The sequence below is a fragment of the Ischnura elegans genome, unplaced genomic scaffold (genome assembly GCF_921293095.1).
Source record: "Ischnura elegans unplaced genomic scaffold, ioIscEleg1.1, whole genome shotgun sequence".
Classification (NCBI taxonomy): Eukaryota; Metazoa; Arthropoda; class Insecta; order Odonata; family Coenagrionidae; genus Ischnura; species Ischnura elegans.
This window is the reverse complement of record NW_025791669.1, coordinates 177,131-249,219: the sequence shown is the minus strand read 5'-3', so window position 1 is coordinate 249,219 and position 72,089 is coordinate 177,131. Positions and strand designations below refer to the sequence as shown.

The 72,089-nt window shown below is 38.3% G+C and overlaps 1 protein-coding gene and 2 long non-coding RNA genes across 3 annotated transcripts; 2 read left to right on the top strand and 1 right to left on the bottom strand.

Annotated features, from left to right (window-relative positions):
• Nucleotides 1-24,080: 24,080 nt before the first annotated feature.
• On the top strand, nucleotides 24,081-26,131 carry LOC124173375. Its single transcript, XR_006868535.1, has 2 exons — nucleotides 24,081-25,226; nucleotides 25,632-26,131. It is a non-coding gene; the product is annotated as an uncharacterized LOC124173375 (long non-coding RNA).
• LOC124173376 lies at nucleotides 25,899-63,681 on the bottom strand. Its single transcript, XR_006868536.1, has 3 exons — nucleotides 63,531-63,681; nucleotides 38,774-38,852; nucleotides 25,899-26,160 (listed from the first exon to the last, which is right to left on the bottom strand). It is a non-coding gene; the product is annotated as an uncharacterized LOC124173376 (long non-coding RNA).
• Nucleotides 63,682-63,871: 190 nt separating this feature from the next.
• LOC124173380 lies at nucleotides 63,872-65,346 on the top strand. The gene is made up of 2 exons (XM_046552879.1): nucleotides 63,872-63,888; nucleotides 64,812-65,346. The coding sequence occupies exons 1-2, from the start codon at nucleotides 63,872-63,874 to the stop codon at nucleotides 65,344-65,346; spliced, it is 552 nt and encodes a 183-aa protein (XP_046408835.1).
• The last annotated feature ends 6,743 nt before the right edge of the window (nucleotides 65,347-72,089 follow it).

Genomic DNA, 72,089 nt, shown 5'->3' with positions numbered 1-72,089 from the left:
TTCTTCACTCGTGGATAGTGACTCAAGCTTTTTATTCACTCAATGAATTTCTGGAGAGCAATACTCTAAATTGTATATTCTAGATTTAGTTTTTCTTTGACGAAGACTATTACATTGTATTATGTTTAATGTTGAATAAATTATGATTATCAAAATTAATGAAAAAGTAGACGCCTTATGATCACAGTGAAGACGGCACAGCTTATTCATGGTTGAGGGGGGAACCCTGAGAATTTATGAGCCCAGAGTATGTAAAACTGTGTGAAAGAGTAAAGGCACGCATGTAACCGGCAAAATCACGAATGGAAATGGACACTATCACCAAGCTGGGTACGGATAACTACTATGCCTTTGGGTCAAGTTGAAGCTATTCTTGATAGTCATGACCTGTTGGAGGCTGTTGCAGATGGGTTTGAGGAAGATGTGGAGAATGTATCAGCTGGGAAAAAGCAAGAAAAATAAGAAAGCCTTGGCAGTTATTTAGGGAATTGTAAAAAATTCCCGCAGGGAGCATGTTGGAGAAACCAAAAGTGATATGGGGAATCCAGAGTTCCCACTCTAACTAAATTATAAAATTCACGTTATTTTCCAGGTTTTCACGGTCTAAATATCGTCAAATGCACGGTCTGTTGATAAGCCATCTTAGGCAGAAATACTGATGACATAAAAATCACCACCCGCACATTAACTAAAAATTTATCAACTGCGACAGGTGCCGTGAATTCAAACGAAGCAATGAAATTGCTATTTCTCATGACGTTACCTATCAGCATCAAAATTTAGGCGAAACTTAAGGTTGTGAGTGGCAAAATGGAGGGAGCAGTGAGGTTGGGAGGTAAAAAATTGTCTGCTTTTTCGCCAGGGTAAATGAACACTTTGTATGCCAGTCTTCCAATCACAGGCTCAAGATCTATGCGTCGTCATGGCACAAGGACCAATAATTGCACTTCGAATACACGTGCGGAGATAAATATGTGGAGAGCAACTGTATGTGGCTCGGCCTTGAAACATGATTGAAATATCTTTTTTTCTTTTGATCTGTCAATTGTAGTTCTTTTTCTATAAGTTTGAGAGATTTTTAAGGTTTTATGATGAAATTCACGGCTATTTCCAGGTTTTTTCACGGCAGACGAAATTCACCGCTTATTCACGGTTTTACGGTTATCATGGTTGAGTGAGAACCCTGGGAATCTTATACATCCAGCTTTGTGACATAGATGTATTTCAACAGCTAGTTAATATGATGAAGAAACTTCTTCCGATGGAGAAAGACCAAAAAAAAACTATGGTGATGGAGTCTAATACATAGTAAGATAGCACGTGCTCATTGAAAACTTTTGGAAACATGGCTGATTGATTTTTCTAACAGAGTTTGAGTGCCGGCTGCTAAATTTAAAGCCCTACTGAAAAATCCATCCAATTTTACTAAATTCGTACATTTTTTAAAACATTGGCATCACAAATATATTTCTATCAATGCGAATTTCAATAAAAATGGACTTTGCTCTTCTTTATGAATGAGTTAAATTTATTGCTGATTTTTAAATACATAATTTTACAATGAAAACCTACTGTTTTTGAAAAATAAAAAAAGTTGCACCACATGATGTACCGCCATAACATGCATAATAATTTTTATTACGCTCAATTTGAACTATTTAAAGCAAGTAAATTATAAAAAAGCATTGTTCCAAGCAAAGCATTATAAATCCTGGATGACAAAAAGGGTCACTGCACCGTCAACGAATGGTTCATTGGACCAAAGAATTTTCACACAAATTGGCCTAAGATAAGGATGCCAGTAGATACAGAGGACTTTTCGTCCCCAAGACATGAAGTGAACTTTTTCCATCGAGCAGTTGATATTTGAAATAACAGAACCACTAAGCAGTAAACTGGAAAAGTACAACGGGCGAAATATTATGGCTTCACGCATAAAAAGCCAATTAAATAGAAAGACATAATATTACATCCATGGCACACAAGGTGTTAATCATTTTGATGGGCTTATCAGAGGACTTTAGTGATTGTGTTAGGCCGCTAACCAGGGATCCCAAACTGTCAAATACATCTTGCCTGTGCTGAGGAAGCAAGGATTAAAATGAACACGGAAGATAAGTGTGCCAACCAAGTACTGAGGAGAAAAATGGGCAAGGGACAGCATTCCAAGTCCATGTCTAACCCTAGAATATCTAACTGTTCTATATTGAATTTTTGAGTGTTTCGTACGTCATAAAACAGGACACCACAAGAGAATTCTCCCTGAAGCACTAATAGAGTAGTTTCTTTCATCAAAGAAAAGGAAAGGCATTGATTGCGATTCGTTACCCACCATTAGTGTATTTATTATATGCAAATTATTTGGTTTTTGAAATACCGGTTTAGACGAATGGCAATGGTCAATTTTATCCTCATTTGAAAAAGGCCAGATTGGCGCCCATGCGATTCCACTCCACGTGACGTCACAGGGACCTAGTTTCTATACGAGTAGATGGGAGTTTTACATCGTCTGAGATAACCAATTCATGCATAAGGCACTGAGGTCAGGGAAACATGTCTTAATAATCACCTATTAAAACTGGCTAAGGTCGGATAGTTTCCTTATTTAAGCCAAGCGCTACCTGCTAGCAGCCTGCGTCGTATCACCGCTCAAAGCCTCGCCCCAAGGTCACCTCACTTGTGGCACCAGGAACCAGAACGATGTCACATGGAGTTTACCCGGCATTCCTACATACCCGTCGCGTTTTCCCAAGCTTGAAAATTTTCACGTTTCATTTAATCGCGAAAAATAGATATCGCCAATTAAAAATCTAAAAGCCTGAAATACGTACTCCAGGAGTAATAATCTTTCAATTTAGGCAATAAAAAAATAATAGGAAACCACCGTATTGCTAAAGTGAGAAGTACTATTGTGTGCTATTCTTGGGGATACGTTGGACATTCGTCATCCAGGCACATTATGACTGATGTAAGTGCACATTCACATGCTTTTACAAGTAAAAGTTTGAGAAAAAGCAAATCTGCCTACGGTGACTTAAAGAAAAATTTACAGAAACTCAAGCACAGTAAAGCTAGAGTAGAAATGAACAATGGCTGGGGCGAGAACAGTGTGAAACAGGGGAGCAGCATTGTGAGAATGCAATACAGAGCAATGGTAGGAACTGGGAAGAAAAAGAGCCTTTCAAGGGACTGTGTCTCGTATGGATGGAGAGAGTATCAATCCAAATTGGTGGTGCAAGGATTGTGGCTGAAATTTCCAAGTAGGCTCCGCGGAGATTATGATGATATCAGGGTTCCCACTCAGGGAAGTCATATTGGGAGCATCATTTGATCAGAAAGAATAGTTATATGACATTAAGTTGCATGCCTTAGTAAATTAATCTTTTTTTATGCAAGGCAGTTGCTTAGTTAAGTTGAAGTTTGTATTATTTTTTTTCCTGTTGAAGTCTTTATCTAAACATCAATAGTTAGCACTACCAGGTAATCAGTATTTCCCACTTCTATATACGTTATTTAAGTTTATTTTATTCAACAATTTTTTTACCGCCTTAATGACAAAATGGATCTTTTTACTGACTATACATTGGTTTATGGTCCATTTTCACACCGCTAAGTGAAGATTTTATTCGCCATTATTTAGGAGCCCTATGAATATGTAATAAAATAGCTTTGCATTGTTTTTTCCTAGTAGCTACGTTATTAAAAAATACCCAGTGCATTTGTCGCTAGTACCCCAGGAAGAAGGATACAGGCTTCCCAATCTAACTACATTATAAAATTCACGGTTTATTCTAGGTTTTCACGGTATAAATGTCAACAAGGTCACGGTTTGTAGATAAGGTATTTTAGGCAGAAATATTGATCACTTAACAATCATCGGCCGCACGTTAATGAAAAATGTAACAAACGCAACAGATGCCTTGAATGCAAACGCAGCAATGACAGTTCTATCTCTCATGACGTCACCTATCATAAGCAAAATTCATGTCCAGCTAAAAGGGTGTGAGTGGGAAAATGGAGAGAGCAGGGTGGCAGGGAAGTGAAGAAGTGCCTGATTTTTTGCCAGGGTTAATGTCTTCCAATCGCAGGCTTAAGGTCAATGTGCTGTCATGGCACACATGGACCAATTAATAGTCGCGGTTTCGAATACACATGTGCAGAAAAATGCGTGAACAGTATCTGCACTTGACTCGGCCTTGAAACATGATCGATTTTTCTTTTAATCTGTCTATCGTAGTTCTGCAATCAAGCTTGAGAGATTTCTAAGGTTTTATGACGAAATTCACGGCTATTTCCAGGTTTTTTCACCGTTGAGTTGGAACGCTGCTGAACTGCTGAGAGTGCCTTCAAGCAAAGGCAAACAGACTGCCTTTCCTAAATTGAGAGAAAAGGTCAGAGGAGTTACTTGATCTGATTTTTTCAGACTTATCCTCTAAGCATCCTGCTTCAAAGGAATAGGGTAGTTGTTTCATCACTTTGAGAAATGATTGTTGAAAATATAATGAAGGGGGCGAGGCATTGAGCGCTGATACGACGCAGGATGCTAGCAGATAGCAGAGTACCCTGCTAGCTGGAAGCGCTTGGCTTAAATAAGGATTATTAATACCTTATCAAACAAAGGAAACTTTCCGACCATAGGCAATTTAAATTGGTGATTATTGAGAGATGTTTCCCTGAGCTCTCAACCTCATGCATGCATTGGTAATCTCAGACAATGTAAAACCCCTATCTACTCATATAGAAACTAGGTCCCTGTTACGTCAGGTGGAGTGTCATCGCATGGGCACCAATCTGGACTTATTCAAATGAGGTTAAAATTACCATTTACATTCGTCTGAACTGGGATTTCTAAAACCAAATAATTTGTATATTATGAATACACTAATGGTGGGTAACGATTCGCAATCAGTGCCTTTTGCTTTCTTAAGTGAAAGAAACTACCCTATTGGTAGATAGTAATTTGCTATGTCTTACTACATTGATAAATTTTATTTCAATAAACGTGAAAATATTTGAATTCATTATGAGTGAGAAATAATGTATCGAAACTGAATATCCTCAACGTAGCCGCATCACCTCATCCCTAAACCTCCGATTTGAGCATTACTACCGACATAACCACACCGCCACTTATAATTTCCTTCTCTATACCAACTAAGCATAGCTTGTTACAAGTTGCGTGAAGTAGCGCAGCTGACAGTACGTAGGCGAGATGGGTGCATTTGAAGGACTGAATGCAAGCCCTCAATGCACATTGGAGCCAGCCGCTGCCTGCAATGGTGCAGTGAGGGGGAGTTTTGAGAGATTAAACCACCCGCATAGCTCGCAGAATTTTTTTAATTCATTCCGTTTTACTTAATTTTATTCATATTACCTGTAGAACACGGTAAGGATTAATGAAATACTCCTCAGAAAAGCATCAAACTCTTTTGAACCACTTATGTTAAAATTTGTCGTGGGGGAGGGCAGCACCTCCCACTTACCATGGCACGTATTCCATATCCACCAATATTAGTTGCACCTTAACCCTCTCAAGACGGTTATAGGAACATGTAAATAATAACCTTTTTCAGGAAGAAAATATTCAATTGGAATTCAAATGAAAATGGACTGAATGGGGAAACAGGTTCTAAGCATTAAATCCGGAAAATAGGTGGGAAATTTTAAAAATTAAAGCAAAGGAGTTATTTATATATATAAAGAGTCTAAAAAACTGAGGGATTTCAAAAACCTTGTTAAAATTTTATAAAAAAGCTTTGAGAGATTTTAAAACATTCAAAAATAGTAAAGATTATCTCGAGGGAGAAAGGAAAGCTTTGTTCCAAATGGTAAGGGAACAACAAATGAGAAAAGAAACAACGATGAATAAAATAGAATACGTTGACGGAAGTAACACCATAACTGGGGAAAAGGAAATTGAAGATTTTGTTTTTAATTATTTCAAGGGAATCCTTTCAACAGGGGCAGTAGGCACAAGCGGAGAGTGTACACCAGTGACTCGAATATCGGAAGACGGCAATAAAAAAAATTGAGTGAATCGTTACTATTGACAAAATGAGGGGTGAAATAGCAGAATTAACCCTTTCGAGATGGTGGAGTTTTAGTCTTAGCATGACTGCTGTACTGAGCCCCAAAAGACTTCTGTCTCGTGGTACGGAGCATTTTTGGAGGGCATTCGTAAAGAAGGGTCTCCCGGATAATCACACGCTTACAGCTCCAACCTTTTTTGACCCCTCCCAGCAAAGACTCCGCATTATCTCAGACTCTGAGGGCAGTTGTGCTCCCTCCTTTCTGCATTTACGGCCATAACTGTGGCATTGGTTTGCTGTCAACTTCTGGATTGCTTATTTGTACTTGGCATATGGATAATTGTTGCTCGCACGTCAACTGCAGACTTTGAATTTAATTCCTCATTTTTTTCTGAGGATTGTCAAATTTTAAACAAAGTTCTAAGGTCAATATTAATGCATTTAATGCAGCAACAATTTCTATGTTGATGTTTTTACAGAACTCGAGATAAGTAAATATTTATTGTAGAATTTTGTTTAAAAATTGTAAATGCTGCTCAAAAGACAAAGAAGTCAATTCTTAGTTTATATTTCTTGAGAAATGAACAAATATTTATTTCGAAAGCTGACTGGATTAACAATTGTACGACCGCTATCCCTTACCATTAAGGGGGGTAATAAAAGATGAGGGATTAGGGTACCTGATCCCGAATTCAGAGGGTAAAACCTAGACCCTGCAGCTTTGGGTCCCGATACAAAGACAGCATAAAACCAAGACTGTCACAAAAGGCGGAAAGCTAGAAAATGTATGTATATGGCTTTCTCTTGGTCACGAAAATCTCAGACTGAAATATACAGCTTTCGTCTCCCAGGTCAAGAAACGCCCACACATATGTTAACGTCTTTAGTAGGGAAAAGGTTAATAGGGATGTTTCCAATTTTTTTATTACCTAAATCAAAAGATTATTACTCCTAAAGTATATATTTCATGCTTATAGATTTTTTAATGATGATATCCATTCTTTCGCGATTAAATAAGTTAAAATTTTTTAACAAGCAAAATGTGATGGCTAAGCATGAATGCTGGGAAAATCCCGTGTGACGTCTGGCTGCTGCTGTGTGAGGCTACCTGAGTGCGAGGCTCTGAATGCCGCTAAGATGCAGCCTGCTTGCTGCCGAGCATGGCATTAGCGTAGAGTACCCTGCTAGAAGGTAGTGCTCGGCTTCAATAAGAATTATTAACCCTTAAATAGGCACGCCTGCGCACTGAGTGTGCCATTTGACAGGGTTCCCACTCTAACTATATTATAAAGTTCACGGTTTTTCCAGGTTTTCACGGTCTAAATATCGTCAAATCCACAGTCTGTAGATCAGCCATTTTAGGCAGAAATATTGATGACGTAACAATCACCGGCCGCACGTTAACTAAAAATTTATCAAACGCGACAGACGTCGTGAATGCAACGCAGCGATGAAAGTACTCTCTCTCATGACGTCACCTACTGCTATCAAAATTCAGGGCCGGCTAGGGGTTGCGAGTGGGAAAATGGGAGGAGCAGGGTGGTACAGAAGAGAAGAAGTATCTGATTTTTCGCCAGAGTAAATGAACACTTAGTTTACCAGTCTTCCACTCACAGGCTCATAATATGTCGTCATGGTACACGGACCAATAATTGCGCTTCGCATATACGCGTGCAGAAAAATGCGTGAACAGTATCAGCACGTGACTCGGCATTGAAACATGATCGACATATCGATTTTTCTTTTAACCAGTCTATCGTAGATCTACAATCGAGTTTGAGAGATTTCTAAGGTTTTATGACAAAATTCACGGCTATTTCCAGGTTTTTTCACGGTAGACGAAATTCACGGCTTATTCACGGTTTTAAGGTTTTCACGGTTGAGTGGGAACCCTGCATTTGAGTAAACAGTACCAAACTCCGACTTAATAGTCATAGATGAATTGAGTGTGCCATATAACCTATTGGGCATTCTTACACAATGTATTTGTAATGCTCTCATGGCAATATTTCGTTTCATTTCATTCTCAGACGAAACACTGAAAACCAAGTGCCCTTTGGTGCTCTCCGTGCACCACGCGACCACTTAAAGAAGTCATATTTCGAGGCACTGAGAAAGTTAGAACGCATATGTTTCACTAAGCTCTACAACATTGTAAACTCTTTTTTTTAGCGGAGACATTTAAATATTCGTCATACTTCTTGTCTGTCTTCATACATGTCTGTCTTCGACCAGGTCACTAACGAAATTATTATTTTCGCTTTAGCACTGGGGTGAATTAGGAGTCAACATAAATAAAGAAAAGAAAGGAAAACGTACTATCTTCAATTGTGGTCGAAATGGGACAATTGCTCCGTTAACCAATAAATTTATACCAGGTACAGGCACTTCTCAAAATTTTAAGAGGGGCAAGGCCATTTTATGATTACCACGAATCATGGGCGTAACCAGAGGGGAGCAGCAGCAAAACAAAAATAGCAAATTTTTTTTAAGGAAAATCAGGACTGAATTGAAACGAAAGTTTTGAACAAATTTTCTTTTAACATACGACAAATGATATTAGAGTAAGAAATGCCACTAAAATAAAAATAATTCGTTTTCGTGCAAATAATTTTAAAAACTAAAAAAAAAAAGCGCTATTATAATTTTCGTAAAATATTGGTTTCATAAACCCTATCCGTGCTAAAATATCTGTGCATCTCAGTGACAGATATAGATTGGGGCATCCCCCCTTTGCGGGGCCACTGCCAGATATTGCAAAACCACAATTCTAACTTTTTCATATCATAAGATGGCATTCTCTTGAATATGTGCATAATCCCTTTAATTAAAAATTTCGTAATTCTGTGGAGAAAACTCAAGGGGGACGCAAAAGATATCTTGAGTTACCATTACTCTTCTGTCTGTGCCCCAGTTTTTTGTCTGATGCACCAGTAGCGTATACAGCTGTATCCGCTACTGGTTCATCTTGAACGATCATAGCTTGCCCCCATCCCCTAGTTTTGATCTTTGGTAAGCCCTTTGCCATGAAATCAGTTAATATTACCATTTAGTTGAAAATTATTAGTTCAAATTGATTGGCAATGTGAACTGTCGTCAGTTACTTATTCGGGCCTTAGGAATAGTGGTAAGGGGGTGGAAAAATGTGGAAATTTTAAGAAGTGATACAACCCAGACTCGTTTAAAAGGAATGAGCCAAAAGGAGAGTCCTAGTATCAAAATCACAGCAAGAAATCAAAACGTATCATCCATCTAGTAAATAGGAAAGCAAACAAAATCCTAGGAGCATAGAAAAGAAAATTCAATGGCAGAAAAGACTGCACCCAAGACAATTAAAGATATATTTAAAGAAAATTAAGATCCTTTTAAGAAGGCTCTTATGCAGTATGGGTGAAGGACAAGAATGAAATTGTTGCCAGTGAACCACCCCAAGTTCTGAAAACTGAGCTCTTAAACTGCGAAGAAAGTATAGATAGAGAAGAAAATAAAAAGGAGAGTATATAAATGTTTATGGGATGATACATAGGCGTACCCAGGATCATAACTAGGGGGGGCAAGCCATGGTCTAGCAGGGGAGGGAGGGCAAGCCAACTTGTGGCATTTTAGCATGTGAAAGGTGAATGAAACCAACATTTTAAGAAAATTATAACAGTGCTTCATTAGTTATTAATTCCTTGATTAATAGTTCCAAGATTAATCCTCATAGATTATTTCCTTGAAAAATAGTTTTATTTAAGTAACATATCTTATACTAATACATATCATTTTTCGTGGGTTTAAAGAAAAGTGGTCGAATACTTTCGTTTCAATTCAGTACTAATTTTGCTTAAAGACTGTTGCGAATTTTGCTTCCGGGGGCGGCCAACCCATAGATGACAGTTAACCATGATGAGAAAAAAAGTCGGTTTAAAAGTCAATGGAGGCAAAAAAATGACGTGAATATTATCAGAAATGAACACAAAGACAATTCTATAAAAACGTTACAGCATTAATTAAAAAAAAACACCAATTTAAATATCCAGCAGAACGACCATCGTGAATTAGACTGTAGGGAACAGTTGGAAATTATGTAAATTGTTGAAAACCAGGACAGCACTCTGATAAACGAACATCTTTTATCCATCTTTTTCCCCTGTTCTGGGGTTCGACGGCACTTCAAATAAAGAATATTCCATCTTCGAACTGTCATAGCCGGTAGAACAATTCTGCACAACATACGACCACGGCATCCCTCCGAAAGAGATTAATAATCAGAATTTTTACGAAATATAAATGATTTTTATGTTCAATAGAACAAACGAATGCTACTACAGTGGTAAATAACCTCAGTAGCTCGCTCCATCTTCAAATAAGAGTTTTAACATGTTGCGTATCGGGGTATTTAAATTCCAAGGAATTCTGGGTGGAGGAGTTGAGATTGGAAATAAGTGCCTATTAGGGAGTAATGCCTTTGGTTTAAACACGGTTAAAAAGCTAATGCTTAGAATATAACTTTACCCAATCAAACATTATAATGCATCAATTCATTATGAATAACGAACAACAACTGAAAACGTACTAACGAATACGTATTGTACGCTTTAAAATTGTTTAGGTTGACACGCCTAAATGAAGAGAATCTTTGTCATCCATCCGGAATGTTCGGGAAAAAAATGACGAGAATTCTCGCCATCCGTACGCAACGTGTTAAACATATGTGCTCTCAAGAGAAATTCAGGCTGAATCACATACTCAGGGCTCTTAAGCTTGGGCTTCTCTACAGGTGGTGCCACCCCCAAACCAAAGCGAAGAATGCAGGAACTGGCTTCAAAAAAGGAAATTGGAATCCAATGGGCTGGAATAGGGAGTTCTAGGGGGTTGGTCTCGCCTGAGTCCAGAGTCTTGACGAGAGTCGAGAAGTCTCGCCCCTTCAAAATTTCTCGACTAAGGTCGAGAGTCCCAGGGAAGGCGAGAATTTCCTACGAATACCGCAATCAGTTGATGAGAGAATTTACTAAGGTATGCCTTACGACATTTACGGATTTATTCACACTATAGTAATATTTTATTTAATGATTTACCCTCTGCATCCATTTTCTTAAAGAGTGTGCATGATGCTAATAGTGTTCCCAACGAGAGGTTTGGAACAAATTTTATTTCAGTATATTTTATTTAATGATTTACCCTCTGCATCCATTTTCTTAAAGAGTGTGCATGATGCTAATAGTGTTCCCAACGAGAGGTTTGGAACAAATTTTATTTCAGTTTCCTGAGCTTAATATTTAATATAAAATAACTTAATATTTAATATAAACTTGAAATGTTAATGTAGCTAACGTTTACGTTTATTTACAAACCATTATCAGGCCTTAAAATGAAATTGAGCATATAATTTTGATACATAGACATGATGAAGGGTTACATTAATGTTTCTTATTAAAAAAATATAATAAAAACGAACATTTACAAAAAAAAGAAGAGATCATAGTCTATAGAATTTTATATACCTTATTTCAATGTTTCATTATGGTAACTACGGTTCATGGTTATCTGTCAATTTTGGTTGGTTAAAAAAGAAAATATGCTGAAGTTGTCAATGTCGATCTAATACTAAAATTATTTTTGGTTTTGGGAATACATAGCATGCCTTAAAATAATATTTTCGTCCAATTATTTTCAATGTCTGAAATAGAAATTTATTTATTCGAGAAGCCAGGAGTCTCAACAGGTGTCGAGAAACCTCGTAGGAACAAGACTTCTTGAGTCTCGTCAAGACTCCCGATCCAGGCGAGACTCTCGCCGTGCCAAGAGTCTCATTCCGACAATGCCCAGAAATGAAAGTCTCGTCTTGACCGTCGAGACTCTCGGATGGTCGAGAGCCTCGCACAGCCCTAATTCAGGGTCAGTATGAGCACTTTGTTCAACACACGAAATGTCACATCAAACTCAGATAAAACTTAAGGTGCCATTGCAGCAAAAGTACCAATTTTATCACTTGTTTCCCTAAAATTTTGTAAATGTTCATTTCTGTTAATTGTTTCAAATTATTTTCTTCTATTGTATCAGATTAACCTGAAATTTTTGTACATGTTAATTTTTGTTAATTGGTTCAAATTATTTTCCTCTGTTGCATTTGATTAACTTGAAATTTTTGTATATGCTCATTATTGTTAATTAGTTCAATTTATTATTATATTTGTTAAACTGATTGCTGAGCTATAAATCATTTACATAAAAATGTTCCATCCGATGTAAAAATCTGAGAACAATAAATTATATTATATAAAAGAGTTGAGCGAGGGATATGGGGCATTTCAAGCCCAGGTATCCAAGCAGATAGAAGGGGGCCTGCTGAGGTAAATACAGTCACTGTCCTCCTGGGGTTGACGGTTAATCATTTAACCCTCGCGCGGGCGCGTGAAATACACCAATCGCAAAAAACCAAGGATTTCAACGTTGCACGCACATCCTGGCCCCCTGTATTCTTACAATGTACTTTGACTGTCTATAACATGAGTTTTCAAAGCTCAAAGTATAGTAGCTTATTCATTATTTTTAGACTGGCAAAAGGAACCGACACTCGTGGCGTATTATAGTCTGTTCACTTTATATCTGGGGGTGAGCTTTCGTGAGAGCCCGGACACACTCGGATCGCTTCGCTGATAGGGGAGGGGTACTACCAAGAGAGAGAGGAGGAGCGAAATTTAAGTTGCCAAATGTACGTAGCCTCACTACTTTGTCACTGAAAACGGGAGAGTCATGGGTGGCCACAGGTATTTTGGCCCCAGCTCTGAGACAATATAACTACAGTGAAACCTCGATATAACGACACCCCACGGTGCACTAATAAACACTCGCTATAGCGAATTGTTGCTTTACCGGAGGTGGAGCAAATAATAGCCAATATGCCTGTTGCAAACAGATATACAGGTACAGGAGTGGTGCGGCGATAGATAAACATCTATCCGATAAACGTAAGCATAAATCCAGACGAAAGGCGATGTTATTTTGCATCACTAAATTTCCTTACTCAAATAACGACTAACTATTCAAACAATTTATAAGCGCCGCACTGATTAAAAATCATGTAAAGCATTGTTTCGTCAATCATTATACATATTTATTGAACGACAGTTTACCACATAAATTTGAGACTGAGCACTCCATTAACTTCATTTCTAACAGATCGCTAGCAATCACAGAGGTTAAGGAGTCTTCATGAAAGTCTTCCGGCGGTGAAACCCTCGCTATGGCGAGAGCCAACACCGAAAGGGTCTCGTAAAAACGAATTTTTTAACACACTTATTATAGGGTCAATTGACGGTGCATCGGCTATCTCTCGTAATAGCGGGGGTGTCGCTATAGCCCGTACTCGCTTTAACGAGGTTCCACTGTACTCATTTGGAAGGCATTGGTGATAATCCTTTCACAGAAGCTCATGACATTTTCAGTCGCCGCGCTGAATGAGGCACCGTTGGTGGAAGGCATACTTAGTCACATGCAAGGAGAACGCATGAGGTTTGGCAACACTGCTCCACAAGCAGATTCACGACATTCACTCGCCGGAGGTCTGAGTCAAGAGGTCAATAAACTTTCCCTCCCCTCATCTCCACTTGCTTTGGCTCCACCAGCTCACCCGCAGATATAAAATAACAGGGTATAAGTATGCCACGCAACCGGCCGTGTATCTAGTGCCTTGCTTTTCTTGAATGGCCTAGAGTATTCTCACAATGTCATTCTGTCTATAGCATGAGTTTATAAAGCACAAAGTATTGTTGCAAATTTCTTTTAGAACCCCATGAGGAAGCCACAACCTTTGGCATATAAAGTACACTGCGAGAACGGTTGTGAACTTTCGGTACCACCTCTGTACATTTATATCTGTATCACCTATTAATTAGGGTTACCACTCTGACTAAATTATTAAATTCATGGTTTTCACGGGCTAAATTGAGTCAAATTCACGGTCTGTTGATAAGCTATTTTAGGAAGAAATATTGATCACATAAAAATCACTGGCCCCACGTTAACTAAAAATATAGCAAATGCGACAAACGCCAAGAATGCAAACGCAGAAATGAAACAGCTGTTATGACATCGCCTATCATCAGCAAAATTTAGGGCCAGCTAAAGGTTGTGAGGGGGAAAAATGGATGGTGACTGGGAAGTGAAGAGGTGTCTGATTTCTCGCCAGGGCTGATGATCACTTTCATAATTGGTCCTCCAAATACAGCCTTAAGGTCTGTGTGTCGTCATGACACACGGACCAATATTTGCGCTTGGAATACACGTGTGGAGATAAATGAGTGGAAAGTGTCTGCTATTGACTGACCTTGAAATATGATCAACGTATCGATTTTTCTATTTATCCGTCAATAGTAGATCTAGAATCGAGTTTGAGAGGTTTTAAAGGTTTTACGACGAATCTCATGACTATTTCCAGGTTTTTTCACGGCAGACGAAATTCTCGGCTTATTCAAGGTTTTAAGGTTTTCACGATTCAGTGGGAACCTTGTTAATGTACAAGACTGCCCTAAATTCTATAACATAAGGATAAATTGACACAAAAATCGAGCTTTATCATATAAATGCATACATATCATAAATGCATATCACGGACAGTACGTCATGTGCCCGGTAGTGTAAAAATATCACGCAATTCTTGAGGGGTATATTTTGATGAAACCAGTGTAAAAGCACATTCAATTCCAGCTTCTAATGTGGATTATGAAAGAGTGCTTTCAAAATATGGAAATGTTTTAACGGATCTGAGGCGTGCATAAAACCAAGTAACTAAGAAGTCATATTGGGAGCATCATTTGATCAGAAATAGGTAATAGTCTACAAACTATAAAACTGGGTAGAAATAGGTAAACTGTTGTCCACAAACAAGCTGACGCGGAAGGAAACCCGGAAGAAATGCAGAGATCAAACCATCGCCGCGGAAACCTACGTCCTAACATGACATTCAGTCGCATGCCTTAGTAAATTAATCTGTTTTTATGCAAGGCAGTTGCTTAGTTAAGTTTGAAGTTTTTATTACTATTTTTCCTATTAAAGTCTTTATCTAAACATCAATAGTTTGCACTACCAGATAATTACCTAGTACTTCCCACTTCGATACACGTTATTTAAGTGCATTTGGATCAATCAAGTTAATTTTTTTTCTCAAAAATGGTTGATTCATTCAAAGATTTTTTTACCGCCTTTAAGACAAAATGGATCTTTTACAGACTTCATAAACTGGTTTTTGGTCCATTTTCACACCGCTAAGTGAAAATTTTGTTCGCCATTATTTATGAGCCCTATGAATATGTAATAAAATAGCTTTGTATTGTTTTTTCCTAGTAGCTACGTTATTAAAAAATACCCAGTGCATTTGTCGCTAGTACCCCAGGAAGAAGGATACAGGCTTCCCAATCTAACTACATTATAAAATTCACGGTTTTTTCCAGGTTTTCACGATCTAAATGTCATCAAATTCACAGTTTGTAGATAAGGCATTTTAGGCAGAAATATTGATCACATAACAATCATCGGCCGCAAGTTAACTTAAAATGTAACAAACGCGACAGATGCCTTGAATGCTAACGCAGCAATGACAGTGTTATCTCTCATGACGTCACCTATCGTTAGCAAAATTCAGGTAAGGCTTAAGGGTGTGAGTGGGAAAATGGAAAGAGCAGGGTGGCAGGGGAGTGAACAAGTTCCTGATTTTTTGGCAGGGTTAATGTCTAATTTCAATCACAGGCTTAAGGTCAATGTGCTGCCATGGCACACAGACCAATTAATAAATGCACTTCGAATACGCGTGTGCAGATAAATGTGTGTACAGTATCTGCACGCGACTCGGCCTTGAAACATGATCGAAACATTGATTTTTCTTTTAATTTGTCTATCGCAGTTCTACAATCAAGTTTGAGATATTTCTAAGGTTTTATGACAAGATTCACCGCTTTTTCCAGGTTTTTTTCACGTTAGACGAAATTCACGGCTTATTCACGGTTTTAAGGCTTTCACGGTTGAGTCGCTGGAGAGGTGAAATTTGTTGCACAGGTGGAAAAAAAAATATTGATCGGGAGGAAAATTCCGAAAACTAAAAAAAGACGATTAGTTTTCGAGATATATCCACTTGAATCAACATGGGAGCCTTATGGGACTAAAACTTTTTTTCTTTTATTGCATATTTATGAATGTCTGATGTAGATAATATTCCTCTGACGAAAACTAGATTTTTGAAGTGGTTGTCATTGCGATATTTTGATAAAAAGTATTTCATATGATTTTTTGAAAATTTCTTATGCTTTTCTTACGGGCCTATCTTAGGAATTTTTTTTACCAACTTGCAATAATCGTAGAACAAATTCCTTGCATCGCAATATACTAGATTTTTTGCTTGATTTTTTGGCGATCTTGGAATATTTGTAAGTCAAAAGAATAGGGTAGTTTCCTTCATCAAAGAAAACGAAAGGCATTGATTGCGATTCGTTACCCACCATTAGTGTATTCACAATACACAAATTATTTCGTTTTTGAAATACCGGTTTAGACGAATGGCAAGGGTCAAATTTTATCCTCATTTGAAAAAGGCCAGATTGGCGCCCATGCGATTCCACTCCACATGACGTCACAGGGACCTAGTTTCTACACGAGAGGATAGGAGTTATACATCGTCTGAGGTTACCATTGCATGCATGAGGCACAGAGCTCAGGGAAACATGTCTTAATAATCACCTATTAAAACTGGCTAAGGTCGGAAAGTTTTCTTCGTTTGATAAGGTATTAATAAACCTTTTTTAAGCCAAGTGCTACCATCCAGCAAGGTACTCAGCTACCCCCTAGCAGCCTGCGGCGTATCACCGTTAAGCCTAGCCTCAAGGTCACCTCACCAGGCGGGAGGGGGAACCAGAAATACGACGTACGGAGATATTTCCTGGCATTCATACTTAAGCGTCAAATTCACAGTTTTTAGATACACTATTTTAGTCAGAAGTATTGATCGCGTAGCGATCATCCGCCGTAGGTTAACTAAACATTTTTACAAACATGACAAACGCCGTGAATGCAAACGCAGCAATGAAACTCTCTCCTGACGTCGCTAGCAAAATTCAGCTCCCGCTTAAGTTTGTGCGCGGGAAAATGGAGGGAGCAGTGAGGTAGGGAAGTTAAGAAGTGTCTGAATTTTCTCCAGGGTTAATGGATACTTTGATTACCAGTCTTCCGGCTTAGATATGGGCTTAAGGCCAATGTGTCATCACGGCACACGGACCAACAATTGCACTTAGAACATACACATGCAGATAAATGTGTGGACAGTGCCTGCGCATGACTGACCTTGAAACATGATTGACATTTCAAATTTTCTTTTGCTCTTTCAATTGTAGTTCTAACATCAAGTTTGAGATATTTTTAAGGCTTTGAGACGAAATTCACGCCTTTTTCCAGGTTTTTCACGGTAGAAAAAAGTCACGGCTTATTCACTGTTTTAAGGTTTTCACGGTAGAGTGGGAACCCTGGATTTATAGTGATTAGTTACGCATCATTAGTGTATTCATAATATACAATTTATTTGCTATTGAGAATCCCAGTTTAGACTAATGTTAATGGTCCAATATTAACCTAATTTGAAAAAGGACAGATTGGTGCCTATGTGATGCCACTCCACGTGATGTCACAGGGCCCAGATGCTATACGAGTAGTCAGGAGTTTTACATCGTCTGAGGTAACAAGTGTATGCATGAGGCACAGAGCTCAGGGAAACATTTCTTACTAATCACCTATTACAATTGCCTATGGTAGGAAAGTTTCTTTAGTTGTAATAGGGTGTTAGTAATCCTTATTTAAGGCAAGCGATACCTGCCAGCAGCCTGCATCGTATCGGTGCCCATTGCCTCGCATGAAGGTGCACTCACACAGTGGCAGGCAGAACCAGAATGACATCATATGGGCTATTCCCAGCATTAATACTTAGCCGTCGCGTTTTCCGGTGCATGAGAATTTTCATTTATCATTGAATAGTGAAAAATAGATCATTTAAAAATCTATAAGAGAGAAATACATACTCCAGGAGTAATGATCTTTTGATTTAGCCAATTAAAAAAAAAATATAAGGAACCCACAATATTAGGGAAGATTTTAATTTCTGTCCAACAAATTGGGATTCTAACACTGTGATACTGGGACTGTGACTACAAACCAATAGGGAAGTAAGCACAATTACAGTAAAACCTTTATGTAGTGAACCTCTTTACGTCATAAACCTTTCTTCATACCACCCCTACGGTCCCATCAGATGTGCATGTAAATTTATAGGCAAACCTCTTTGTAGGGAACCTCTCTAACTCATAAAACCTCCACTTATCATACCAAGGAGATACCCCCGAAACACCCTAACTACCTCTGCAAAACGTACCGAGACAACAAGAGACCATTAACGCAGCCGCGATTACGTATGTGGAATGACATTTTCAGCAAGAAATGGTTCATGCATATTTTTTCTTTTACACCTTTAAAATTCTGTAATTTTCACGTTAACTGTTTGTTATGGCCATGTTGTTCCATATGAGAGCATGCCTAACAGTAAATAAGAAAAAAGATATCCAACTATCCCAATCATTTAAAGTGAGTGTTGAATTAAGAGAGATCACATCGCTTGCATCATGGTAAATCATGCAATCACGCAATAGTGCTTGCTTTGTGCTATCATTAAATAACAAATATATGTTCGAAAATGCATGCATGTTTATTTAAAGGCATAAATATATGTAATGGTTTAAAAGACAGTAGTGCTTTTCAATTCCAAAGGGTGTGAAAAAATGGTGTCTATCACTAAAGCCTCTCTATAGTGAAACCTCCATACATCAAATTGCCCAAATTTTGGTCCCCTCCATTACGATGTAAAGCGGTTTCACTGTAGTAATCAATGCAGTTTCAATTCTCTCACAGGGTTCCCACTCGTAACTACATTATGAAATTCATGGTTTTTCCAGGTTTTCACGGTATAAATGTCATCAAATTCACGGTTTGTAGATAATGCATTTTGGGCAGAAATATTGATCACGTAACAATCATCGGCTGCACGTTAATTAAAAATGTAACAAACGCAATAGATACCTTGAATGAAAACGCAGCAATGAAAGTGCTATTTCTAATTACTTCACCTATCGTTAGCAAAATTCAGGTCCCGCTAAAGGGTGTGATGGGGAAATTGAAGAGAGCAGGGTGGCAGGGAAGTGAAGAAGTGCCTGTTTTTTATTGCCAAGGTTATCGTCTTGCATTCGCAGGCTTAAGGTCAATGTGCTGTCATGGCACATGGTCCAATTCATAATTGCACCTCAAATACGCTTGCACGTGCAAATAATTGCACGCAAATACGAGCGCTGATAAATGCGTGGACAGTATCTGCACGTGACTCGGCCTTGAAACATGATCGAAACATCGATTTATCTATTAATATGTCTATCATAGTTATACAATCAAGTTTGAGAGATTTCTAAGGTTTTATGACGAAATTCACGGCTATTTCCAGGTTTTCTCACGGTAGATGAGATTCACGGCTTGTTCACGGTTTTAATGTTTTCACCGTTGAATGGGAACACTGCTCTCACTACTAGTGGACAAGCATATGAGAGAAAATAAAATAATAGACCTTTTCCCAGTTAGCCATCCTAAGCAGATAAAACAAATTGGTGTACTTGCCCGCTTATGCGTCCGAAGAGTAATTAAAGCTACCATAAAAAAATAAATAGAGACAACCGAAACATAGCTGTCGACCATGAAACAGTAATAATTTCGCATTCACTAAATCCTTCAATAAATGCAACATCATTACATTTTGCTGGATTCTAAATGATTCCCACACAGACTTTGTAGTGAAAAGAAGAGGATGAAATCATTGATGTAGCATGGAAATACTTTTTAATGAAGTCTACGCCAGGGAATTAAGGAGTATATTCCACAAAAAACTGAAATGAACCTTGCAGGTACTAACACAATGTTAGGAGGGACCTAGGGAAACTGAGAATAATGAACAACTTCCTCAATAAGTCCATTTGCTAGGTGAAAATTTGAGGGAATTGAAACCAAAAATTACGCTGTGCAAAGAACAAAAACCTACTGATCAATGTGTACTTCAAATTTTCAAGAAAAAAGAACTCAGTGAAATAATGAAAGAAAATACCAAACATTCTTGATTGCATGCAAGGGAGCTCTAGGACAAATCTTCTGCCACAGACTCATTTACCGATAAATATGGTGAACCCTCACATAGATATTAACAGAAACGACTCGTTCAACTCCCACTTCCAAAGCATATGCACTACGGACAATACCGTGCGTAATTAAGTCATTTAATTCACTGAGAAACTGATGAAAGAATTCATTCAGACAAAGTGGTAGGATAACTTAAGGGAAACAATAAAAATTTGAAAAATAAACCTCTGTGATCAAAGGGTTACGTCCGAGTGCACTAAAGGGTTCGTGCCACAGATCCATTCATAAACATAATATTCAAGAAGCCAGCGAGAGAAGGAAATATATCAGAAAGTTCCAAATATTACAAAGGTATTCAAAAAAGGAAACAGACGTGACCCCGGAGAACAATGGATTTTTTTCATTAAGATAATTAGCAAATTCTCATAGATATGATTGTTAATGTTCACGGCTTTCGGGAGCAGCTCCGTATTGCGCTGTGCCACTCGAAATAGAAGCTAAGAATGGACACAAAATAGTCTCTCTTAGAATATTAACTTTAGTAATTATTTCACGTAAGATACCTAGAAAGAGTTCACTTCATTTAAACTAATAATAAGAAAAGTATAAAAAAACAATGCAATATGTAACAAATGCAGATATACTGACATAGATGAGAATTAAGAAGTTATTGTGGAAGAGAACAAATATTTTTAAGCAAGTAATACTGTTCACGGAAGCTGACCGAACAGAAATGATACAAGTATAACGGTAATACAACTTCGTGCGGTATTTACTTAAAACACGACTGCAACCCAAAATCGCTTCGTAATTGTTCAACGTACCTCCATGCTTCACCTCAACTCTGGAACATTATATAACTCCCATATCACCTTTTTATTAGCATGGAAAATCAAGGAACATGATTCTGCTTGATAAATGCAAAGTAATCAGCTTTACAAAAGATAATCACTCAAATTCTCCAACGTTTAACGACATCATCCGTAGTGACAACCATCAGGGTAACATAGTTACCAAAATTGTAAATGTAAGCAATCATACTTTGAAATCAAGAGCCTGGAAACACCTTTCACACACACCATATTACGAAACGAAAATACATAACGAAAGTTTCACGTTGCATCAATTAGAAAATATGGCAATACCCCTGCCATAATTGTTTATAAACAAGGAGGCTATAAGAACAAAATTATTTCCAAATTGAACAACAAATGTACATTTCGCTACCTTGGTTTGACAAAGTTCTAACAGACATTTTTGCAAAATTTGGTGTTTTCACTCAAGATAACTAAGTTTATGTTTCTCTGTGTGTTGCACCAGTTTTTATTCCTCTGTGTAAAATAATAACAGATTTAGAACAGTGAAAAAGTTCCGACTGCAAGGATAAAAAACTAATATTTGGTGTGACAAGGTTCTAACTGCATTTTACTTATTTTATTATTCATGTAAAAATATAAAATAAATAACATATATTCTTAAAGTAATAATTACTAGTGTATCTAGTTGATCACTAGTGTATGTGCCTAAAATAAAAAATAAATTCCTATTAATAATAGAAATAGAGCAGTTTAAAACTTAGACACGGTTTTTCTCAAAACCAGCTGATGGTCAGTTAGAACCTTGTCAAACCAAGGTAGCGATTTGTAAGATGAAGTGCATTCGTAATGTTAATAATTCATAGCAATCATAGATAGCAAGCAATCACGCCTTGCTAATGAGGAGCAAGAATTTTCACTGAAATGAAACACCGCAATGTATCTATGGATAGATACAGAAGGATGAACAATAACGCAATCGACAACGTCGATCGAAACGCTGTCACTGATGTACCTATAGTTCAATCATATAAGTTTGGTATTCAACTGCATGCGCCGTGTAAAATCTAAACAAAAATTTTCGCATTTCCCACCTTCGTGCGCAGTTGATAGCGTGATGTTTTTCTGGCGCCTAAACAAAAACAGCTCCACCGTACGATTGGTACAAGGTAGAATAACATTGATTAGGGTCACATCACATCCGATTGCCTACGTAATGAAAAATTCTACAATAACATGCACAGTTCACGCCACTGCATGCAATCGTGGCCATTGAGAAATTAAACGTAACACTCGCCAACTTCGACGAATACGATGGAACTGCGGGTTGCTCAGCCACTGCGTCTCCAGAGAGTAAGGACGACCGTGATGAAACCGGACACTCAGTGCTCAGGGAGAACCATGTAAGGGAGTAGTGCATTCGAAATCCTCTTCAAACCGCTGCCCCGCTTATCATTCCTAAAATAAAAGGTATTGCCCAGGTAAGTATTTCATGCCATCGATAAAACCAAATCAGGTACAATGATATCCAATTAAAAAAAGTAAAGCCAAACACCAAAAATATTCCATGAAAAAATAACAAACCTTATGCTTCCATTCAGTGGTTTCCACATCCTTGGCGCCAAATGGAATGCCACCGACTTAATTAGACCGTATCGGCGAGATTGGTCCAGCAAATTAGACAGCAACCTTGTTTCACAACAGCTCCATAATCATGAAGTAAGCATGTGTCCTACAACGACAGATCAAAATAAATAAGTTTTTATTCATTGGCCCGCACTGTGAGCACCTTCAGTCACACAACGAAGTGCACAGCTCACCACCGAACACGAAATGAAATGCATTGTCTGCACTTCAGTAAATAATTTTCCACTCAAAATTCAAAGTATTAAAACAATGGAAAGTCAAGAATAGTTAAACACTTGTTTCAAAGCTGAAAAAGAAAATAATGCAAAGCGACCACGGAGGTAAGAATTTCCAAATCATTGATAGCAATTAGGAATATAAATAAAATTACAATAATAACAATTCTCTAAAGGGTATTGATTAATCGCCAACATGAGAAAAAGGAGTTGTGATAATGACGAGCCCCTGGCGAGTAATACGTGCCATCGATAAAACCAAAGGAGGTACAATAATAACCAATTCAACATGAATAGCCAAAAACCTCAAATATTCCAAGGAAAAATAACCAACCTTAACATCATAGGCGCCAGATGGAATGCCACCGACTCAAAGAGATCGTATCGGCGAGATAGGTCGAGTAAATTTCACAGCAACCATGGTTCACAACGTCTCCATAGTCATGAAGTCAGCATGTGTCTTACACACTACAACGAAAGATCAAAGTAAAAGTTTCAATCCATTGACATTACACTCGTACACTGTCACGGCAATACATGAGATCAATTACTAGAAACACGACTATACATGTAAGATAGCTTGTATTTACGTTGGAAGTTGAAACACACTACTATACAAGGATTTTCCCACGTGATTAAAACACACTCAAAAATCTACCAGAACATTTGCAGATGTACTTACAAATTATGAAAAGAACCGGTCAGGGGTCCATCTAACAGCGAAGTTTAACTGCCACCTAAACTCATAAACACCAGCTTCATTCGCAAAGTCACCAATAATATATTAATTAGTAAAACCACCTGAAACGAACCACATTTCCGCGCACACCGGCTTCACCGCGCGATGCCGGCTCAAAACTGTTTGGCGCCAAAGGCCAAAGGCGCCAAATGGGAAAGGTCTCGTTTAATATCGATTCGTTTGTACACCCTCGAACAATCGAGAGGTCGACCGATATTGTGCAGCAGAAAGCAGAAGAGAAAACCTGACGTCATCCATCACTTATTATCCTCATAAAATGAGAAAGAATTCCATGATTACCACTCTGTCCTAACTATAAGTATTATAATACAAATGTGCACTTATTTCTAAAGGCACTGCTAATCCCAAATACGTCCGAAATACTGGTTTTTATAGTTTTTCTTCAAGAAAACAAATGACTACGCTATCCGCACCCCCGGGAGGAGGTAAAAATCCGATTGAGTGATTCAGAATGGATAATATTTTTTTATAAATTTCCTAACTGATTGCATTCGTAACACGTGTCATCGCTTTACTCATCTGCCGATATTACAGAAGACTACTTCAAAATTCATTCATCTAGCAATATTCGGTCAACGATCGTCTGGGCGTGTTTTTTTTCAGGTTTCCCGAACTGCATCCATGTAAGGTCTTGCGGTAGAATTATAGGGAATGGTATACCTACACCAATCGTACGCTGTTCGGTGTTCCTCCTATCTATTGTCAGCTTTACATCTTTCTGATGCATAAAGATAATTATTAATGACATGATAACTGCTCCTGCAAAAAATATTTTGCAGGAGCAGTTATCATGCCATGTCGGAAGCGTTGTTCCAACGTTAACTATAATAAGGGCGAGTTTTACGCTTTGCCAAAGAAAATTAATTACAAGGGAAAGAATTTATCAAGGGGATTATCACATGGAATTAGTTTTTAGGGCAAATAGCAATCATTTCATCGATACGAATATCGCCACCTCACGCTTCATTACTGGAGCGTGAGATGGCGATATTGTGAAGTTACTGCGAAGAATTGCGACAAGTGTGAAAGAGATATTTTTAATCTCTCATTACTGCTTCTCTATAATGTGTGCTTAGTGCAAGTGTACAGAGAGCGGGTAGGAAAGTGGTACGTAGTGGCAGCAGGAGAAATTTGTCAATGGTGGCTATTGTGACACTGGCAGCAAAACGATAATGAATACGAGAATAGAGTGCCTTGAAAGGTCATTTCAAAGGGCATACACGACCCACTGAGTAAAAATCCCCAATTACTTCGTTAATTTCGAGTATATGTGCATTTACTTACTAGCAAATAGGACTAACTTATGAGCTATTGACATTGTCTGCATTGTAACTGTGAAATTAGGTAACTTGCACTCATAAAATTACTTTTACCTTTTATTTTGTATTCAAGTGAGTTATTTCTACACTTCACAGCACGCAATAATGGTAGTATGGGACACTGATTTTAAGGATCTGGTGTTACTATCCAAATACAAAGGCGGATGAAATCAGAGACCGGCTGTTGAGGACATACGCACATCCTGAAAAAGACTGGCATTTTTTCAAAGTGGCAGTGCTGGCAGAGTATGGTGAGTCATTTCTATGAAATGATTTAACTGTGGGTCCTTCGACATTTATAAATTTGGTTGATGGTGTTTGATACTTGAGAGAATATTTGTGCGCCACTTATCTAAAGGAATATTGATTCCTCTCCCATAATATTTCTATCTCATCATACCTTTGTTATAAGAGAATAGAATGTGATGCCTTAGATATCGTATTGTTTTAACCTTAGTACCAACTCCACATTTAAGAGCTTACATTTTGAACTTTGATACAGGGCAGAGAAATAACTCAAACAGTTCTAAAATGGATTTTGGGATATTATCTTTATCGCTAATAAAAATATTAGAAATAGAAATGTAATGTGATCATTCCTGGTCAGTTTTAAGTCTTGGTGGTCATAGGTACTTATGTTATTTAAAATATTTCAGAAACATTTAAGCAAGCTCGTTTTAAGTTGCGGAGAGCGGACGAAATGTCGAATTTGGATTCTGATGAGGAGTTCATGGGAGGGCACCAAAAACAAGTGAAGACAGTCTTCTTGCCTGTGGAGTTGGAGAGTGCAGATGATGAGCCAGCCTTGATCTAGGAGGAAGGGCAAGCTCCAGAGGAAAGGCAAGGCAGGTTGGCTCTCTTGTCACTGATGGGGTTATGGGGTACTCCGGTAATTAACCTCACTTCAATAAAGTAAACGAAAGTAAATTCGACCACGTTTATTGCGATGGTAAGCGATACACTTGCTCAATGTCTCTCATGCGCGATATTCCATCTCCGTTGCCGTTTCGTCAGCGTCTCCCTCTCGCCTGGCGCTTGGTACTGTGTACCCTGGTGGCGGCAGCAGGGGCCTCAGGGTCCCAGGGCAACGACCTCAGCCAGGTGGCTGGCCTTGGTGACGGCGCTTGAAATTAAGAGCTCCGCCACGTCACCACACTCTTCTCTCTCACACTGCAGTGAGTTAACCTAGTGTGGAGAGAAAAAAAACCTTAGTAACACAACATCAATAAATATGTACAAAGTTAAGAGGTATGTCAAAATTTTTTGTGTATTCTATTCTGTTCTTATATATATATGTGTGTATACTTTAAATTATATTACTGTATAAAAAACGCGATCGTAACATTTTTATGTAAAAATTTTGTATATCGTTGTCATCTTTGTATTTTATATTGTTCATGTTTTCACTTTCATAGCCCTGAGGATGATTTTAAATAAATCGAAACGTTGGCTATAATTTGGTTTAAATTGACCTAAACTCCAAGGAATATCATCAAAAGTTATTAAACAAGGTCAAGAATAGAAGAGGAAAAGTAGAGAGAAAAAAAGGGAAACGAAAGAAAAAGGCAGAAAATTAGCAAATGTTTGGAGGAAAAAAAAATTGGAAAAGGTTATAGAGTTGGTAGTCCAACAGATGCTGAGGGAAACGGATGCGCCTCTTAGGGCGGCCGCTAGGCAGTGTATGTTGTGCCCCCCTTCTAAACCATTAGTGCAGAACGATGCTCCGCATGAGTTTTTCCACTTAACCCTTAACCGGTGACGTGCGGTCTGAGAGACTATGAATTTTTTCAAAATTAAGATTTCAAATATCTATAATTCTCGTTAGCTTCATATTTTTGCATAACAAGGACATCCCACTCTTAAAATTTAACGCTCCTTTTATCAATTTCTGTAAATTTGCAATTGAACTCTGATTAGCGGTCTGTGAGACCGCACGTCACTTACTAAGAATGCATCGAGAAAAGGAATAAGTGGGATAAATTTCATGGCTACTTACTACTTAGCCTTCCAACTTCAACATTTAAGGCCTTTTTTGAATCTGGCGAAATATTGATACATAAATCTCAAGTGTTTTTGGCATCAGTTTTTTGATCCTGCTTCAAATCACAATTTTTTTAATGACACATTGGTTCGTATTGGGAGAGTAAAAATTTTAATATAAGTTTTAAAATAGTCAAGCATTCAAAGAAAATTTAATCAAAACAATAAAAATGGCGTTGCAATATCTCCCAGACTGTACGTCACTGGTAGTGTAACAAGAATAGGGTAGTTTCCTTCATTAAAGAAAACAAAAGGCAATAATTGCGATTCGTTACCCACCATTAGTGTATTCATAATATACAAATTATTTCGTTTTATAAATGCCGGTGTAGACGAATGGCAATGGTCCATTTTTATCCTCATTTGAAAAGGGCCAGATTGGCGCCCATGCGATGCCACTCCACGTGACGTCACAGGGACCTAGTTTCTATAGGAGAAGATAGGAGTTATACGTCGTCTGAGGTTACCAATGCATGCATGAGGCGCAGAGCTCAGGGAAACATGTCTTAATAATCACTTATTAAAACTGGCTAAGGTCGGAAAGTTTTCCTCGTTTGATAAGGTATTAATAATCCTTATTTAAGCCAAGCGCTACCAGGCGGCAGGGCACTAGGCTACCCGCTGGCAGCCTGCGACGTATCAGCGCTAAGCCTCGCCTCAAGGTCACCTCACCGGGCGGAGGGGGAACCAGAAATACGTCGTACGGAGAGATTTCCCATCATTCCTACTAACGCGTCGCGTTTTCGCGCGCTTGAAAATTTTCACTTTTCATTTAATCGCGAAAAATAGATATTATCATTTAAAAATCTAAAAGCGTGAAATACGTACTCCAGGAGTAATAATCTTTCGATTAAGGCAATAAAAAAATAATAGGAAACCACCCTATTGCACGTCACTGGTTAAGGGTTAATGATTATTGTTTGCCCGTTTGGTCTTCCGCCTGTCCCTCAAAACTCTTAATAGGCCCATTAATTTCTTCATTAACACATATAATGATTTTCGTGAATGTAATCAGATTGGCCAATAAAATAAGAGAGAAAATTAGAGAGGTTTTTGGACCATAACTTCCGTTCAAATAGTGTTATTTACATACGGCACGCACGAGTTGAAAGAGGAAAGCTTGCTAAACGCCATACACACGATCGGAGGACACAGAAGTGGATATTAGTCGCGTACGGAGGCGGAGAAAGGGCTCCCCGATCCGACCGGCAGAGCATGTCAATTGACATGCTCCGCATCTTGGCTTAGACAGGACCACAGTGGCGGCTCGTGATTCAAATGCTAGGGGGGGCGCACTCCACCGGGGGGTCATAATTTTTTAATATTTCGTGTATTTTATTAAGTTTTTACGGCAATCTAGGAATTAAATTCTGTGATGCCATACGTTCCGTTTTTTTCAACAAAAATACCTAGTTTTCCTAATAAAGCTTGATTAATAAATACTAAATGCAGTAGACTCTCGGCCATACGGATCGACTTAGTCCGGACTCTCGATGATACTGATCAATGATCTTGAAGAATAAAAATATATTTGCTGCGATATTTTGCAAATACAAGCGAAAATGCGTAACTTTAGGCTTTAGCGTCTACATTCTTCGTGCGGATATGCCCGCAATGCACTTCTGTTGTTCGTTTTGCAATCATGATGCGTTATTTGTCATGTTTGTGATTTAGGTAGCAATGACACTTGTAACACCTGAGGAGGGAGGAGAGTGTCACTGACTTCCACTAGGCAACAAACACTACTAGAATGCGCGCGCTTTGCTATTGCAGATGTAAACTTTGATGGCGGTGTTCGCGTTGCTTCTTGAATACAGTATGATTTAAAATCAACAATTAAACATTTCTCACACATTTTTAACAAAATATGAAATACTCACAGGCCTTTAGTTATATTGCAAAAGTCCATCCTTCTTTCATTTTGTCCAGCAAAGTGATCAATTACACGTTCGTTGAAATCAGCGCTGGACAACAATTTCTTTCTGATTGAACACATGGCAAGGGCACTAGTCTATAAATAAACAAGGGACGACACAAAATAGGCCGACGAAAAATACGACCAAAAAGAACAAGGTGCCTGGACACAGAATTGGGACAATTTTTCCCTATATTTCCCTTAAAAAAACGAGCACTGTTGATTAATTCAAAATTGTCTTCTTGAATGTACACACAGCACTAAGAAACTTCTTAATCGGTAATTACGCACAATTAACTCCTCGAAAATGATGTCTGAACTCATTTCACTCCGTTCTTTCCGAGACTCTTGCCGTTACTATAAGGACGACTCAAGGGAGATAGAAGTCGTGGTCCACTAATGCTGATTCAGCTGAGGGACGGATTTAAGGTCAGCAAAGGCATTCAAGCAAACAAAGGACGTCACGGACCATCTCCTTGAGTCTAATATTCAGATACTCCGAGAGAGATTCATATGTGGTAAACACACGAGACGCCAACGGGTCGCATTTGGAATAACCGTGTCTTCGAAATCATTGCCATGATATAATAGAAAATAAGTTCTAGATCGTAAAAGAAGACGACTCGACTGAGCCACAGATGGGAGCTGTAAGGATTTCCGCATTGATATGAACTCTTCGAGGCCACTTAAATCAGACCCAAGTGGGCATTTTCCGTCAGACAGCTACCGCTCTGCCGCCGAGGAATTAGGTGAACATGAACTAATACAACAAGGACGGCTAGAAAAATGATGAACCCACACACAAAAGGTGCATTGTACGCGGCACTTCATGACATTAATTGAATGACTCTATTTAAAGTCGCGCTTAACGATTTAAATCATATTTAATCCTTCACCCTATCACGCACGCAACTATTTCTTAAATTATAAATCAGTTGGGAATGTTAACTGATTTTTCCTAATACTCCAGGTCTTTTGGTAAATTTATCTGAAAAATAGGTACCGTATTTCTAATCATCGGGAAGATATGAATACATTGTTAAGGCCTAAATATTATAATATTAGTTTCCCCAAGGTTCTTGAAATTCGTAATCATAACAGAACTGTGTCAAATACTCGAGAATATAGTTTTCCTTCGTCAATACGGCCTTTAACTGGTTGGATTTTATGTGTTCCGGAATTCAAACACCAAAAAACGCAAGCATAATGGGATAATTTATTTACTGTAGCAATACCTACCAGTAATTAAAAATTAAAATCGTATAACTACACCCAGTACAGTGACCATTCTGATTCCGTAGGTCCCTTTTCTGTGGCAGCACCAAGTAGACGCCAGATTATACGCCCGCCGGCCTGCGCAGCGATGTCAACTCACTCGTCGCTCTGCGCATTCTCGGACGACGTCCCAAGACTTCCATAAGACACAACGTTAGACGCGTCATAGCACCAGCGGCCCCCACCACTACCACTCTCCATATAACTGCATGGGGATGGATTGGGACGTTCTGGCCAGCGCCCCAAGGCTACACATACGAACTTCTCGCGCTATTTCTTTTCGTTTTTTTCCAACACTTTCGATGCGTGGGACTGAAAAAACGCTTTGATTAATCAGATGTATAATTATAAATTAATGGATATTTATTTTTTGTACTTTTTCAAATATTTGGGAGGGGCGGCGTCCGAGAGTCCTTATGGGCAAACCGCCACTGCAGGACCATGTCAATTGAGGTGCTCTGCACTGAATGTGTTAATGTCAAGAAAAATCTTAACCCCTCCCTCATTTATCTCACTTCTGATGATCTCCTCTCTAAATTTGCCATAGTTCCCTTACAAAGACAATGTACACTTACTGACATCAGGTTTTTCCACCGAATCATGAATGGCCACTCCAGTTCTAACGACATTCTTTCAATGTTCTCCCTCCGTGTCCCTTCCCATTAAACATGGAACTCATCTCTGTTCCATCTACCTCTCCACCATTTTCCTGAGATCCCTTGGCCACCGGCTACCTCTTACCTACAATTCCATCAAAGCTCCTTCTGTTAATATAGCATCAATTTCATCATTTACAACCGCCAACTTCCAAGGAAACTTCCTCTTTGAATCTCTCTTTTCTTTCTCTGCCAAACTGATGACATAGCAGAGTCGTATTCCCTTAAACTCAAAATTCTGAAGAAGCCTGTGAAGAGGTCATTTTACAGCACTTCAGGGTGTAATTCCGGAAAATGAGAAAGTTAGTAGTTGCTTCTCATTTCTCTGCCAGATTAATTCAATCATCCCAGGCATTTTCTCCATTCCCTCTTACAATAGGTATACACTAATCTATAATGTCCCATGGAAGTTGTATCGTTTAGAGCCACTATGGAAATGTGGGGGTACAATTATGGACACATTATTTATTATATCTGATTGATTTCTTTTTGGTTTATATAGTTTCTCAATTTACCTTCCTGCACTAATCAAATGATACATCATTTCACATGGAGTAATTACTATTTTCTCTCTTGGCATCATATAAAATTCTCAGTTTTTCCCAGGTTTTCAAGGTCTAGGTGTCGTCAAATTCACGGTTTTCAGATAAACCATTTAAAGCAGAAATAAGGCAGGTTAACTAAACATTTAACTAACGGGACAGACGCCATGAATGCAAACGCAGCAATGAAAGTGCTATCTCCCCTGACGGCATGTATTGCTTCCAAAATTCCACTCACGCTAAAGGTTGTGAGCAAGAAAATGGAGGTATTAGGGTGCCAGGGAAATTAAGAAGTGTCTGAATTTTCACCAGGGATAATGAACACTTTGGTTAGCAGTATTCCGGCTTTCGTGCAGGCTTAAGGTCAATGTATCATCACGGCATACAGACCAATATCTGCCCTTAGGATGTACCTGTGCAGATAAATTTGTTGACAGTGTCAGCGCATGACTGACATTGAAGCATGATCAACAAATCAATTTTTCTTATGCTCTTTCAATCGTAGATCAAAAATAAAGTTTGAGAGATTTTTAAAGTAATCCAGGGTTCCCACTCCAACTACATTATAAAATACACTGTTTTTTCCAGGTTTTCACGGTCTAAATATCATCAAATTCACGGTTTGTAGATAGGGCATTTTAGGCAGAAATATTGATCAAGTAACAATCATTGGCCGCAAGTTAACTCCAAATGTAACAAACGCGACAGATGCCTTGAATGCTAACGCAGCAATGACAGTATTATCTCTCATGACGTCACCTACTGTTAGAAAAATTCATGTCCGGCTAAAAGGGTGTGAGTGGGAAAATGGAGAGAGCAGGGTGGCAGGGAAGTGAAGAAGTGCCTGATTTTTTGCCAGGATTAACGTCTTCCAATCGCAGGCTTAAGGTCAATGTGCTGTCATGGCACACGGACCAATTAATAATTGCGCTTGGAATACACGGGTGTAGATTAATGCGTGGACATTGCCTACACGTGAATGACCTTGAAACATGATTGAAATATCGTTTATTATTCTTTTAACCCGTCTATCTTAGTTCTACAATCAAGTTTGAGAGATTTTTAAGGTTTTAAGACAAAATTCACGGCTATTTCCAGGTTTTTTCACGGTAGAAGAAATTCACCGTTTTAAGGTTTTCACGGTTGAGTGGGAACCCTGTAATATGACGAAATTCATGTCTTTTTACAGGCTTTTTTCACGGCAGGCAAAACTCGCGGCTTATTCACGGTTTTAAGATTTTCACGTTTGAGTGGCAGCCCTGTCTCTTCTGTGAATGACAGGATAAACAAACGGACTGAGGATGAGACTGATGGACACATTGATCATCCTCAACACAGTGATGGCTCTTGAGAAATCATTTCTACCATACATAAATTGTAATTCTTGATTTGATTCTGCATGATTAAAATTGAATACCTCTGTAGCTTTACCAAATTCCACCTCAGGAAATTTATTTTTAAATTCAGGGGACAAACTTAGCCACAACAATTTTTCTGCGGACGAATGGTCCAAGAATGACAAACGGCTGTCTACTCTGGTAGTAATTACACCAGACTTCTTTTATTACGATGCATTTGTCATTCACAAATAATTTACGTTAACTTTTACTTGGTTCAGGTTCATTGCCCGTGCTCGGCTTATCTTAAATATTGTAACCGTATGGGCACCGTCCCTCTGTCTACACCACTACTAAACTAATACCAGGCTAACATGAATTGGGTCGTGAAATAAGTCCTTATCCGGGGAACCGTGACAGGTTGCCAAATGAAAGGTCGGGACACAAAGTATCTATAACAGCATTTATTTTTAATAATCAACAAATAATTATGCAATTTAATTACCTTCATTAACAGGGAAACAGACTAAGCATGCGATGAAAATGAATATTTCGGGTGGAGGAGAAGCAAACGTGAAATGATTCGCGAGAGATGAGAGAGAGAGAGCCTCTGGGCCTCACCTCCGAACTGACAACCTCCTCTGCTTCCCCTCCTATTTTTCCCCTCTCGGCATCCGAGAACAGCTGCCTCACGTCATGCGTTGAGTTCTCCCACGCGCGAGTTCCGTATTATTTACACCCCTGACCCGTGACCGCGCTGGCTTACTCTCCACCCGGTGACCCCGTGGAGTTACATCATGTAGATGAGGTTCCTATTGTACATTGTACCACAGATTTGAATTCACCAACATACTCCTGTGCCTTGGGGCTCATAAAACAATTCATTGCCTTAATGCAATGCATTGTTTTATGTTGGAATTGATGTCACATTAACCTATACGTGACTTTAAAAGTCCAGCAAGAAAGTGAAGTCCTGGTCTTTAAGTATTTTTAAGACAAACTTCTTATAGTAGCATGGTCATTGTTATCATCAATATGCAACTTAAACATTCCATGCTCATGGTCAATTGGTATTCAAATGTCAATTCTGCTGATAAATGTTTTCAATTGTTTGTTTTGAGTGACAACGTTTTATAATGAAATTTAGTTGGTATGAAGTTGGTATAACAATTTTGCTGCGGACATAGATGTGCAATTATGTACATTAATGTACATAATTGCGCATCTATGTACATTAATGTACATAATTGCGCATCTATGTACATTAATGTACATAATTGCGCATCTATGAGGTACCATTGTAGTTTTGCTGAATCACTTTGTTTGATGTTTTATCAAGGTTTAATTGTGCCAGGGTAAAAAAAATTGCGTTGCTAACAGACTCTGAATCATAACCTTTGGGTGTGACAAAACTGATGGATCGCTCATTTATTATGCCATTTAATTCGTACCCTTCAATAAAAAGAAGCTGAGACAAAGTTGCAATCTGTTGTTTCATCAACTTTGAAGGCAAAAAAGTTGGTTTGAGTAAGCTTGTAGCAAATGATGTCTAAATATACATAATATATTGAATTTATTTAAATTTTAGTTTATCCAACAATCAACATCAATAACGTGGATAAACCATATGTGTACCCAGTATTACTACAGTTTAAAGAAAAATTAAAAGTTCAGAAACCATTATTTAAAGCAGGCCTTCACATAGTCGATATATTTTGACCTTGGTCCAAATATGTCCAGTTCCCTGGAATGTTTTTTATACCTCTTGCACATTCTGCTTAGAGGTGACTTTTCACCATACTACTTGGTGTTAACTCTCTTTATCTGAAACAGTCTATTATTCCTGCAACACACTTTGGGAACATAAAAGTCTATCATCTCTAACATTTTGGAGTCAATCATACAATCCACACTTTTATATAAATACATGAGATCATTCATGTGCCTCCTATTTTCAAGTCTCTGTAAGTCATACATTAGTGACAATTTATTGGATGGTACATGGTTATCCATCACAGGATAAATCCCATATTCTTTCACATATACAGCTCTCAAAAAACGTTTTTGAACCTTCTCAATAGCTTCAATATATCTCTTACTGCATGGAGACCACACTACACTGCAGTACTCCAACCTGCTCCTGACAAGAGCTATGTACAGAACTATCATGGGTTTTATATTTTTAAAGCACTTTGTTGACCTTAGTACGTACCCTAAGCTCCTCATTGAGGAAGACACGATTTCCTCTACATGTTTAGTAAAACTTAGGGTACTGGTGAAGATCACCCCGAGGTCCTTATGGGATGTCACTCTTTCTAATTTAATTCCACTCATATTATAATCAAATTGAACATGATCAGCTTTCCTTCTATTAACTCATTCTGAATTGTTCTTGAGAGCCCCAAAAGCACTCCGTTATTTGTTCGTTGAACGTGCTTTTATAATGTTGAACCTGATTCGGCCATGAGATTAACTACAACTCAAAATATGCCAGGATTGTTTGAATTTTCACATTCATCATGTCCTCTTAACCCTTTATCAAAATTTTAAGGCAAAATGGCATAAAGAATGTAGGATGGTTGTATTTTTTTAAAATCTGGGTCATGAACAGAAGACAAAGTGATTGATTAAAAATTATTTCATAGCTAATTATTGAGCATACTTATGGTGTAATTTCGACAAAAATAACCACTGCAATCGAGGTATTGGTCATGCTTGTGGACAAGTTTTACAATACCTCCTTCATAGGATGTTGCCACAATGACCTTTAATGAATTTTGCCTTAGTTCTGAAGCTCAAAGCCTGTTTGAAAATGCTTTCCTCTTGGCCACATCTTCATTTCAGTGTACATATGGAAAACACATGGCACTATATGTTGGCATTTTATGGTGGGTGATCAAAAATGTCCTATTGAAATTGCACGAGCAGTTGGGCTGCATCTGCACTGTGATGACGGGTATTGTCATGGATCAGAACTAGTGCTGTGCAAACCGCCAAATATCTTGGCGTAATCCTAGACAAACGTTTGACATGGGCCAGCCATATCAAGTCACAAACTGATAAGTCAATTGGTATTCACACCGCTTTATTCCCTTTGCTTAAATCAACATCTCCGCTAGAATTAAAAACGAAACTTCTTCTATACAACTCGTCAATTAAATCGCTCCTTACGTACGCCTCCCCTGTATGGCTTCATGCCAGTGCATGCCATCTGAAAAAACTGCAAATTTGCGAAAATAAAATAATTCGAAAAATCATAGGCCCCCCTTGGTTTGTCAGTAATAGACAAATACGAAATGATCTAAAAATTTGCCCAATTCTGACTTATTTAAAATTTGCTCTGACGCTTTTCCGTAATTCACGTAAAAAAACCAGAAATAGTTTAGTTGAGAATCTTTGGGACTATGTTTTACCTCCTAAACCCAAGCACCGATACCCTAAATCAGCCCTAATCCCTTCCCATATGCCTTCCCCAACCTAACCTTGCAACGCCCGGACTGAAATTTTTCACCAAAACCATCAATCATAGTATATGAATCAACCCTGTTCGAGAATCACCAAGAAGACAGCTGATTGGCTGGGAGCTTGGAAGAGGATATATAAAGAAAACTCCGCTTGGCTTGGCTAGTGCTGTGCGAGAGTCTCGTCTCGGCAGTTGAGACGAGAATGTCATTTCTTGGCATTACAGGGACGAGACTCTCAGCGAGGGGAGAGTCTCGCCTGTGTCGAGAGTCATGACGAGAGTCGAGAAGTCTCGCCCCTTCGAGATTTCTCGACACCGATCGAGACTCCCGGGCAAGGCGAGAATTTCCAATGAATACCGCAATCAGTTGATGATAGAGTTAACTAAGGTAAGGAGGCCTTTTCTGCGCAGTACCAGCCTGTTGCTTGTATGGTGTTTTTGCTGAGCAATCGGAGTTTGAAAAAAAACACTCTCGTATAAACCGATTAGGAAAAAAAATCATATTTGTATTACCATCCAGGAAAGCCATTTTTGCCAGGTACAGTAAAACCTCTTTACATCGTAATGGAGGGGACCAAAATTTGGGCAATTTGATGTATGGAGGTTCACTATAGAGAGGTTTTAGTAGTAGGCACCAATTTTTCATATCCTTGGGAAATGAAAGGTGCTACTGTCTTTTAAGCCATTATATTAATATATTTAAACATATAGGTATGCATAAGTGAACATATATTTACAATTTAATGATTACACAGGGGTGAAAGTAAATTGTTCAAGAGGCCTTTTTGGAAAATAAATTAGTTAATGGGTTCGCTTAAATATTTTTTCAAACTCTTTCGAAATAATGTTTTCAATTCCATGAGCACTTTTTAATGTCATTTTCACTATAAATAAATCACTAGCTGTTTTCGTTAATGCCTTTTGACCTAAGAAATAATTCCCTGGTCTAAGGGTTGTAATTTACTAATAGTGTTCGGAGGAAAGAACAATAGTTTTATATTTCTAAACATAATTTCTTCATCCTCGTATTTAACTGCCTGAGTTTTTTTATTTGTGTAGCCTAGGTATACAGTTCCTTCTGTTTTTCCTCGGTTGTTTAAAATAGATGTGAGGGTGAATGATGGTATTCCAAAGGTCACTGCCTTCTGCCTGTCCTCGTTTATGGCTAGGAAAATTGCTAATTATGTGGTAATGTCAAGCAGTCCCCTTCTTTTATTTCTCGAATCCACCATCAGCCTATGATTAATTAATTTTCATATTTAATGGCAAATAATTGAAAATACTCCTTATTATATCTTTTAGAATTGATTTATCATTCTTATAACATGTGACTTGTTAGAGATTATAAAAAAATAAACACGTGACTACTGCAAAAAATAGACAAAAATTGAGCGTAAATTTGAAAATTTTGTTGAATTCCCTCTCTCCAAAATACATTGCACGTAGCGTTCCGAAGAAAAACTCTGTTGAGGGCACACAGAAACGCTTGGTCTGCGAAAGGACGTGATTTCCCGGTGAGAATGCTGGGCGAACTACTTTAGAATGCGGCGGCGACGGTAAAAAATTTAATTGCCCTACCGCTTATCAGCTAATTAGCTGTCTCCTTCACCTAACACTGTCGCGCATGGATTGATGTTCGTTCAGTATTGCTAGAAATTGACGTCCCGGACTCCCGATGGAAGAGTCAGATTTCGCGGCATAAATACGCAGGCAAGACATATGACTGTCGCTAAGCGCAATAAATTTTAAACTACGATCGTTCATGAAAGCTTCGAAAAAATTACCAAGGCGGTAGCAAGAAAGTGCTACACCGGGAAATATGGGAATAAAATAATTGCGAAACTGTATGATTTATTTCAAGTCGCGGAAAATTCATGAAAAATTTTCGTTTTAGAAGCGGAAGTAGCAATGCGGTCGAGTAATTCTGTCTCCATGGATGGAAGTGAAGTTAGTTGAAATATTTCCGTCAGCAAGTGATCATAGGCTGCGCTGGTTGCCTCTTTTATTAATTGAACATAGTATGCAGGCACTTACAAGAAAATAAAGCCATCAGTAAAAGAAAGCGAGTGCTATTGCGCGAGTTTGACCATGATTCGAGAGAAAACGTTGTGTTCTGTCTTCATTTACGTCACCTAATATGATTAGGATAGTTGGATGCCCTAACTAATGGTTAACGTGAAAATTATTAAAGGTGTATAAGAAAAAAATAAGCGTGAAACATTTATCGCTGACAATGTCATTCCATGTAGGTAATCGCGGCTGCATTAATGGTCTCTAGTTGTCTCGGTACGATTTGCGGAGGTAGTTAGACCGTCTCGGGGCTGACTTGTTGGTATGATATATGGAGGTTTTACGAGATAAAGAGGTTCACTATATAGAGGTTTGCCTATAAATTTACATGTAAATCTGACGGGACCAGAGGGTTGGTACGAAGTATGGAGGTTTACGATGTAAAGAGGTTCACTACATAGAGGTTTTACTGTATTATGATTCACTCCTAAACAAATGTGGCAAATGAGGCACCCTATTGTGGACTCAACGTATATTGATACAGTGTATTCCCATCATACCTTTCATTCTCGGCATTTTCCTCGTCCGTTTCCACGCTGACATCCACTCTCTCTGGCTTAGTATCCACTTAAGGTTTTCCTGCAATGAAAGGCACATCATTAACATGGACAAATGCCTCGTTCAGATTACGATTGTCCCAGTGATCGTTGGAACTATCGTGCATTCACTCAACCACAAATATGTATATTGAATCTATTAACTCATTCTGAATTGTTCTTGAGAGCCCAAAAAGCACTCCGTTATTTGTTTGCTGAACGTGCTTTCATTATGTTGAACCAGATTCGGCCATGAGGTTAACTACAACTCAAAATATGCCAGGATTGTTTGAATTGTCACATTCATCATGTCCTCTTAAAGCTAATTCAAAGGTCCCATAAAACGTAAGTCTATTTATTAATTTACTTGAAATACATGCATTGGTTTTTTGACACTTCTTCATTTAATTTATGTGTTTTATATCGGTAGGCATTATCGGTAGGCACTTCATGTCGATTGTAACCTGAAATGGAATGTTCATGTCACACTCATGATAAAAAAGCTAAATTCTGTGTTCTACCTGCTATCAATTTTAAGACATTCTGTAAGCCAAAAGATTTTGATAACCTTATACCATGGGTTATTTTATTCAAGAATTTCGTATGGTATTGTGCTGTGGGGACAGCCTACTCACCTTCAAAGTGTACCGAAAATACAAAAAAAGATGGTGAGAGTGATGTGTTGTAAAAGTTACTATGCCCATTGTCGTCCTCTATTTAAAAGTTTAAAATTATTATCCGCCCCTTGTGTTTATATTTATCATTGTGTATTACTCGTGACACAAAATAGTTGCAGATTTGAATTGAATAGTAAAATACACATGTATGGCACAAGGCAATGTAACAACCTACATGTCAAGCCAAATAATTTGTCTTTGGTATCCAATGGTCCAAGGTCTATGCGTGTGAAATTATATAATAACCTACCAGAACACATTAAAAAAGAAATGAGGATACCTGTTTTTAAAAAAAATGGTCCATGAATATCTGGTTGATAAATGTTTTATAGCGTTAAAGAATACTTGGTGCCAAATTTGTAATATATACTTTCTTTTTGTAATTTATGTAAGATTTATAGCATAGTGACTTATCCTATGCATATACCAGTAGCCACTGTGTAATGTGTCTCTTGGATGAATAAATCTTATCTTATCATTATCCAACTGACAACCTTTCAATCTGATATCAACCTTTCCTAGTACTGCATGTTCCATGCATAGGGGCCATTTCATCTCAAATCCGGCAAATAGTGCAAAACCATGTCAGGTGACCATCACCGATTTCTCTGAAACTTATAAATGTGAAAGCAGTATCCTTATGATGAATAATGATGCCTTTATCTCAGCTCAGAACTGAACTGTCATAAAGTTACCGTCCTTTGAACATTGCAGTGTCTGGCCTCAGAGTAATAATAATAATGTTTATTTGTCCAGAGATCTAGAAGTACAAGGGGTGCACTGGATATAGGACACGTCAAGATAAAAAATATATATACAATAAATACAAATATACAATGATGCAGGATACATCAAACTTTGTTTAAGAATTCATCTACAGAATAATACATTCTTAATTTCAAATATTTAAGTAGGTTGGTCTTAAAAGTAGTGGCACTTGATGGTGCCTTAAGTTCAGGTGGCAATTTATTGTAGAGTTGAAGGCCCATAAAAATGAAAAATCACATAAATGCTGATTACTAAGGAACCATGGCTTGTAATGCAGTCGTTATTGTTTCATTTTGAAGACAATTCATTTATGCACATTATGGCAAAACTTGCAAGTCATTTGAAGCAATAATAGACAAATAGGACTAGTTTAAACAATAAAAATTGGTCATTAATTAACAATTTATTAATAAAAAAGGCCACCTTTTATTTCCTTTAAAATTTCTCAGCGGGTAGTTTAAATATTCTGCTTTCAATAAAAAAAATAGAAAAAGGTAGTATTTTTATACTTTTTGTTTTAAGGCATGTCAAAGTAAGGCATGTTTTCGACTCTTTTACACCAAGATTGCAGACCTTCGAGGGAAGGGGGGGAATGAAGTCTCATTCTACTTAGCATTCATAACAGTGAAAAGTTCATATCTGAATGATTGGTTACATCTATTGACTGAAAGCAAATTCAATCTTGTTTACTTCTATGGCATCCAATGTGTGCAAACACCCACTGCTACTGGCTGGAAACTGTGAGTGAGTCGCAATTTGCACAGAGTATTTTTCAATGGCACTTTACATAAGTGTTTCTACTTTGGGCAATGTGGAACATTTTGATGGACCATGTGGATGCATAAACGAGACACTAATGTCATTCTCTTCTAAACACACTGCAGTGATTTTAGAAATTCACCAGGTTTTTCGGAAACACACAATGAAGTCATTCATGGCGAGATTTTGAGTACTGTATGTTTTTATATCTGAATTTGTTAGTCTCACAGCCTGTTCGACAGTGTGGATTACAGAGCGAGCTATAGTTGTCCCGTGTCTGTTAACTACCAAGACATGAAACTGTTGATGCCATGTACAGGTGCTCCTTTCACCTAATCATTTTTTTGTCTACATAGTGTGGTTTCCTAATATTTTTTTATTGCCTAAATCGAAAGATTATTACTCCTGGAGTACATATTTCATGCTTTTAGGTTTTTAAAGCATGATATCTGTTATTTGCAATTAAATGAAACGTGAAAATTTTCAAGTGTACAAAAATGCGATGGCTAAGTATGAATGCTGCAAAAAGCCCGCGTGACCTCTGGCTGCTTGCTGACGAGCATGGCGATAGCGCAGAGTTCCCTTCTTGCAGGTAGTGCTTCGTTAAAATAAGCATCATTAATACCCTATCAAACAAAGGTAACTCTCTGACCAAAGGCAAATTTAATTGGTGATTGTTAAGGGATGTTTCCCGGAGCTGTGTGCTTCATGCATGCATTAGTAATCTCAGACAATGTAAAACTCCTACCTACTCGTATAGCATCTAGGTTCCTGTGACGGCACGTGGAGTGGCAACGCATCAGCGCCAATCTGGCCTTTTTCAAATGAGGTTAAAGTTGGCCGTTAACATTTGTCTAAACAGGGATTTCAAAAATCAAATAATTCGTATATTATGAATATACTAAAGGTGGGTAAAGAATCACAATCAATGCCTTTCGTCTTCTTTGATGAAGGAAATTACCCCTCAATCAATGGCCCCTGTTCATGTCCAGTGCACTGAACGACCAGGTATGACTTCCTTCCTGCTTAACACCTTTCCCCAAGTCAAATATCTGAAATCTGTTTTTTTTATTAGTGGCTGATGTTTATAAAATATATACGATTTATTTCTCCATATGATATCTTTTTACTTATGATATCTTTTTACTTTTTACTTTACATATGATATCTTCTTCTATTTGATTCATCCTAAGAAAAGCATGTGCAGTGTCATGTGAGAAATCACCTTAAGTGCCTGCATACCTTAGTTATTATATTCCACACAGGTAAATATTGATATCTGTACTTTTTGCCAGTGATAGGGTTGTACTTTATCTGGAAGAATCACACTCCAATTCCTGGAAAAGTCAAAATGAAGTACCAATGCCACACCATGAATTAGTGTAACCAACTTCTCTTTTTGAATAGCTTCCCTTTCTATTTTCGGGATAATGTGGTGATACACACCTTACTTTGTTCAATCCTAAACTTCATCAATGAATTTGTCTGAATGATTCTCAATGGCAGTGAACACATCTTGCTGATTAGGAGTTACACAAGAACAATCTTATCATCATCCAGGTATTAAATGAGAGCACAATGTTGATTGAGCGCTATGAGGAAGAGGATGCCAACAGTATACATCAGCAATGGCCCACATTCCAAGTTGTTTTTCAGTGAACTTAATAGTATCCATACATATAGAAAACATATTCCAAGTAGTTTTTTAATGAAGTGAATTCCAAAGTGTTTGACATTTATCACTTTCTTTAAGTAAGTAAATTCTTGCCTAATATGAAACTTGCATTTTGTACATGTTAACTAGCTCAATTAAGACAAAAAATTAGGTGAAAGGAGCACCTGTACATGGGATCAACAGTTTCATGTCTACCGGGTGTGTGTTGCGGGGTGTGGAACATGATAAATACATTTTGAAGTTTTAATCCGTCCCTACCTTTTTCCCGAATCGTTTTTTCCGACGACCTTTTTCCCGAATTTTTTTTCCGAATCCATTTTTCCCAAATAACCTTTTTCCCCGAAAGCTTTTTTCCCGAAACCCTTTTCTCCGAAACATTTTTTACCGAATACCTTATTTCCCGATTGTATAAAAAACAAGCTATTTATCGTAAAATTCAACAAGTGGGACTCCAAGTCCCTTGCAATGACCCAACAGATAGAACCCTCAAAACGACAGTTCATATGATGGCAGCTTTAGCGTTTGTTCCAGTTGAAGACGTTGAAACAACTTTCGAGCTTCTAAGAATGTACGCGGATAAAAATATTCCCAGACTTGAGCCAATTATGAAATATTTTCAAGAAACATACGTTATTGGTGTAAAAGCCGCTGGCAGACGACGCATTGTTCCTCCTCAATATCCTCCTAGTCTATGGAATCAACATGAAGCTACAAAAGCAGGTTATGCGACAACAAATAATGCAGCTGAAGGTTGGAATAACCGCTTTAGGTTACTAGTCGGGAAAAACCACCCGGATTTATACTCAGCTGTAAAAGAGCTGCAGAAAGAACAAGCTGACACAGAGATTGCCTTGGTTGAATTGAGTGTTGGGAAAAGTATCAAGGGCAAGCCAAAAAAGAAAGGGTACGACATGCACGAGAGGCTGAAATCGGTTGTAGAAGAATATGAAGATTACAAGAACGATAGGAATTTTCTTGAATTTCTCAGAGCTATCGCGCACAATATAATTTTCTAAAAAAATGATGTATCTTGTGTATGAATATATTTGGTTATGAAAAATATGAACTCATTTTTATACAATCGGGAAATAAGGTGTTCGGTAAAAAATGTTTTGGAGAAAAGGGTTTCGGGAAAAAAGCTTTCGGGAAAGAGGAAGCGTTACGATTCGGGAAAAAATTCTTTCGGGAAAAAGGTCGTCGGAAAAAACGATTCGGGAAAATGGTCGGGTACGTTTTAATCCTCACCCTCTTGAGACTGAATTCAATCCTACCAAATTGAAATACTTTAATTTGAATTATTAATTTAGGTTATTATTAATTCCCGGTTATCCGGGCTAATGATGGGGAGGGACGGCACAAATAATCAGAAAACACGGATAATCCAAACTTAAATGTCTTGCAATGTTATTAATTTACCAAAACAAACAATATATTATTATTTATGCAGCTATTCTGCTATTTTAGAGTGCTTCCCGGACTCAATGAGAGCTTTCTTTGCCAGTTCGCGATCCTTTTAGCAGCAATAACACGGTTGTACTCGTATTATAAATACTTCATGTAAGGGCTGGTTTCGTAAACCACAGATACGTGGCTGTGTATGGATACAGAAAAGTGCTGTGCACGAATGCTTCAAAACCACTGCTCGACTTCGGAAACTACACTGTAAGGCACCACGCCATGTAGTCGCGTCTTGAACAAGTTGTCCCAATTGTGAATGCTGCGCGATGTGTATCCATGATCAAGGAGCGAGATTTCGCACTGTGAGGCTTGGAGAATGGGAAACCGGTGCTCCTGTGAATGCAGCTAGCGCGTGATTGCTTCAGTTTTACGAAGGGGATTCTAAGCGAAATAATAAGCCCAGTGTATCCTATCATTAGTGCTGTCATTTTGATGATTTTGCGTTCAATTTTTTAAAAAAAAGATAGCATGAAAAATTGAGGCAGAGTGAAAATAATACACGGTTAATCCGCAACCCGGATAAAATGCAGCCAGATAATAAGGAGTTTGCTGTACCTCTATTTATGCTATACTGTTCAGGAATATACAAGGGCCGTTTTTTTTTAAAACCTCCGATCGCTCATCAAAAACCACATACAAGCGATAGGCAGGTACTTTCACTTAAATGTCTTAAACGTCTTATAATGTTCATAATTTATGTAAAATAAACAATATTTTATTATTTATGCAGTTATTCTACTATTTTAGAGTGCTTCCCGCACTCATTGAGAGCTTACTTCACCAGTTTGTGATCTTTTTAGCGGCGATAACATGGTTGTACTCATCGTGCACTGCGAGGCTTGGAAAACGGGAACATGATATGTACCCCGTGAATGCAGCTACCGCCCAACAGGGTGGTTTCCTATTATTTTTTTTATTGCCTAAATCGAAAGATTATTCTGGAATATGTATGTATATTTCACACTTTTAGATTTTTAAATGACAATATCAATTTTTTGCAATTAAATGAAAAGTGAAAATTTTCAAGCACATGAAAACGTGATGGGTAAGTATGAATGCTGGGAAAACTCCCGTGTGACGTCGTTCTGGTTCCCACTGCCGCAAGTGAGGTGGCCTTGGGGCGAGGCTTTGAGTGCTGATACGAAGCAGGATGCTAGCAGGTAGTGCAGTACATCTACATCTATATGATACCCCGCAAGCCGCCTAAAAGGCATGTGGCAGGGGGTGTTAGGACACCAGCCGTTTACAGCTAAAAAAAAAATTAAGTGCTCAAACGAAGTTGGGACTAGCGTTTATTAAAGTCCTTTATGGTTCGGGGGAAAAACGAATTCGCATATCTATCCGTTCGGCAAAACATCTCTCTTAATTTATCACTTCTATCGGACCTGGAAATATAGTGTGGCTCTAATATTATGTTCTCTGTGTCGCTCTTAAAGATATCCATTCTCAATTGTTCAAGCAATCTAAGCCTAGCGCGCAGCCTCCGAGTCTCCAACGGCTCCCAGCCTAATTCGCTTAACATCTGGGTAACACTGTCTGTAAGCCCGTAGCAGTTTTTGACGAAACGCGCAGCCTTCCTTTGAATTTTATTCAGTTCGCGGATTAAGTCTTTCTGCATGGGATCCCATACGCTCGCTGCATATTCAAGGTGCGGTCGGACGAGAGCGAAATAGCACCTTTCCTTTACTTTCTCATCCGAAAATCTTCCCACAATACGCTTGACGAATCCTAATTTCTTCAGGGCTGTGCAGCAAATATTCTTTATATGTGTTCCCCACGTGAGGTTCGAGGTTATCGTAACTCCCAGGTACTTCACTTCGTCTGTTGCCTGTACAATAATGCCATCCACTGCATAAACATGGTTAGAGTTGGACGAATTCCGCAAGAAATGTACCGCCATGCATTTGCTCAGATTAAGTTTGAGTCCCCACTCTTGGCTCCACAAATGAACGTTGTTTAGGTCAGATGATAGAATTTCATAGTCAGAGTGATCACTAATTTCGCGATAGATGACAGCGTCGTCAGCAAATAAACGTATTTTACTGCTAATGCGGGAGCAGAGATCATTAATGTATATAATGAACAACAGGGGGCCGATTACGCTTCCTTGTGGAACACCTGATGTAACGTTTACAACATCGGAGCTAATTCCGTCAAGAACAACTTTTTGTTTACGATCTCTGAGAAAGTCGCGTATCCAGATCTCTGCGTATCAGTACTCTGCTAGCTGGTAGCGCTTAGCTTAAATAAGAATTATTATTCCCCTATCAAACGAAGGGAACTTTCCGAACTCAGGTATTTTAAATGTGTGATTATTAAGAGATGTGTCCCTGAGCTCTGTGCCTCATGCATGCATTGGTAATCTCAGACAATGTAAAACTCCTATCTACTCGTATAGAAACTAGGTCCCTGTGACGTCACGTGGAGTGGCATTGCATGGGCGCCAATCTGGCCTTTTTCAAATGAGGATAAAATTGACCATTGCCATTCGTCTAAACCGGTATTTCTACAACAAGATAATTTGTGTATTATGAATACACTAATGGTGGGTAACGAATCGCAATCAGTGCCCTTCATTTTATATGATTGCTTCCGATTTACGAAGAGGAATCCAACGGAAAAAATAAGCGCAATAATGCAGTAATTCCATTGATTTTGTGTCCGATTCTATTTTATTATAATGATCACGGTGAAAATTTAGCGAGAGTGATAACCATGCACGGATAATCCGCAACAGGGATATACCGCAGCTGGACAATCGGGAGTCTGCTGTAATTAAAATTAATCATTATTTTGTTTACTCTAGACGGTGTTTACAATGATGTTAAACGAGATGTCATTGAAATCAAGTTAACTGCTCAATGTTGGTATTGTGACTGTAAAACAGTTCAGTTGTATGAATACTGTTCAGTTCACTAAAAAACATCTAGTAATATGGGCCAATGCTGATGTATACTGTTGGCATCCTCTTCTTTATAGTGCTCAATCAACATTGTGCTCTCATTTTACTTGGATGATGATAAGATTGTTCTTGTGTAACTCCTAATCAGCAAGATGTGTTCACTGCCATTGAGAATCATTCAGACAAATTCATTGATGAAGTTTAGGATTGAACAAGGTAAGGTGTGTATCACCACATTATCCGGAAAATAGAAAGGTAAGCTATTCAAAAAGAGAAGTTTGTTACACTAATTCATGGTGCGGCATTGGTACTTTATTTTGACTTTTCCAGGAATTGGAGTGTGATTCTTCCAGATAAAGTACAACCCTATCACTGGCAAAAAGTACAGATATCAATATTTACCTGTGTGGAATATAATAACTAAGGTATGCAGGCACTTCAGGTGATTTCTCACATGACACTGCACATGCTTTTCTTAGGATGAATCAAATAGAAGAACAATAGTGTAAAAAGATATCATATGGAGAAATAAATCATATATATTTTATAAACGTCAGCCGCTAATATAAAAAACAGATTTCACATATTTGACTTGAGGAAAGGAGTAAAACAGGTCAGTTTCGAAACAGGAGGGCACCACAGATTTCCAGACTGGAGCGCACACTGGCATGCGGCCCAGCACAGTCGCTATCATATCTGGGTAACGGTTTCTTTAACTGCACGCATGCTGGTGTGCTATGCCCCTGTTGTGAATCCCACTTGTTGAAGTTTTTAGTGTGAGAGGCTTAGAATGCATTTGCATTGAGAGTAGTATTTTTATTCCTTATTTTACTGAAATAGAGATGCTTTCACGGAGAGGCTAGGCTATAATAATAATAATAATATTTATTAACTTCATTGGGATAATACATCCATGAGTTTCGTCAAGTTAATACAGCATAAAATGCTAACATATAATGAAATATGATACAGACGAGCTATACAAACACACAGCTATCAGTGGGATTGAGGTCATAGGTTATTACACAACACCAGTTAAAAACTCATTTAGATTGTAGTAGCTCTTTTCAATTAGCATATTTTTCAGTTTGGCTTTGAATTGGATTGATGAGGAAATGGAACGGATGGTGATAGGAATCTTATTGTACACAGTGGCAATGGAGTGGTATGGACCTTTTAAACAGACTCTGTAGGAGTATTGGAGGGTGTGTATGTTGATTTTGGAGCATGTGTTGTGATTGTGTAGGTTGGCGTTAACAGGGAAAAGATGAGGATTATTTCGAACAAACATGGCACAGGTAAGGATATAGGGGAGAGTTAAGATGCTGGAATTTACAAAAAGTGGTCTGCCTGGTGTGCGAATGGGGACTCTATAGATAGCTTTAACAGCTTTCTTCTGGAGAGAAAAGGTTCTTGACAACAGAGAGGAATTTCCCCAAAACAAAATGCCTTAGGATAAATGAGAGTGTGCTTTGGCATAGTACAGAGCTTTGAGTGTGTTTTTCGACACTACAGGTGCAAGTTTTCTTATCATAAAAAGACCCACAGAAAGGTTTTTATTCAGTTCAGAAACATGTGATGACCAGTCAAGTGTATCTGAGAGGTGAATTCCAAGGCATTTTATTGTAGTTGAAAAGGTAAGCAGATGATTCAAGGGTAAATATTCAGCTTGGTGAGGGTTCTTAATATGGAAGCAGATGTAACAAGTTTTGGCTTCATTTAGTGCAATATTGTTCAGGTGACACCATTCCAACATCTCCTGAGTTGTAGTTTTAGCATATTCTGTTAGATCTGAAGTATTGCTAGCAGTCAGCAGATTAGTTGTATCATCTGCATACATAACTGTGTGACTCCGGGTAAACTGCTGAGGAAGATCATTAATAAAAATAAGAAACAAAAGTGGGCCAAGTATTGATCCTTGTGGGACACCTGCTTTTACTTCCAGTGGGCTTGAGATGGTTTGCACTATTCCAGCTGTGGAGTGATGTGAATAACACACTACTTGAGTTCTATTTTCAAGATAGGAGGTAATCCAGTGTAGAGAGACACCAGTCACGCCCAGACTTTCTAGCTTGCATTTTAAAATGTTATGTTCAAGCATTCCAGTTCATTGGGTATGAAGGCATTAATTTTCTCTCACCCTAGGTAGTGTGAGTGAAAGTGTTCATGAACAGGAAGGAGCTTCTAAGAAGATCGTTATGTAAGAGTTTAACCCTTTCGCGCCGAATCCCGCACCTGTGCGGCGAGGATTTTTTTTCCTCAACTACGAATGCCACACCAGTGCGTCCTGAATGTTCTTACCCTAACCAACGAATTTCGACCTGTGCCGCGCCTGTGCGGCACAGGTCGAAAAAAGTGACCGTGGCGGACACAATAGACCCATGGACGCGGTCGCCCCTTGTGATCCGCCTTAGCGCGAGCCCAGTCCCTTCTTCGGCCGCTCAGGTCGACCCTTTCCTATCCTCTTCACGCGGTCAACTACTGTTATTTGCAGTGTGTTTTCCAAAAAAATATTTGTTGCTTACTTTTGAAATCCAATGCTAGAAATGAATTCATCATTTTTTCTGCCCACATGGAAATTTCAAATGAAATTCTAACGTTATATCAACAGAGTTATAGAAGAACTAGTAAATATACTAAATCCGTCTATATAAACGTTAGAACTTCGTTTAAAATTTCTGCACGCTCAGAAAAAAAACACGAAATTCATTATGAATTTAAAAAATCGATACGAACGACAAGTATTTGCATATATTCTGCGTTAATATTTTAGCTAGTTGACCGCGGACTCGTGCTAGGAAGGGGCTTTTAATCCCTCGAGGGTCTGGGACAGAGGCCGAGGAAAAGGATCGGCACCCCACCGAATTGGGTTCAAAAATGTTTCGGGAGGGACCCACTGCCTTTAGTCGACGCGGAAAGGCTTCGTACAGAGGAGTAAAGAAAACTTTCAAGAGACTCGTATTGAGGAAGAATTTTCCTCAACGAAGGTCCGGCGCGAAAGGGTTAAAGAAAAGGTTAGCGAAACGAATTATCGGAAAACATGGATAATCCAAACTTGCACTTAAATGACTCCTAGACTAGACTTCTAGACTCTAGACTTGTTTGACGCATTTCCGCTCAGTTCTCCATTCCATCATCTCTCTTTACCCCTGCATTTTTCTTTTCTTTCACATTTTTCATTTCGTGTATTTTATCCGAGGCCTTCTTTTGCCCATCTTCCATTTAACTATTGTTAGCATTTATCCGCCTCTAAAGATGGGAATTTCTTCTATTCTTTTTTAGATATCTTTGTGAAAAATAGGCTTATCGGTATATATATATAGTTTTTAGGAATCTCAGGTTTTATCTGGGAGATAAGCATCTAAGACAATAAGGCTATCATACCGCATGAAAGTTATAGCAATGATATACAAATAGTTATACTACCCATGTCCGTGATATACTCTTCCTGGTCCAATATGTGCCGTCTTCTTCCCTTATTTGGCTTCTTTCGTAAATATAGAGGCTTTGTGGCACACGAACAGCTAATGTTAATGATTTATGTAAAATAAACAATATGTAGTTATTAATGCAGTTACAGTGAGTCCTCGTTTAACGTCACTTACCGTTCCTGAAAAATGTAACGATAAACGAAATGACGTTAATCGAAACATAATATCCCATAAGAAACAATATAAAAAGTGAATATCGGCTCCTGGACCTCGCAATTCCTATGCGAAAAAATTTTAGCATATCATATCTGGGACATTTTTTACGATGGGAATGCCAAACTATGGCATAAATACGAGTTCCTGTCATCATTAACGTCAATAGCAGCAGTGACGTAAATCCTTCTCCATTTTTGTATCTTCCCGCATTTGCTTTTCGGCTTCGCTATGGTGGTTGCCCGGGCGAGCGTCACCTGGGCATCATCATCGCTGAAACATCGTCACAGTTACAGGAACCAAAATTATTGTGAACACGGCGAAAAAAGTGGCGACAAAAACTCCGAGTTCTACACAGAAAAATGCCTTGAAATTACTTTTTAGGTTCCTGAAAACCATGGAACGGTGAAAACGTGACCAACAGTTAAAAAAGTGATGACAAAAACTTCGAGTTCTGCACGGAAAAATGCCTCGAAATCACTTTTTAGGTTCCTGAAAACCATTATGTCAAGTAAAAGCTTGCGCACCTACCTAAAAATTCATTTAGCAGAAAATTTGCTAAAACCGTAATCACAATTTACAATAAACACACCATTTTACACTTCGTTTGGACACTAGTTTAGATACCGCCCACAAAACGAACGACCTGCAACGCCCGCTGCTTCGCATTTTTTCTCGCACGAAATTTAAAAGACTTGACGTTATCGCGAAGCAAAGGTGCGATAAACAAATGACAATCTCAAAATTTTCGTGACGTTATTGTGAAATGACGTTCAACGGGGTGACGTAGAAAGAGGACTCACTGTATTCTGTTATTAAAGAGTGCTTCACGCACTCATTGAGAGCTTTCTTTGCCAGTTCGCAATCTTTTTCGCGGCGATAACATGGTTGTACTCCAATTATTAATGCTCCATGTATGGCCTTGTTTTGAAAATGGCTTTTTATGGAAACCACACATCCGTGGCTGTGTGATCACAGATACAGAAAAGTTGATTGCAAGAATGCTTCAAAACCACTGCTCGACATAAACTACACTGTCAGGCACCATGCCACGTAGTTGGGTCTCGCACAAGTTGCCCGGGTTGCAACTGCTGCCTGACGTGTACCCGTGATCAAGGTGTGCAGTCGCGCACTGCGAGGCTTGGAGAATGGGAAACCGGTGCTCCCGTGAACGCAGCTAGCGTGTGATCACTTCATTTTTACGAACGGGATTCTAAGGGAAATAATAAGCCCAGTGTATCCTATCATTAACCACTCATCTGGGTATTAAATTTTCCCATGTCCAACCCGTGGTGGGTATTTAATTTTACACTAAGCCCAATTTCTATTTTTCTTGTAGGAAGATAAAGCACCAACATTTCAATATTTTTGTTCACTATAAAACCAATATGTTCAGCATCGGTTTGAAATTTTGTACATTTGTGGTTTGAAAATTAAATTTAATAATAAACATTAATTGTTTAAAAAAGTTACAAAGGAGAATAATGATCTATTTCGTTCAAGTGATGAATACATTGGCGTAGAATGAATACTAACTATTTTTTTGTCTGCTTAGTGGTACCAAACTGTTTATAAAGATGTCAACAAGTAAATTGCAGCGTTAGAAATTTTGCCAATTCAAGGGGCAAAGTAGGCAACCGCACATTACAACCAAATTTTTTTTTTTACTCTTTCCTCTTCTATGATAAAAGAAAATTTTAAATGATTACAAGTCTTCATTTCTGCTAAAAACACTTCATATTTTACAATACCATCGAATAAAAACTACAAAAAATGTAATTGTTTGAAGTAAACAAGATGAGAAATGAAATTATAAATAATTAGGATGGTAAATCATGACCATTGTTATAAATTGGCTGACCATCTGATATTCTAGTGCAGCTATCTCACAAAAGAACATTTATTTAAAAATCAATGAATGTGTATTTTTAGAAATCACTTTGAACGTTATATAATTTGAAGCATAGAGCAGGACATAGAACAGAACAATCAGGACACAAATATTTTGTTTCCTTCCTTTTCCCCTCTTTGAAGCACACAACACATATTTTTATGTGGGGAACTTTGTGGCTGTTGGGGGGACAGTATCAAAAATATCTCTCTCGGTAAGGCGAGAAGGCTTAGGGGATTTAGATGGCCTTCCCTGGAGTACTAGGACCTCTACTCTATACTTTGCAATCAGTATTTCAGCAAGTAAGATTAGAAAAACTTGTCGACTCAATTTCCCCTTGTTCTTTTTGTAAATCGCATAAGCATTCAGTAATGCTAAGTCTATCAAGTGCCGAAATATTTTTGATAGTATTTTGTTGGTCGATTTCTAGCAATTTTTTACATGTTTAAGAGTCGATCGCTTCCATCAACCCCACCCATAATTTTATTGTAATCTTGTACCGCAATTGGTTTCACCACTTTTTTACCCAATTTTTTCCGTTTTGCACGTTTCAGTTTCATGAAATAATAATAATAAAATGCCTTTATTCGGGCGAGGTTGAGACTGAAAAGTCCCCTCTTCCACCTGAAATGTGGTCACCATTATCACATCTCCTTCATCCTTCCACTTCATCATCATCTGTATCCCACAAAATGCCGCCACCATTTCTCCTTTCTTCAATTTGGCAGATTTTACAGATTTAGGAAATTCTTTCCTATTTGACAGCATCGCCCCAACCACATCCGTTCTATTCTCGGATAACTTGTCCATTAATGTAACAATGTCAAGTGCACCAATTGTCTAAATATATAGTATGCCCTTACCTATAAGATCATCGACTGAAGCATGTACGATCCTGGCGCTGAAATTTTATCCTTTATATTTGTCGGCATACATTGTGTCCTTTCCCGTATAAATAAAAAAATTCCTTGCGTAGGGTGACTCACTTTCATATAGCACAAAAAAATTTATATCAAATTTACTCCACTTTGATAGTATGTACTGCTTCCAAGAGATCATACCCATCCACATCAGATGGGATTCATCGACAACAATAGCCTGATTGGGCGAGTGAATTGATGAAAATTTATTTTTCAAAACTGAAGAACTGGCTCAATTTAAAAGAACATCCTATTGCTGATATCAGCATTGAAAGTATTGTTATCCACAAAATGTAAAAATTTCTGAGGGAGAAGGAACCTTTTTCACTAAAATATTTAGGAAAAAAGGGAGTAGCGATGCTTCCTCTTTTACTAAAATATAACGCATAATCGGGTTTCAGTACAATACCCTGTAGTATAAAAACTCATTGCAACACTCTTATTTCATTCCCAGTTGTCTCAACCGAACTCCGTGCCCTAGAGCGTGGCTTCAAGTTAACATTTGCCACAAGGACTTGCTGAGCATAAGTATTCGTCTGCTCAATTATCATAGTGTACAGATTCTCATCCACAAATAATTCATAGCAATTTGGGATGTCATCCTCAGCCTCAATATCCACATTCAATCCAGATTTACGTGAGAAACTGAACTTCTCTCGCAATTCCTCTCGAGCACTCCACACGTAAGGATACCCAGGTTGATCGGTAACCTTCACCTCCAAAAGATCGTCGTTTTCATCACTTTCGCTGTCACTTACATTAGTGTTGACGTAATCGTCATCCAGATACTCAGACGCACTTTCATCTTTGCTCTCTTCTAAAATGTGAGCCATTTCGTCTGCACTAGGTTCAGATCGCTTTCTTTTATTCGATGAAACCATATTAGAAAACGTGAGCAAACTTGATATAAATTATTCCTATTCCAAAAGCGAGAGAACTTCAAAACATTTATAAAACATTCACTTGTCATTCACACTACAAATCTCCAAAACCGCGAAAAACCTTCCAATCCAATGCTCAAAGACAACTGAGGACTATTTAGGTAGTTAAAGATATCCAATTCAGTTACCCTGCTCATAGAGAATAACTGAGCAGACCACCATCTGCGAAGGGTAGAGAAACAATAATTCCTTTCGGAAAAAACACGCTGCTAGGTAGAGAAGAAGAGTACGCAATAAAATGAGTCTTTCTTGTTACTCAAGCCGTCGAGATAGCATTCAATTTTCCTTGCCAAGGAAAGAGGCAGTATTTGTATACAAGTAAAGGATTTGTAACACGTTCCTTTCCGCCGTGTTTTCGCCGAATTCACCCACTGGAGCGCCGCTTCAGTCATTATGACCAACACGGAGGGTGCTTATCTTGAGAGAAGGTTAGATTACAATACTCAGTCTCTCAGTTTGGCAAATTTGTTCCCAGATGGTTGCGCAAGCTAATCGTATTCATAACACTTTATAGTTTATCCTGATCTACGGTATGCTACAAGTGGCAAAAAAAAGTTCAATCAAAGCGACCAAAGCTGTGTGAAAAGAATGGGATCGGTAATTATGACCGAAGCAGCAAGGAGCGTTTACTAATAGCAAAGCTTTCAATAAAATACATGCAGGAGAGTGAAAATAATAGATACATTCGCATGAAAATCGGAGAAAATAAAGGTATAAAAATACGTCAAGGGGCAATTAGAATGCAACCCGCAATGCAGATACAGAGCTACGCTACGAGACGCATAAGTACATAAAAAAATGTCTGAAGTATCATATACCGGGCAGAAAGTGACCTCAATAGAGCCATCTACGAGTTGCAGTAGGTGTGTGATGGAATATCACAGCATATCCATTGTAAATGAACATTAAATCGGCGTGGCGTATATATACGGCATACCCATTGAGGGTTAAACCCCTCATGACGAATATATACGGCATACCCAGATGAGTGGTTAATGCTGTCATTCTGATGATTTTCAATTTTTAAAAGAAAGATCGCATAAAAAATTGAGGCAGAGTGAAAATAATGCACGGTTAATCCGCAACCTGGATAAAATGCAGCCAGATAATGAGGAGTCTGCTGTACCCCTATTTACACTATACTATTCGGGAATATACAAGGGCTGTTTTTTTTATAAACCTCCGATCGCTCATGAAAAACCACATACAAGCGATAGGCAGGTACTGCATGGATAGGGCTACTGTGCGTCCTCCGTACCACACGATCAAGTCATTTCTGACCATCAGTATTATTTTAAGGCTAGTAGCAATCCTCGATTGACTCTCCTGCCAAGTGTGCACTGCGGAGCGACAGCCAGGAAAATCACCAAATGGCATCAGTATAGGACATCACCACTAGGAGGACTAAATTCGTGGACACTACCCGACATGGTGTTATGGAGTGCTGAGCATATGATGCCACAAGCAGTCCATATCGTTCGCACAGCGCCACAGCAAGGCCCAGGCTTGGAACACGTAGAGGTGTTCGCTGTTGACTAGTTTTCGCACAAGTTTATGCACTACGGGTGACTCCCGTAGAAGTTTACGCCGTGGCTAGTACCGGTATACTTAAAACTAGTCAATGGCACCTCTAAGTGATCGAACTCCCGGTCCTGAATTTGTTATCCTCCGGTTATGAATTTTGAAGCTTGAGTGGTTATATCAATGTGTTTTGCAGGGAAAGGTGTGTTGTCCCGATGCGATGGAAGTCTCTACATGACAAATATCACACCCTGTACCTACTGCAAATTGACCTGTCGATGAGAGCAATGGCCTCCCAGAGAAAATGGAACAATTATACTTATTTCGGTTGGATGATAAACAAAAGAAAATAGGGTGATTTCCTATTTTTTTTAATTGCCTAAAACGAAAGATTATTACTCTTGGAGCATGTATTTAAGGTTTTTAGATTTTTTAATGGCACCATCAGCATAGGCACCTTTCCATCAATAAACGAGGATTTTTTAACCATTAACCGGTGACGTGCGGTCTGAGAGACCGCTGCGTTCCTAAAATTATGAATATTTTCAAAATTACTATTTCAAATTATCTATAATTCTCAATAGCTTCATATTTTTGTATGATGAGGACATTGCACTCTTTAAATTAAATATACCTATTGTTAATTTCTGTAAATTTGCAGCTAAATTTGATTAGCGGTCTGCGATTAGCGGTCACTAAACTGAAAAAATCAATGAATGCAAAGCCGGTGGAAATGATTCAAAAAGTTGTTAAAAACAATTCGTGGTGACTTTTCAACTATAAGAATAGTTAATAATTTGTTATGAAATATTTTTAATCACACAACATGGATAGTTAGGAACTAAATTTTTGATATGTACGTCATGTAAGAATAAATAACTATTCAAGTCTTTTCATTCAAGTCTTTGAATGCAAAACAAATGAAGTCCCTTGTTTTGGAAATATCACCCATTTATTTCTTTGAATGTTAAGATTTGTATAAATTTTATCAATAATAGGGTGGTTTCCTATTATTTTTTTAATGCCTAAATCGAAAGATTATTACTCCTGGAGTACGTATTTCGCGCTTTTAGATTTTTAAATGACGATATCTATTTTTCGCGATTAAATGAAAAGTGAAAAATTTCAAGCGCGCAAAAACGCGACGCGTAAGTAGGAAAGTCCGTGCGACACATTTCTGGTTCCCCCTCTCTCCTTGTGAAGTGACCTTGATCGAGGCTCTGAGCGCTGATAGGACGCAGGATGCTAGCGGATAGCTGAGTACCTTGCTGAATGGTAGCGCTTGGCTTAAAAAAGGTTTATTAATACCTTATCAAACGAAGAAAACTTTCCGACCTTAGCCAGTTTTAATAGGTGATTAGTAAGACATGTTTCCCTGAGCTGTGTGCCTCATGCATGCATTGGTAACCTCAGACGATGTATAACTCCTATCCTCTCGTGTAGAAACTAGGTCCCTGTGACGTCACGTGGAGTGGAATCGCATGGGCGCCAATCTGGCCTTTTTCAAATGAGGATAAAATTGACCATTGCTATTCGTCTAAACCGGTATTTCTAAAACCAAATAATTTGTGTATTATGAATACACTAATGGTGGGTAACGAATCGCTATCAATGCCTATCGTTTTCTTTGATGAAGGAAACTACCCTATTATAACAAAACAGCGGTAAAGGTCGCGCAAGCAGGTAGTACGCTTATAATGTATTTTGTAATTTGGAACCAATTGAACCCCGAAATTTCGCACACCCACGCCTGGAATGTAAGATTCATTTCCACCTTTCTATTGAAATTTGGTCTCCTCCAAAGTATTTGTGTATAGAACAACTAGCCATCGAGAAGAAATAAAAAGAGCCTGGGAAACACTGAAAGTAAAACGTCGAAATGCAAGTGCCGTTACCTCTACATTTGGTCAAAGTGTATTTTTTTCATTATTCTGACTATTTTTGTCGGCTATTTTTTTTAAGCAACCAGAAAAATCCTCGAGTACGTAGTTTTTAAAGTAGTGCAAAAATTTGTCGACTCATGCCAACAAATACAACTGATATTGAAAGAGGGTGAAACTAGAATAGATTATGACAGAAGTGATGTATTAAAATTTGTCCAAGACAAGTAAAATTTTTTTACAGGAGAAATCGCTCGCAGTGGTCATCAAATGAGCCAAAGACGAAAATTTGTACACCCTTCCATAACATCTTTACTCAGAAACCTGGTTTGAAGGATTGCATTTCATCACTAGATCAGGATATTGATCGCCTTGATTATAGGTCTCAGATTTTTGCTGAGCGAATGTTACAATTGATTTTGCAATGGACAAATACGAAGCTTCAAGCTATAAGAAATAAGTATAAATAGGATAGCAGGCTGGAGCTACAAAACGTTGATTTTTATGGAATTAACAGCTTCCATTGTCTTTTGGCTAATTCTACGATGAGACGATGAGATTTTCAAATCTAATGATAAAGACATTTGCAGAATATTTGTCACAGATGGCACAGTCAGGGAAATTTTCCGATCAGCAATGTCAGGACAACGGTTTACTGTATTTCTTCCGAGTCTCCATTTTGATAACCCAGCAGATCGAATGACCCAACACAAAACTGACTCAGCAACAGCAATTTTTACATTATTTCCCATACAGCACAAGGGAGAAATTTACTCGTGTATACTAAGTCGAAATTTGGTGTAAGGAATAAGTCGAGAATTCGCCCATTTTTACATGTGTACTTGCTATGTAAATTTGGTCCAACTCCCTTGACTCTCATAAACAAAAAATATGAAGCTAAACGTGGTAATGCATATGCTGTGGTCAGCAGTAATCTGAACATGATGAAAGTTCCAAGATAGATGATTCAATTAAGTCGTCCACCTTAATGCCAGCAAAATTTTCCCAACGAAATCTGGTTAAAATCATTTTACGAATCATCTTGCATCACATATTTTATAGGTGTATATTTTATTAGGACTATATAAATGCTCCTGTCGAGATATGAACGAGTTAATCATCAATTGCAACTAGAATGCTGCTGTCTATCAATTTAAAATTCTCAGTAATTTCGAATTATATCCATCATAGCCTTGCACCACACGAATTGAATGCTGGGAAAACAATCACGTTGGTATAACTTGTTCGACTCGAACTGGAAACATCAACGACATCAACAATTTGGTCATTCTCTTTATCCTGGTGTGCTTGTGCTTAGTGAAACGAGTTGCGGTTTTGCCACGGTTTTGTGGTTTTTAAACGATTCAGCAGTACTTTTAACATCCATCCATCATCTCATATTCGCTATCTTCCTGTCCATTTTGTCATTCACGTTATTTTTCACATCATCACCACTTTTTTGTCACACCATCACCACTCATGTTTTGTCCTGTATGTATTTCCTGATGAATTATTTTATACTGAGGAACCTTTTACTTAGACAATAAATGAAATTTTTGAACGAATATGTTGCCTATGTCTTATTAGCTGTGTAGTATGAGTGAAGTGCCACCGTTTGTGTGGTCACCGCCATTTTCTGGTCATGAACAAGAAGCCTTAACCCTGGTGGAGAAAGGAATAACTACAACGGTCCCATTATTGGGTTCCTTGCGCATACACGTGTATTATCTGGTTTTTAGCGGACATAAGACCATTTATACACCAGATTTATTCTATTTTTACTCGGGTAATAACAGTTTGTACACAAGATAAAACACCTGAAATACACGACCTACATGCCAGTTTGCGACTGTTTGTGCTGCATGGGTTTGCTCTCTAGTGAAAAACTCCCAATGCTGCTAGTTGTTGGGAACGGTAACTTCCATTGATAAAATATTAATTGCTTTCAGATACCGATGCCGTTTCAAAATATATATTCCTAGCAATGATGATGCGTGCAATGATGCATTTGACTGATGCCGAAAACATTTATCTGTTTAACGCATACTTGCACGCAGGAAAAAAACACAAAGGGGATAGGTTTGCCAGACAAACACAAAGAGCTATCAAAGCCATCCGAGTCAGTTCTTTGTCTCTCTGATACAATCATGGGGTCCCACAGGTACATCGGATAATTGGTTCACATCTATTAAACTGGTAGAAAAAAATTAAAAGAAAAAGGGCTGACGTACGTCGGTACAATCATAAAAAATAAGAGGGGTATACCATGTGATTTTTTGCCATCCAAAGGGCACATAATGGACTCTTCTCTTTATGGATTCTCGGCCAACATGACTGTAATATCCCATGTCCCCAAAATTAATAAGGCTGTTTGCTTAGTTTCATTAATGCTTTAAAGGGTAAGTGATGATATAGAGCCGAAGAAACCAGAGGTAATTGCATTTTAAAACGCGACCAAGGGTGGCTTAGATACTTAAGTTAAAATGTGGTGTTGCTAAACATCCAGCCGAAGGACAAGGAGGTTGCCAATGGCAGTATTTTTCAGTATGTTAGATATTTCCTTTGTCAACTCTTTTGTGTTTCAGCAGTCAGCGATGGAAGAAGCAGCAGCTGGGACTGGTCATAATAGCAGTGATGACAAAGATGAAAGTGAGATAGTAATTTCACCAAATAAGAAAGACGTACACACTGCCCTCCAAACATTATGATATTTTAATCTGGCCAACGATTTGGACCCCCAATATAATTCCCATTTATGCAAGTTAGAAACCATGGAGGAAATGGCGATGGAGAAGGGCAAAATGCAAAAAAAAAAGAAAAAGATTTTTTGGATAATATCTTTTCGTGTACATATTAGCCTGCCTGAATAAACAACTTAAATATCTTTAGTATTGGGCTCTATTTACCACCAACTTATTTTTCAGGCTACCCCTAATGGAGACGCACTTCCAACTCTAACCATGAACCCACAGAAATATCGGATGATTGGTTCACATCTATTAAACTGGTAGAAAAAATTAAAAGAAAAAGGGCTGACGTACGTCGGTACATGGGTATACCTTGTGATTTTGTGCCATCCAAAGGGTGCGTAATGGGCTCTTCTCTGTACGGGTTCTTGGCCAACATAACTGTAATATCCCATGTCCCCAAAATAAATAAGGCTATTTGCTTAGTTTCATTAATTCTTTACAGGGTAATTGATGATATAGAGTCGAGGAAACCAGAGGTTGATACTTTAGATAAAATGTCCAGTAGCTACACATCCGGCCGAAGGACAAGGAGGTTGCCAATGGCAGTATTTTTCAGAATATTAGGTATTTCCTTTGTCAACTCTTTTGTGCTTCAGCAGTGTTCGAAAGATAAGACACAAAAGATATGACACTATTTAATTTCATTGAATCAATGGCTGCAGATCTTGTTAGAGGCCATATGGGAAGGAGAATGTCAAATCTTAGACTCTCGAGACAGGTAGCGATTAATTATTGCGTAACTTCTCCATCTACCGTTAGAAGAAGCTGAAGAGTTGAAAGGTTAGAGAAGCGGACATTATGTACACTGTGCCAAACAAAAAAATGGAAAACCTCTTTCATATGTTTCCGATGCATAAAGCCTGTGTGTGTGCTATTGTGAAAAAATGTAATTTTGACCAAATTCAGAATGCATCAAGAAAAGGAATAAGTGCGATAAATTTCATGCTTAGTTATTATTTAGGCTTCCAATTGTAACATTTAAGGCCTTATTTTTAAATCTGGCGAAACGCTTATTAATGCTTAAATACGATAATAAGCACTCTCGTAGGAAACCACCCTATTGCCGAGACGATTTTGTCGAAAGACTCCACAAGTAAAAAGACACCCACTTTTGGGGTAAACTGTAGGAGTAGATAGTGTTTAAACATTTTCACTAGTTCATAACAAAATATGCATTCTTCAAGTATGCAGAAGACATTTTATTAATGTGCATTAATGTTTACAACTTATTGTCGAAGATGAATGCCGTAGACATGGTAGTTTTCCCTAGGTTGACATAAAAAGTTCATGAAGTTGACAAAATGGCTAATTTTACGGTGCGTGGAGTCATTTATTGCACTGGTGTTTCCACATTTTTGAATGTTTCATAAAACAAAAACATAAATCAGAATTGAAAATAAAATTTCTTCAAAATGACGTATAATTCATTATTATAGCATGAACTGAAGTCCAGATATAAATTTTCAAAGTACAGCGGCACATCATTTTGACACCAACAGTAAGCTGCAGAATAATTTTTGCATTTTTCAAATGAATTTCACAAGTGACCACCTCAATCTGAAGGCACTGCCAACTAATGTGTGGCCCTATCATTTTCCTTTTGTCCCCGAACAAGGACCATGGCTTTGAAGTGGTTCCCATAATCTATGCAGCTGTTATACAGGGTTCCCACTCTACCTACATTATAAAATTCACGGTTTTTTCCAGGTTTTCACGGTCTAAATGTCATCAAATTCACGGTCTGTTGATAAGCCATTTTAGGAAGAAATATTGATCACGCAACAATCACTGCCCACACGTTAACTACAAATGTAACAAACGCAGCAATGACAGTGCTATCTCTCATGACGTCACCTATCATTAGCAAAATTCATATCCGGCTAAAGGGTGTGAGTGGGAAAATGAAGAGAGCAGAGTGGCAGGGAAGTGAAGAAGTGCTTCATTTTCTGCCAGGTTTGACGTCTTCCAATCGCAGGCTTAAGGTCAATGTGCTGTCCTTGCACACAGACCAATTAATAATTGCGCTTTCGAACACACGTGTGCAGGTAAATGCGTGGACATTGGCTGCACGTGAATCGGCCTTGAAACATGATCTAAATATCGATTTTTTTTAAATTCCGTCTATCGTAGTTCTACAATCAAGTTTGAGAGATTTTTAACGTTTCATGATGATATTCACGGCTATTTCCAGGTTTTTTCACGGTATACGAAATTCACGGCTTTTTCACGGTTTTAAGGTTTTCACGGTTGAGTGGGAACCCTGATATAGTACGGAGTGATAATCTATTTTTCTGATTTATAAGCCTTCTTTACTTCGCTCTGTGGTAGCTTGCTTGCTCTTCAGTAATTTATTTGATTTTATCTATTTTTAATTAATTTTATTTGTCCAAGTAGCACAGAAGCAAATACAGGACCCACCAACAAGGGTTCCGGAAAGAATTAAGCCCAGGGGGGGTTTTAGGCGCAACTTATACTTGGGGGTATGGGGGTATTGCATACCCCTCAGGGTAAGCAGGAGTTGCAGGGTCACTCCTTGAGAAATTTTTTAAGAATAATGGTTCAAAATGGCAAGTTTTACTGCTTTCTGAGGGATGTTTGACTAATCCTAACACTATGCTAGTAATAATAATCCAATTAAGTAAAATGGATTAAACTTAAAAATTTCTCTGAGCTGTGGGGGGTTTTATCCCCCAAAACCCTCCCCCTCACTGCACCACAGCCACCAACATAATACAAATAATGTAGTCAGACAAAAACATACCGGATATAAAAAATATATAATAATGTCAGTAAAATGGATATGTATACAAAGATAAGCAGCAGATAGACAAAAGAATGATGGGAGTGAAATGATTACGGAGATTGTCATTAGGTTCTACAAGGTGGAAGTTTTGTTTTACAAAGAGTGGCAAGTTAAAGCTTCAATCTAACATACCTTGTGTATTTGGTACTAAAAAGAGGAAAGGTAATGCTGCTCTTGATCAACTATGTGTAGTATTCAGCTCCATTAATCAAGGCTCGGTTCCCTTTTCTGAAATAAATTCCACAAAAATACTATGAGTAAAATGATTTCTACAAACTTAATCAATAATCTTAAACATCAAAGAAAAAAAAACTGAGTGAACTGGAAATAAACTTAGAGCTTTCAATACCTAGTGTACAACAAAATTCCTGTAAATTTTAAAAGTGCACTAAAAGAAATTTACTCAGAAAAAAAAACTGCCACTCTAACTACTTTATAAAATTCACGGTTTTTTCCAGGTTTTCACGGTCTAAATGTCATCAAAATCACCGTTTGTAGATTAAGGCATTTTAGGCAGAAATATTGATCACTTAACAATCATCGGCCGCAAGTTAACTAAAAATGTAACAAACGCGACAGATGCCCTGAATGCAAACGCAGCAATGACAGTGCTATCTCTCATGACGTCACCTACTGTTAGAAAAATTCATATCCGGCTAAAGGGTGTGAGTGGGAAAATGGAGAGAGCAGGGTGGCAGGGAAGTGAAGAAGTGCCTGATTTTTTGCCAGGGTTAACGTCTTCCAATCGCAGGCTTAAGGTCAATGTGCTGTCATGGCACACACGGACCAATTAATAGTTGCGCTTTCGAATAGACGTGTGCAGGTAAATGCATGGACATTGCCTACACGTGAATGACCTTGAAACATGATGGAAATATCGTTTTTTTTTCTTTCGAGCCGTCTATCGTAGTTCTACAATCAAGTTAAAGAGATTTTTAAGGTTTTATCACGAAATTCACGGCTATTTCCAGGTTTTTTCACGGTAGATGAAATTCACGGTTTTAAGGTTTTCATGGTTGAGTGGGAACCCTGTGCCATCTAAATGATTTTATTTCATAACCTTTGGAACAAAATTCTATTTACTTTCAGCTGTTGCCAATTGATGCAATTTCCTTTCATTCTATTACATATACGTACTTACTGCATTTCATGATATCTTTGACAGATTTCCATGCCCGTTGTACTTGTGACCTTGTGAAACGAATACTATTAATGCTGAAGGAATTCTTCTCGGGTTTTCCACCGGTTGAGGATTTCCATGGCCGACGTTTCGAGGCTCGACTCGAGCATCGTCATCAGGGCAGTTGAATGTCGGACTGAGGGACTTCCTGTAAAAGTGCCCAAGACCATCGAAGAACCGGCAGCAAGAGCATGTCTCCCATACGTATTATATGTTTCCGGGAAAATTTCCAGAATTCTCAGGAGATTCAACATCACCTCCATCCATCTCCCACCACCCAAGCTGAGGGACTACCTAGTGAGAGCCAAAGACCCAGTGGGATTGAAAACTCCGGGCGTCTATCGAGTCCCATGTGAGTGCGGCGAAGCCTATATTGGGGAAACTGGATGCACCATCGAAACTAGGCTGAAGGAGCATAAGCGTCACCTAAGGTTGGGACAACCGGAGAAATCGGCCATAGCTGAGCACAGCATACAACACGACCACGTCATCCAGTTTGATGATACCGAGATCCTGACACGTTCCACCAAATATTGGGATAGAGTCGTAAAGGAGGCCATAGAAATTCGATTGGACCATAAAAACTTCGACCGTGATGCAGGCTATGCCATCAGCAACACCTGGAAACCCGTTCTGTCAGCTCTAAAAAGCCAAAGGATCAACGGTTGGCTGCCAAGAGACCAGTCCTCAACCAATCACGTGACACCTGACCTCCAAGCAAGGTATATAAGGGAATCAAACCCTCAGTCCGACATTCAACTGCCCTGATGACGATGCTCGAGTCGAGCCTCGAAACGTCGGCCATGGAAAGCCTCAACCGGTGGAAAACCCGAGAAGAATTCCTTCAACTTGTTCGCCGGGAAAAACTTCGATCCTATTTCACTATTAATGCTATTAATGTTTGTGAGATGTCCTTTCAAATGCTTCCGAGAGCCTAAAAACTCAAGATCAGCATTGCTGCATCACAGTGCCACTTGTACAGCCAGGGGTGGATCCAGGATTTCTTTCTGGGGGGGCACAAGCAAGACCATATTCAGGATTTTGTTCTAGGGGGGGGCACAAGGATGCCTCGTAATACAAAACGAACGCAATAATAATGGGACCATATTAAAAATCTTTCATATTTTTTAGGGTCTGCGGGGGCACACTCCCCTGTGCCCCCCCTGAATCCGCCTATGTATACAGCCCTAGAGCTGCCTGAGCTCAGATTTTGCTTTTACGGCACGAGGTAACATTAGGAATTTTTTGGATTATATGGTGGGGTCTATATGATTCTCCACAGTCTAACACAGGTTAACCAAGGGGGTGGTAAATATACTGGAGGGGCACCACTGGTTCTTATCGAGATCTTTTTATTATAATTCATTGCTTTCAATAGATACAGTAAAACCTCTTTACATCGCAATGGAGGGGACCAAAATTTGGGCAATTTGATGTTGGAGGTTCACTATAGAGAGATTTTAGTGATAGGCACAATTTTTTTCATATCCTTTGGAAATGAAAGGCACTACTGTCTTTTAAACCATTATATTTTTTGTTTATACACACATCCCATACAGCACAGGGAGAAATTTACTCGTGTATATTGAGTCGAAATTTGGTGTAAGGAATAACTCGAGAATTCGCCCATTTTTACACGTGTAATTGCTGCGTAAATTTGGTCCAACTCCCTTGACCCTTCTATACAAAAAATATGAAGCAAAATGTGGTAATGCAGATGCTAAGATGAGCAGTAATCTGAACGTGATTAAAGTTTCAAGATAGATGATTCAATAAAGTCGTCCACCTTACAACCAGCAAAATGTTCCCAACGAAATCTGGATGATATCATTTGATGAATCATCTTGCAGCATATATTTTATAGGTGTATATTTTATTAGGATTACATATATATGCTCCTGTCGAGATACAAACGAGTTAACCATTAATTGCAACTAGAATGATGCTGCTTATTAATTAAAAATTCTCAGTAATTTCAAATTACTTCCCTCAATGCCTCGCACCATACGAATTGAACGCTGGGAAAACAATCACGTAACGATATAACTTGTGTGACTCGGACTGGAAGCATGAACAACATCAACAATTCGCTGATTCTCTTTATCCTGGTGTGCTTGTGCTCAGTGAAACTACTTGCGGTTTTAACAAGATTTTGTGGTTTGTTAAACTATTCGGCAGTACTTTTAAGATCCATCCATCATCTCGTATTCGCTATTATCCTATCCGCTATGTCATTCACGTTATTTTTCACATCATCACCACTTTTTTTGTCTCATCATCACCACTCGTGTTTTGTCCTGTACGTATTTCCTGATGAATTATTTTATACAGTGGAACCTTTTATTGACACAATAAATGAAAATTTTTGAACGAATACGTTGACTATGTCTTATTACCTGTTTAGTATTAGTGAAGTGCCACCGTTTGCATGGTCACTGCCATTTTCCGGTCATCAACAAGAAACCCTAACCCTGGTGGAGAAAGGAATAACTACAACGGGCCCGTTATTGAGTTCCTTGTGCATACACGTGTATTATCCGGTTTGTGGCGGACATAAGACCATATATACACCAGATTTATTCTGTTTTTACTCGGGTAATAACGGTTTTTACACGAGATAAAACACGTGAAATACACGACGTATATGCCAGCTTGCGACCGTTTGTGCTGTATGGGATGCATGCATCAGTGAAAAAATAGTTAATATTTTTTTATTACAGAAAGTGAGCACTATCCGATGATATTTACCATGATTCGAGAGAAAAGGATGTGATGTCTCTCAATTCAACAGGTACTCAAAGTGATTGGGATAGTTGGATTCCTCTTTTCTTATTTACTGTTAGGTGTGCTCTCATATTGAACAAAATGGCCACAACTAATGATTAACGTGAAAATTACAGCATAAAAAGGTATATAAGTAAAAAAAAAGAGAAACATTTATGGCTGAAAATGTCATTCCATGTAAGTAATCACGGCTGCATTAATGGTCTTTTGTTGTCTCAGTACAATTTGCGGAGGTAGTTAGGCCGTCTATTGGTATCTCCTTGGTATGATAAGTGGCGGTTTTACGGTATAAAGAGGTTCACTACAAAGAGGTTTGCCTATAAATTTACATGTAAATCAGACGGGACCGTTGGGGTGGTATGATGTATGGAGGTTTATGATGTAAAGAGGTTCACTACATAGAGGTTTTACTGTATAATCTTTACAAACATTATTCATTATACCCTTTTCTCTAACTGATGGGGGGTGACCTTGAACGCGCTTCAAGGCCCTCCCAACCTTCCAGCCAATCACAGAAGAGTGGCAGGTGAATATAATAGCAGGCCGCAGCCTCTCTCAGACTTTCGTGCTGTGAACTTCGCTCACCACCTCGCAGTGTTGCAAAACTTAATCTGTTGGGATCGCATTCGCACTGCCTCCCGTACTATCTTCTCTTATGATTGCCGCACAAACTTTTCATTACCCATATCAAAAACACTTGAGAACAATACTCTTTTCTTCGAATCAGCAACATTGGGGAAGGAGACACAATTCTTCGAGTCGTGAGGATCCTTGAGAGCCTTTAATTCCATTTTAAGGAATTCGATATCGTATGGAAATGCTAGGCTTGCACAAGCGACACGAAAAACACCTCCAAAAAATGTCCCGGCAATCAGACATTGCTTTCAACTATATTTCAGTCAAGTTTGTACATTTACTGTGGTACACAGACGAACATGTGTCGCAACTCACAGTTTTTTCGCTCATTTTGGGCGAAACTTTACAGGAGCCACAGTAATGGGCGTCCATGTTAAACGCTTACGATGACGTGTGATCAATACTAATTTTTGCTTTGTTGGAATGCTGTCTGCTTTGTAAATACTTTCTACTATTATTATTCTTGACATGCCTTATACAGTTAGTCCTGGTTCTACGTCACCCAGTTTAACATCATTTCGCGATAACGTCATGAAAATTTTGCGACCGTCATTCGTTTATCGCACCTACGCTTCGCGATAACGTCAAGTCTTTTAAATTTTGCGCGAAAAAAAAAGGCGAAGCGGCGGGCATTGCAGGTTGTCCGTTTTGTGGGCGGTAATACAGACAGTGTAAGCAAAGTGTAAAACGGTGTGTTTATTCTTAATTGCGATTACGGTTTTAGCAAAAATTTCTGCAAAATGAATTCTTGCGTAGGTGCGCTAGGTTTTACTTGACATAATGGTTTTCAGGAACCTAAAAAGTCATTTCAAGGAATTTTTCCGTGTAGAACTCGGAGTTTTTGTCGTCACTTTTTTTGCTGAGTTCACAATAATTTCGGTTCCTGTAACTGCGACCATGTTTCAGCGATTATGATGCCCAGGCGACGCTCACTCGGGCGACCACCATAGCGAAGCCGAAAAGCAAATGCGGGAAGATACAAAAATGGAGAAGGATTTACCTCACTGCTGCTATTGTCGTCGATGAAGACAGGAAATCGTATTTATGTGATAGTTTGGCATTCCCACCGTAAAAAATACCCCAGATATGATACGCTAACATTTTTTTCGCGTACGAATTGTGAGGTCTAGGAGCCGATATTCACTTTGTACATTGTTTCTTATGGGATATTATGTTTCGATTAGCGTCATTTCGTTTCACGTCACATTTTTCAGGAACGGTAAGTGACGTTAAACGAGGACTCACTGTATGCATTAATGTTTACAACTTATTGTGGAACATGAATGCCGTAGACATAGTAGTTTTCCCTAGGTCGAATTAAAAAGTTCATGAAGTTGTCAAAACGGCTAATTTTATGGTGCGTGGAGTCATTTATTGCACTGGTGTGTCTACATTTTTGAGTGTTTCACAAAACAAAAAAAAAATAAATCAGATTTGAAAATAAAATTTTCTTCAAAATGACGTATAATTCATGATTATAGCATGAACTGAAGTCCAGATATAAATTTTCAAAGTACAGCGGCACATCATTTTGACACCGACAGTAAGCTGCAGAATAATTTTTGCATTTTTCAAATGAATTTCACAAGTGACCACCTCAATCTGAAGGCACTGCCAACTATGTGTGGCCCTATCATTGCTCTTTTTTGCCCGAACAAGGACCATGGCTTTGAAGTGGTTCCCATGATATATGCAGAAGTTATGGTACGGAGTGACAATCATTTTTCTGATTAACCCTAATACGGGCAAGGTGAGTCTCTTGGACTCATCGCATCACATTTTTGAGAATTTTATTATGTTATTGAAATGTCAGCATGTTGTAATTTTTTTACTTCTTCTAATTGTACATTTCCTATAAATTAGAGTAATTCAAACTTCTTTCGGCATTAAAGTAACTTAGAAATGATTTTTTTCCCTGAATTCCCACAAATCCGGGCAAGGTGAGTCTGTTTGCACGAAATGTAAAGAGTAATGTGCATTTTACAAATATTTGGCTTGAATTGTCAAAATAATGTAAAATTATCACCATGTACATCTAACGATAAATATTTGGTGTTTTATGTAGTGAAAAATGAAAGAATTATTCAAAAGAGTCCACTGTACTCGCTGTTTGACTAGGTATGAAATTAATAAGTAATGTAAAACTTTTGTTTCACAAAAAATAATCAATTTGATGTTAAATGATTCTATAGTGCACAATATGTACAAATTGATGCGAAGAGTAATATTTTTCGCTGTTTAATAGTTTAAATTAAAAGCAAAAGTTAAAAGAGTCCATTGGACTCACCTTGCCCGATTACGTCAGAAAAATATGTTGCCCGCTAATGAGGCTTCTTTGCTTCGCTCTCTGGTAGCTTGTTTGCTCTTCAGTAATTCATTTGATTTTATCTATTTTTAATTAATTTTATTTGTCCCAGTAGCACAGAAGCAGGACCCACAGGACCAGGAATACAGGACCCACCAACCAGGGGTGCAGCAAAGAATTAAGCCCAGGGGGGGTTTTAGGCGCAACTTATACTTGGGGGTATGGGGGTACTTGCATACCCGTCAGGGTAAGCAGGAGTTGCAGGATCACTCCTTGAGAAATTTTTTAAGAATAATGGTTCAAAATGGCAAGTTTTACTGCTTTCTGAGGGATGTTTGACTAATCCTAACACTATGCTAGTAATAATAATCCAATTAAGTAAAATGGATTAAACTTAAAAATTTCTCTGAGCTCTGAGGGGTTTCATCCCCCAAAACCCTCCTCCTCACTGCACCACAGCCACCAACATAATACAAATAATGTAGTCAGACAAAAACATACCGGATATAAAAAATATATAATAATGTCAGTAAAATGAATATGTATACAAAGATAAGCAGCAGACAGGCATAAGAATGATGGAAGTGAAATGATTACGGAGATTGTCATTAGGTTCTACAAGGTGGAAGTTTTGTTTTACAAAGAGTGGCAAGTTAAAGCTTCAATCTAACATACCTTGTGTATTTGGTACTAAAAAGAGGAAAGGTAATGCTGCTCTTGATCAACTATGTGTAGTATTCAGCTCCATTAATCAAGGCTCGGTTCCCTTTTCTGAAATAAATTCCACAAAAATACTATGAGTAAAATGATTTCTACAAACTTAATCAATAATCTTAAACATCAAAGAAAAAAAAACTGAGTGAACTGGAAATAAACTTAGAACTTGCAATACCTAGTGTACAACAAAATTCCTGTAAATTTTAAAAGTGCACTATAAGAAATTTACTCAGAAAAAAACTGCCACAGGGTTCCCACTCTAACTACATTATAAAATTCACGGTTTTTTCCAGGTTTTCACCGTCTAAATATCGTCAAATTCACGGTTTGTAGATCAGGCATTTTAGGCAGAAATGTTGATCACGAAACAATCATCACCTGCACATTAACTAAAAATTTAACAAATGAAAAAGATGCCTTGAATGCAAACGCAGCAATGACAGTGCTATCTCTCATGACGTCACCTATCGTTAGCAAAATTAATGTCCTGCTAAAGGGTGTGAGTGGGAAAATGGAGAGAGCAGAGTGGCAGGGGAGAGAAGAAGTGCCTGATTTTTTGCCAGGGTTAATGTCTTCCCATTGCAGGCTTATGGTCAATGTGCTGTCATGGCACATGGACCAATTAATAATTGCGTTTTGAATGCACACGTGCAGATAAATGTGTGGACAGTATCTGTACGTGTCTCGGCCTTGAAACATTATCGAAATATCAATTTTTCTTTTAATTTGTCTATCGTAGTTCTACAATCAAGTTTGAAAGATTTCTAAGATTTTGTGACGAAATTCACGGCTTTCCAGGTTTTTTCACGGTAGACTAAATTCACAGCTTATTCACAATTTTAAGGTTTTCACGGTTGAGTGGGAACCCTGTGCCATCTAAATGATTTTATTTCATAACCTTTGGAACAAAATTCTATTTACTTTCAGCTGTCACCTATTGATGCAATTTCCTTTCATTCCATTACATATATGCATTTACTGCATTTCATGATATCTTTGACAGATTTCCATGCCTGTTGTACTTGTGACCTTGTGAAACGAATACTATTAATGCTATTTATGTTTGTGA